We start from the raw sequence: 72,089 nt of genomic DNA, 5'->3' as shown, positions 1-72,089 counted from the left end.
GGAATAAATTAGTGCTTCGGCATTACGAAGAAGAGCATGGCAGCTTACTATCTCATTTGATGGATGTAGTAGATGGACGGTTTTAGTGGCGCAAATGATAGAAGCGGTATGTGTTTTCAACCATTTCATTCCAAGAATGAGGTCGATATTGGACGACTTCAAAACAATGGGGGAAACATGGAACTTCAACCCTCAATTTTAACGGGGACATTGTGACTAACCATGTTGGTTCAACATTGGCCCACAGAATGCAACTTGGAATTCCGGCCAAGTGATCGCGGTTACAACAGGTAAGGAACGACCGTGGTTGTCCCACCATTGAGCAGCGGGACCTTTCAGGTAATAAGCCGCGAAGGTGACATAGTTGGCAGGGGCTACATCAGCAGACTTCATCTCGAGAGTGATGTCATGGAGCCAATCATTAGCATCAAGGGGCTACGTTAAGCTGCGGTAGCTAACAGGGTTGAGACTCGCAAAGTATTGCAGTGTCACTAGGGCTGGTTGTTGATTCATATTGGGGTGCGGGAACTGAGCCATGACATTTTCCATAAGCTGGTGATTCAGTGTCAACCTATTGTATCATTCCGTCATGTATTCGGGCGGTGGTGGATTGTCGCCACCATGACCACACCAGTGGGTCTAACCATCTTGCTCAAATGCAATAGGGGGTAGTTTAGCAAGGGGTGGAGAAAGTGTATGGAGTAATCCATGATGTAACCTGAACAGTGAGCAAAGGCACAGTATGTACAAAGCAGTAGTCATTGAAGACATACAGCTGCATATTCAGAGCCAATTACACGTTGTTCGTATGAGTTCGGACAAGAAAAGAACCTTAGACATACTAGGCGGCACATATGCACGCGAGGGAGGGATACAATAGCGGGACATAGCAAATGCTACATCAACGTCACGGAAAACCTCTGGAACGAGGGATTTGAATGTGACGACGTAGGGTGCCCTCGATAAGAGGATCCCGCAGTCAATGAACATTATGAAGCACATCTTGGCCCTCAATTCGAGAAAGGGGTAATACAAATCACCGGGTGGATGTGATCATGAGATCCCAATGTTAGACTTAGCAAAATTATTTAACCTGAATAGAAGAGAGATCAGAGTCCCAGAGTATAGATGAGGAATAAAAGATCCTAATACCACGCAATGGCGACGTGGGCCCATAAGCCATGCAACCATGTTAGTAAAACAGACTTTCAAAAGACTAGACTCAAGTTCGGCCAAGGAGTTGGAAAGGGGCTTCCTACAGGCAGTCGGCTCTGATACCAACTTGTGACACCCCCGATTCATTCGTACAATAATCATACACGCAAATGTGTACGATAAAGATCAGGGACTCATGGGAAGATATCATAACACAACTCTAAACACAAATACAATAATAGAAGCTCCATATTACAAGCCAGGGGCCTCGAGGGCTCGAATACAAGCTCGATACACAAGCGTCAGTGGAAGCAACAATATCTGAGTACATACATAAGGTTAGACAAGACTACCTTAAGAAGGCTAGAACAAAAGCAACAACGATCGAAGAGGCAAGGCCTCCTACCTGGGACCTCCTAACTACTCCTGGTCATCAGCAGTCTCCACGTAGTACTATCCTCAGGGTAGTGGTAGACGTCGGCGGTGGCATCTAGCTCCTGGGATCTAGCATCTGGTTGCAACAATCGGAAAGAAGGAAGAAAGGGGAAAAGGGGTAGCAAAGCAACCGTGAGTACTCATCCAAAGTACTCTCAAGCATCAGATCTATACTAAGTATGCGTTGGTATCGAAGGAAGGTATGTATCTATGGACTGAACTGCAGAAAGCCAAAATAGAGGGGAAGGCCTAGCCTATCGACGACAAGCATCTTCAAGCAGCTCCAAGCATCCTGCAGCATGTAGAAGAGTAAAGAATAGCAGTTTATATTTAACAAACATGTTGTAGAATTAACGCCCAAAGATCCTTCCTCAACTCCCTACGAGAATGCAATCTCGGAGCCAACATCTCCATCACATATCTCAAGTAACCAGTTCTAGTCGTAATAGATCAGGTGCTACCTCTTGAGCTTGCGTTGGTTTTCCCTTGAAGATGAAAGGGTGATGCAGCACAATAGCATAAGTATTTCCCTCGGTTTTTGAGAACCAAGGTATCAATCCAGTAGGAGATTACACGCAAGTCCCTCGTACCTACACAAACAAACAAGAACCTTGCAACCAACATGATAAAGGGGTTGTCAATCCCTTCATAGTCACTTACGAAAGTGAGATCTAATAGAGATAATAAGATAAATATTTTTGGTACTTTTGTTGTATAGATTGGAAAATAAAGATTGCAAAATAAATGGTGACAAAAATGGCTTGTTGATGGGAGAATAATATAATGGAGAATAGACCCGGGGGCCATAGGTTTCACTAGTGGCTTGTCTCAAGACAGCAAATTCTACGGTGGGTGAACAAATTACTGTCGAGCAATTTATAGAAAAGCGCATAGTTATGAGAATATCTAGGCATGATCATGTATATAGGCATCACGTCCGCGACAAGTAGACCGAAATGATTCTGCATCTACTACTATTACTCCACACATCGACCGCTATCCAGCATGCATCTAGAGTATTAAATTCATAAGAACAGAGTAACGCATTAGGCAAGATGACATGATGTAGAGGGATAAACTCAAGCAATATGATATAAACCCCATCTTTTTATCCTCGATGGCAACAATACAATACGTGCCTTGCTGCCCCTGATGTCACTGGGAAAGGACACCGCAAGATTGAACCCAAAGCTAAGCACTTCTCCCATTGCAAGAAAGATCAATCTAGTAGGCCAATCCAAACTGATAATTCAAAGAGACTTGCAAAGATATTTAAATCATACATAAAATATTTTAGAGAAGAATCAAATATTGTTCATAGGTAATCTTGATCATAAACCCACAATTCATCGGATCTCAATAAACACACCGCAAAAAGAATTACATCGAATAGATCTCCAAGAGAATCAAGGAGAACTTTGTATTGAGATCCAAAGAGAGAGAAGAATCCATCTAGCTAATAACTATGGACCCGAAGGTCTGTGGTAAACTACTCACACATCATCGGAGAGGCTATGGTGTCGATGTAGAAGCCCTCCGTGATCGATTCCCCCTCCAGCAGAGCACTAGAAAAGGCCCCAAGATGGGATCTCATAGGTACAGAAGGTTGCGGCGGTGGAAATAGGGTTTCGTGGTGCTCCTGGATGTTTTCGGGGTATATGGGTATATATAGGAGGAAGAAGTACGTCGGTGGAGCTGTGAGGGGCCCACAAGGGTGGGAGGCGTGCCTACCCCCCTGGGCGCGTCCTCCTGTCTTGTGGACTCATCGCTTCTTTCTTGACATCCACTCCAAGTCTCCTGGATCACGTTTGTTCCAAAAATAACTCTCCCGAAGGTTTCATTCTGTTTGGATTCCGTTTGATATTCCTTTTCTGTGAAACACTGAAATAGGGAAAAACACAGCAATTTGCACTGGGCCTTTGGTTAGTAGGTTAGTCCCAAAAATAATATAAAAAGATATATTAAAGCCCATTAAACATCCAAAAAAATATAATAGCATGGAACAATCAAAAATTATAGATACGTTGGAGAGGTATCATCAGGATACAAGTCTGAACGTTCATTACCATGGACACGGTATTCGAATATATAACTTCCCTGCAGGGGTGCACCACGTTACCCCAACATGCTTGATTACTCTGGCCAGACTCACCTTTCTGGGGTCAATGACCGGCCTCGGAAGATCAACACGTCGCAGCCCTACCTAGGCTCAGCAGAGAGGTCCCCGCCGGTCTACATCCTAAGCAATCCGGGTTCTTGGGCCCATCGCCCGTTGCACTCCGGGTCGTTGTGCGCAGGGTGGATACCAGGCACCGCCTCAGATGGCTAGCACGATTCGACCGTGCTTCCATGTTTAACTGGACGTCTGACAAAGCTTCGGTTGATACTGCAACGTCGAGTCCCATATCTATTCTCGTGTGGTGCTTAGTGCTTAAAGGCCAGAGGCCAACTCAGAACAAATACCCAAACCTGTTAGTGCATTGGGGGCTCGCGGAGACGAGCAGAGAGTCGCGATAATGTGACCCCGTCGCCCCATCTCGTGGACTTACGGCAAGGGACCAGAATGCCCGGCCGTGCCTCGTAGAAAACTCGCGGGTGCTCTACGGGCCTGCCTGACTTTCACATCAACTCGCGAGTACCCCTCAGGGCCGACCCGACGTCAACAACGGTCTCAAGTAAAGTCTGGGTAACCTTGTGTCCAAAACATCAAGGGGAAAACCCAAGGAATCACCCTTGGTGGATTCCACTCAATGTAATCATCAAGATGAACATGGGAGGAACCACCCTCAAGATCCACACCTGAGAGGTTGAACGATAGAGTCATATCAGGAGTGATCAAGGAGGAATCACCCTCGATGACCATGACCGAATAGCTACACTACAAAATTATCATCAGAAGTGCGTTGCGAGGTATCACCCTCGGCACTCGATAGTAACTCTGCAGAGTCGAGCAACAAAAGGGGTGTGATGTGATGTGAGGTGTCAAGCTTTGGTCATCGATCACGTTGATTGAGTCGTCGATGATGAAGCAGGGGCAAGAAGGACAAGGTGGGGGTCACTGATGGATCACTATCCAACCTATACTAAGCAGTTTAGGATAAGTAGGTAAGGTACAATGAGCACGTTACCAAAAGCAGGCCATGCATCAGAATAGGAGCAATCAATTACAGTACCAAAATCTAATGGAAACATGAGAGAATGGAATGGACGATATCAGGATGATCAAAGGGGGGGGGGCTTGCCTGGAAGCTCCACTAAAAGGGAAGAAGAGTTGTCATCGACGTAGCCGATCACAGTGGCATCAGCAGCGGTCTCGGGGTCTACCGGAGAGAAGAGGAGGGAGAAACAATAAATACAGAGCAAACAGGTGCAATACTATGCATGACAAGATGAAACACAAAGCTAGGGGTGTTCTAATGCATGGCTACTCCGTACGCGGTTTGGCATTTTCGGACAGGTGAAACGGAGGGGGACGGTTGCATGTTCGCTATGCTAGGGGCATGCGATAGACGAACGTACTGCGTATTCGGGTTCGTCATATTTTTCTGAGCAACTTTCATGTATAAAACTTTTTCATCCGAGTTACGGATTAATTTCTAAAGTTTTACCAATATTCTAAAATTATTTTAATTCGAAATTAAATAACAAATTGCTATGTGTACCCAGCTCTGTGTACATAGAAGTGTACATGGAGAATGACATGTGGGCCAAGGGGGCCTAGTTGACCAGTCAGCGTTTGAGTGGTCAATAGGGGGTGGGGCCCCCATGTCATACACACATCACTACTAGGAAAAGGCCTACTAATGGCGCATCACTGGTGTGCCATTAGTATCACGCCACTAGTATTTATTACTAATGGCGCACCACTGGTGCGCCATTAGTATATAACACCATGCGCCATTAGTATGCCTCCCAGGGGCCATATTTAACCATGTGCTTTGGCACGCTAATGGTGCACTGCGGATGGATGCGCCATTAGTATACTTGGCATACTAATGGCGCACTCTGTAGTGATGCGCCATTAGTATGAATATTAGGTCTTATTTTTTTTACTTTTCTGATTTTTGCACAGGTTACAAAATATATTATTTGGCAGAATATAGACAGTAGCACACAGCAACAGCAGATTCATCGAATACAATAGAAGATTAGTCTCCGAATACAATTCATCATATTAGTCTCCTAATTCAAAAGACCGAACAAAGATAAAACATTACAAGTCTCGAGACCGCGAGTATCGAGTTTGTCTTCACATTACAAGTTGATATCGATCATCTAAACTACCATCACATAGAAGAGAGCTACGGTCATCACGAAGAGCATCATCGCGATGAAACTGGTCTTCATCCGGTTCCTCCAACGCTCCCTCCTCTCTCGCGCTAGATAGCGGGCGTATCTAGATTCCGCCTCCGCCCTAGTGGTGTACCCTTTGTAACTGTTTCCGCTGAAACGGTGAACCTGTCTCCGACACTCCTCCCAGTCGTCGTAGACTCCGGGAACCTTACCCTTGTACAGGACATACGACGGCATCTCTATGCACAAGCCAAACAACAAACAATACATACATAAGCAATATATAAGTATGCAACAAAAGGATCGGAAGAGAAAAGCAAGACATTAATAGCACGATTCATGGTCCTACTAATAAATAGCATCGATTACATCTAAGTTGAACGACTGTCCAAACCAAAGAGACATACAATTCATTAAAGTTTAATTACAACATGAGCCAATCAATGTTTTAGAACTACACATCACTACTTTCGACTCGACTCATGGACAGGAGCGTGGATGAAGCCTCCGTCTGTCGTGATGGTCATGAAATCGCGGGCGTTGTCAGACTACATTTGTAGCATTCCGTCTATCTCAATGTTGGACGGTTGATATCTGAGGAAGAACTGCCCCGAGGTATGAAGGACATCTTGATGGATGATGTCTGCAAACTCCGACTGGATGCGAAAGAATTCTTGTTTGATGTCTGCGTCCTGGATTGCCGACAAGCTCGCGGCCCAGTCTTTCAGATTATTTGGTAGCAGAAGGTGATGATGGTCCCTTACGATCGCCCGCATGTGATGCAGGGCGTAGTAGGCATCCTTCTGACCGCCAGGCGGCTGCTTGACGCAGCAGAACGTCGTATTGTGGGCGAACACGTTCTTGCCGTACTTACGAACTGCCCTGGTGAAGGTGCCTCCAGATTTTGCGTATCCGGGGAGAACATCATCAAGAACTTTCTTGATATTTGTGTAGTCTATCTTGGAGTTACGGTTCGGGTCGAAATACGTGGCCATGGAATATTCCGGGCTTAAGAGGATGAGTGTGCAATGTGTGTCACTGCACAGAACACGGAATGTTAGAAAAAAAAGAACGATCGAAATCTAAGAAATCATATGTTACGGGGCGGTTAAGGGATGACTTACTCGGGAAAGTAAGCCACAAGGAAGTTATCCTTATCTGGGTTTGCCAGAATGACGTCTTCGTGGTGTGAACTCGCGACTTGGCGGTCCCCAGCGCTGCTCAAGAGCTTGGCACGCATGTAGAAGGGGTTGACGATCACGATGTCCGGGGTCTTGTCTCTAATGATCCGCATCTCCATACTCAGCGAAAACAGCCGAACGAAGGTGTAGTTCAGCGGATGAAGGTTGATCGTACCCCCGATGGCGCCATCCACAAAGCCCTTTCCCTCTGGCACCTTGGCCACGAAAACTAGGTATGCCACATCATTCTCTCTGAGACGCCGCTTCCCCAAAGAAAGAACACTGTCGTGCAGACTCTGCATAGCACCGGTTGCGGCATTGAGTATATTTGTCGGTAGCATCGCCCTACCCGCCACATGCACCCTCCTCGAGATATCCTTAGGTGAAGGTGGCCCGTCCTGAGCACGGATCGTACTCGGTGCCGGCTGGCTCGCACCGGCGGCCTTTTTAGTATGCCGTTTCCGGCCCTTCTTCTTGATCTGTTGTAATGGGACCGAGTTCTGCTCACAGACCTCCTTTTTGAGCGTGTTGGGCTGATAATATTTGGCACCTCCGCTATCTGAGGCTCGGTGAAGGCGGCAGCTAGAGGCGTCTCCTGAGAACTGAACGCCAAACGACGCCTGTTGCAATTGGGTTTCTCCGCCGTACCAGCTAGATCGCAGTCGTCTTGTTTGGGTTCTTGAGAAGGAGGCCCGCAGAACTCGTCACCATACCCATGTTCGGCAAAGTACTTATCGATGTTGGTAAATGTACCATCGTCGTTGTCGTCGTCGTCCGGATCCTGTGCCATATGCATGTCCTGATCCTGTGCCATAGGGATGTCCGGCATGTCCGGTAGCGTTGCGGCGTTCTTGCCATGGCTTGGCGCCGGCATGACTGGCGGTCTTGTCTGTGGGGTGGTGTCCCCCGCCCCCAAACGAATCTGGCTCTTCGGCCAAAGCAGGGGCCAGCTTACGCAGGCGCTGAGGGTCATCTCATCTTCTTCATCGGCCCCAGCAGGTCGAATCGGAGGTAACAGCTCGTCGCAGCCTGGCAGCACCCGAACCACTTCAACCCTATACATTGTGGGTGGCATCGGATTACTGTGGAACACGGGGTTGCCCGGTTGAACGATTCTGCCCTTGGCGACATTGACCAACTCGCCGCCCACGAAGTGCAGGAGAGTGCAAGGAACGTCGGCGGCGCCCTGCGAAAACATGTAGGGCGTCAGGGATGCCCAGTCAAAGGAAAGGAGATGAAGTCCTCGGCCGAGAGGCTTATTTACAGTGATGCCGTCGAGCTCGGCTAATGTCGAGGCACCGCCAACGGCGGGCGTGCAACTGACGGAGGGGCCGCTTGCTGGCAAGGTGCCGGCCGGTGTACACACGGGTGCATTAAGCTCCAATGCCGGTGTCGGAGACACCAATACCGCCGCCGCCGGAGACACCAATGGCGCCACAGCCGTAGACACCAATACAGCCGCCACCGGAGACACCAATGGCGCCGCCTGCGCGTTGTGCGAGTTGCTGGCCGTGAAGTTGGGAATCGGGGGCGGCCCCTGTTGGCCACCCGCAATCCACGTCGTTATCCCATGAATCAAGGTAGGCATAATGCCGGTGAGCGTCGATCCCAGTTGTTGTTGCACTTGCTCTTGGACCATCTCCGGAATCCGCGCCACTTGCGCCTTGATTGCTTCAACCTCGCGCGACTGGCTTTCCGAGCTTGTCTTTTTCTCCTTTCGCCCACCAGCGGCATAGTATGACGACCATTTTGTGGACAAGCCTTTGACGGCCACACGACCAGCTGACGTTGGCTTATTGAGCTTATCCCTGTTTTTCATTACGGTCAATGCCCTATTCAAAGGGGTGTCGAAAGGGAAGCTCTGAGACAACCCCGCGCTACTGCTTTCTTTGTCCTGTGGAAGGAACATGAACCATTTAGAAATATTGGGGATTAATTAGAATGCAACCATATGGAGCTAATTATGCGGGGGTGTATTCCTTACCAGAACAAGCTCAAGCTCCTTGGTCTTTGGATCCGTGGTAAGCTCCTTTGTTACCGGGTCCTCCTTGTACAGGGCCCTGAGAAAGTTCCTGGTCTGCTTGTCACTGTATTTCTCGAAGCGGGGCGGTAGGCCTTGCTCGGCACGCTCCGCGTCCTCCTTATCCCATATAGGCTCCGCCACTCTATAACCGCCGGGACCGAGTTGGTGGACCCCTATGTTCAACTGCCGCATTTCTTTCCCCCACTGACTTGATTCGGATGTTGTGGGGCTATTGCACTTGATCTTGAACTCCTTGTAGTCATCTTCGCTAATAAAAGGATATTTCGCCTTGATCTTCTCATAACTATCACCTTTGTCAATCATTGCCTTCACCGTGCTTTTCCAAGTAGACAGGGTCGTGCTCATTGTTGTGAGGGCGGCACCGTTCACTTTATTACCCGAGAGGCGTGTGTTTGCGAACTCAGCGGGGAACTTGTGTCGTTCGTGCAGCTTCGTGAAGAGGAGGCTGCGCAAATTCCCTCGGTCCTTATGGCTTAGGTTCTCGGTGTTGATCAAGGCGGTGCTCCGGAGAATGCACCCGAGCTGAATCGAGTACCCCTTGACTACGTGTTTGGGCACCGTCGGATGCCCGTCGGGGTTCACTTCAGTAAATTCCTCCCTGATGGTGCCGAGCACATTCGGGCGCCGGTCCTTCCGTTGCCTCTTCGGTTGGATGCCATCTGTGTGTGTGCGCCGCCATCATCAGTGGTGGCATCCGCGGTGCCATCATCAGTGGTGTCATCCCCGACGCCACTAGGGGTTGTGTAGTCAGGATCGGTGTCTTCCGCGGCGTCCTCATAGCGGTGAGGTTCTTCCTCCAACTCCTGGGACAGCTCCCAGAATTGCTTGCCGCCCGAACCGCCGGCCTCATCGTTGTGGTCCATGTTTCGCTCTAAATAGGAAAAAAGTTTGGTCAAAAAGTTGGTTATTGTCAAGGAACAAGATCATGGTCTCATCATTTAGGGTTTGTCGACACTGAGGCATCCTAAAAGCTAAGCTTTTATCATTTAGGGTTTGTCGATGCCGAGGCACCCTAAAAGCCTAAGCGTACATCATTTAGGTTCTCATCGACACCGAGGCACCCTATAGAAGCCAAGTTAAGTTTTCATCATTTAGGGTTTATCGATGCCGAGGCACCCTAGGTTGGGCCTAATCACTTGGCACTAATCACTTGGCTCTATTGCCACCTATGTTGGGTTTATCATCTAGGGTTTATCGATGCTAAGGAGAATTCTAAGTTGGGCCTAATCACTTGGCTCTATTGCCACCTATGGATTAATGCAACAAGAATGGCGGGGCAGTTGATCCTACTTAATTAAGTACTAAGATACCCCGGCCCATGCATTAGTCGCAAGTACCCCATATGTCCTATTTTTAGCAAATTTCAGCATGACCTTTGCTGAAAATAGGACATATGGAGTACCCGAATTTGCCGGAATGGAAGTTAATCGACATTCCGGCAAACTCAAGGGCCTCTCGGGGTACCTGCAAATTCATCACGACACAATGGTCGGAGACAAAACCCAGCAAACTAGCAAGATGATCATCATCTTTGCAAGTCATTACTTGTCAAATTCAGAAGAAGGAACAATTTATTTGGGACATAGTTGGCCCATACAGAAGAAGCAACACCCTGCACTAGCCTAAAAACAAGTGAAGTTTCACCCATATAAGAACAACTTTATAAAACCAGAGAAGTTGCTAAATTATTTGTATCCTTCATATACACTGGAGTACAATGCTTTATAATGTTCCATCATCATTACAGAAAATTGACAATTGTCCATAACAGTTAGCTACTAGGAGATTATTTCAGTTTTACATGCAGATTTTGACCAAAAAACACAAGGTCTTTTTAACAGTTTTCAGTTTGGACAGAATACTGAAAACTACATTTATGTATCAACAACATCTTGTTTACCCCCTTCAAGGGGCAGTTAGTTGGCCCTATGCAATTCAAGCATCTACACCCACCTACCAGTTTGCTGGACCTGCAGTTAGCCAGCCATGAACCAACATTTTTTGTGGGTATAAAGCAAAGAGCTTGTGCATAATTACAAGGGTTATGACCCTCTTTTCCTGTTCAAAAGAAAAGGACATAAAGAGGGGGAGAAGACTAGGCCCAAGAGAAGGGGGGCAAACGCATGGGCATGCTTTGGAGCACTCATTTCCTTGGTCCTATCAAAAGTTGGACAAAAGCAATGTAGTACTCACTAGATCTATCCATCACCCTAGAAAAAAATGCACTCCTAGTACATGGCTACTGCTATTTTTGTACTGCTAGGAAAAACATCACTCATTGGAAATGAAAATCTCAGTACCATCATTTTGAACTTTGAAATGAAATACAGTAGTAGTATTAGTAGTATATGGAGACCGCAAAAGCTATGTTTTTTCTCAATTCAGATATCTAACCACAAAAACTGGATATACTACTCTTATACTCTTATACTACTCTTATACTGTCAGAACATACTCTTATACTATCAGATATCTAACCACAAAAACTGGATGTACAAATATCATAAAATCTGGATATTGTAGAGCTTTTAGAAACAACACAGAATTCCTACTCTTATACTGTCAGAACATACTGTCAACCTTGATCTTGAACATGTTGTTACTTGCAAGAGCTAGGTTTGTTAGTTACAAAATTCAATTAAGGAGTAAATCTTGAACTGTAGAACAACCTAGCACACGCAGATTAGAGAAGCCTACGGTTCCTATCCTTGAGTAGCATGATTAGAGATGAGTAGATCTCCTAAAGGTGTCCTAAGCACCTGCTGTTACTCTTGGAAGCAATGCAAACATGTAAAAGTTATTACTGTTGCCAATACTACTCAAATATCCAACTAATTAGTACACTAACTGCAGCCCAAATACTATCGGATATTTGTGCTGGAGCTTGATAAATTGAAAAAACATGGCAATAGTAAGAAAAAATCATCTTTGAAGCCTGTATTTTTTTCTGAATGAAATCTTCCATTGTAGCCTCCAACTTAAGCCAGACAGCCAGGTCACCAAGAGGGGGGGGAGGGGAACTTGTGCAACTCACCGAGAGGAAGACGATGGCGAGCTCGTGCGGGGCCGGGGTTGACAAGGTGGCGCGAATCGACGGTGGGGCCGCGGTGGCCGGAGGTGGAAGAAGACCTTGATCCGCACGATGCAGAGTCGTCGAGCTCGAACGGCTGGCTGTAGATGACGTAGAAGAACACTGCAAAGCTCCTGGACTCCTTGGTGGGGTGCGGGGACGACGGTGGTCGCGGGGACGATGAGGTGTCGACGGGGACGACCTAGTCGGGTGAAGTAGCACGAGGGGAGGGGAAGTGGGGAGGTGCTAGGGTGTGGAGCGGGCGCGGGGGTCGTCGAAGCGGGCGCGGGGGAGCCGGAGCGGGTGTGGAGCGGGCGCGGGGGTCGTCGGAGCGGGCCGGGGGTCGTCAGAGCGGTTGCGGCGGGGGAGGGAAGGGGGATCTGGCGAGGGAGAGGGAAGGGGGGATCGGGCGAAGGTGTATCCAGCTAGACACTATAGCAATGGCGCACCACCCTCTGGTGCGCCATTAGTAGTTTTTTTTCTGATAGCAATGGCGCACCACCCTCTGGTGCGCCATTAGTAGTTTTTTTTATAGAAATGGCGCACCCTCCTCTGGTGCGCCATTAGTAACTTTTTTTTCTGATAGCAATGGCGCACCCGCCTCTGGTGCGCCATTAGTAACTTTTTTTTCATTATTTCTTGTTGCATCTAATAATTAGTTTTTTATCAAATTTGTTATTTTCATGAGGGCTAGAACAGAAGATATCATCAAATATCATCATTTTTTTTGAAAATATCATCAAATTTGTTTTTTTATTTTTAATTGAAAATATCATCCAATTTGTTATTTGAAAATATCATCAAATTTCTTATTTGAAAATATCATCAAATTTGTTATTTAAAAATATCATCAAAAAGTGGGGGAGGGTGCGGGATGTCGGCGGTGGCGGTGGAGCGGGGGAGGGTGCAGTGGGTCGTCGACGGCGGTGGCGCGGGGGAGGGTGCGGTGGGTCGGCGGCGGCGGTGGAGCGGGGGAGGGTGCGGGGGGTCGTCGGTGGCGGTGGAGCGGGGGAGGGTGCGTGTAGCGGCCAGACCTCAAACAGTCTGATCTCTGTGCTCCGGTGTCATCCCTGGATCAGTAATGCTGACACTACACAGTACTCGGAGGATTTATAGTAGAGTAGCAATCACACACTTATTACATCGAGTGTCATAAAAGAGAACTTATTACAATAAATATGGCTTAAGGCCATCTAATAATAATAACAGCGGAAGGCTTGGAAGATAAGTGAGTCAAACAACTCCAACGGCATCACTGAGTATAGAACCACGACCTAAAACTCCTTAACCGTCGTCTGAAAAGTCTGCAACATTAACGTTGCAGCCCAAAAACGGGTCAGCACATGGAATATGCTGGCAAGGTAACACATAGAGAGTAATGGAATGCAACATCTATACTATATGCATATTTGGCTGGTGGAAAGCTCTATGGTTACAATTTTGCATAAAGCCAATTTTTCCCTAATTGAAAAGGAATAAATTTAATTACTATCATGGTGGTTGTTAAACATTGAGAATGGTTGACAGCATTCTCAATCCCAATTAAGCATCATCATTAACCCAACAACATTAATTTTAGAGTAACATGTTGAGATTCACATGATAATCCAGATACTAGATACTCAAGATGTCCATAACCGGGGACATGGCTAATCATGATTAGTTTGTTACACTCTGCAGAGGTTTATGCACTTTTCCCCACAAGACTCGATCGCCTCCGTTGGATTTCTCGCACTACATGGTGTTTGAGAAACGGATGACCGAGACATAGTCTTTCAGAAGCGCTAGCACCTTACGATGGATAGACCGGTACACCTACTTTCCCCTACATCTGCTAGTCTACCCTGTAAGAGTTCGCACGACTTAATCAACTATGCCAGAGCCCATAATGGCTTGTGGCTGCACACGGAAGTTTCTAGTTTGAAAAATCTCATGATCCCTTTGAGCCTGGGTGGTGGTCCAAAAGAAAACAGGCATGTCCTGGAATACCCAGGTGCCTCAATCCACCCAGATGTGTGTTAGTTGCCACCTTAGATAAACCATTAATTATCAATCTCACATCTATCATGGATTTCACTCACCCAATCCACGTCTACTAGCATAGCATGGCATAATAAGCAACGTAGAAGTAACTCCCAAAGGTTTGATAATAAACAGGTAATAGGTACTACCTCATCTACTTCCCATCCCATAGTTTAATTAGATCCTAATCATGCAATGTGTGAAGATTGATCTAATGCAAAAAACTGGGTTGTAGAAAAGGTATGATCAAAGTGTTACTTGCCTTGTTGATGATCCGTGAAACCTAACGATTTGAAGTAATAGGCGGCGCACTCCGGGTACTCTATCACAGGCAAACAAACAAGCATACAATAAGTACTCATCTAATGCAAAGGTAAAACTCAAATAAGAGATCTAACCAGAAGGTTCAACTTAAGAACTCCGGTTGGCAAAAGGAATCAAATCGAACGAAGCAAAGAAAGTCAAATGGCGAAAGAAAACAACTTCGTTCTAGTAATCTGAACCTAAGTCAAATTTTACAGTAGCAAAAACTTGTTTAAGTTGATTATTCGGATAGAGGGTTTCGAGACGAAACTCCAGGCGCTTGAATCGCCTGATTCCGATAAACGAGCGAAAAGAAAAACTACAACGAAAATCGGATCAGAAATTGCGATCAGAAAATAACCGTGGAAAAATCCGACGAAAAAGAAAAAGGACGAACGGAATTATTATTTTTTTAAAAACGGCACGGAATTCGAGGTGCGGCAAACCTCGGGCGACGCGCGGCTCCGGCGGATCGGCGGCGGGGCGGCGGCGGCGGCGGCGGGGCTGGGGCTGGGCGCGGCTAGGGTTTCGGGGCGGCTGGGCCTTCGGGTTGGCTTGCCCCGGCTTATAAAGGCCCCGGCCAGGCGGAGTCCTGGCCGAGTACGGCCCATAGTCGGTTCCGTTTTTTTTCGCTCGAAAGAAAAATAAAAAGAAATACTAAATGGACTCCAAAAATACCGAAATAAATTTTCCCGGGCTTCTAAAATCAAGCCCGACAAAGTGAACATTTATTTGGGCCCTAAATGCAATTTTGAAAAACGCGCATTTTTCCTAATTCAAATAAAAACAACAAAAAAACTCCGAAATAAAACTATTTGATTTTTTCATTAAATCCTCAATATTTCTATATTTTGGGAAAGTCATTTTATTCCCTCTCTCATATTTTTGTAATAGAAATAATTGATGATAAAATAAATAAAATCAAATGATCCTATTCTCAAAATTTGAGAAAAACTCAAATATGAAAATAACAAAATCCCCAACTCTCTCCGTGGGTCCTTGAGTTGCTTAGAATTTTCTAGGATCATAACCCAAAGCAAATAAAATATGATATGCATGATGATCTAATGTATAACATTCCAAATTGAAAATTTGGGATGTTACAAACCTACCCCCCTTAAGATGAATCTCGCCCTCGAGATTCGGGTTGGCTAGAAAATAGGTGAGGGTGGTCTTTGAGCAAATCTTCCTCTCGTTCCCAGGTGGCTTCATCCTCCGTGTGGTGGCTCCACTGAACCTTGCAAAACTTGATAACTTTGCTGTGAGTAACTCGGCTGGCAAACTCGAGGATCTTAACTGGTTTCTCCTCGTAGGTCAAATCGTTATCCAACTGAATAGTTTCCAAAGGCACTGTGTCTCTCAATGGTATGTCAGCCATCTCCGCGTGACACTTCTTTAACTGAGAAACGTGGAACACATCATGAATTCCTGACAATCCTTCGGGCAATTTCAACTTGTAGGCCACTTCTCCCATACGCTCCACAATTCGATATGGTCCTACAAATCGTGGCGCTAACTTTCCTTTAACTCCAAAACGCTTTGTTCCCCGAAGTGGAGATACTCGAAGATAAGCTCTGTCTCCAACTTCGTAAACTGTCTCCTTGCGTTTAGAATCTGCATAACTCTTCTGTCTGGACTGGGCTACCTTGAGCCTATCGCGAATCAACTTCACTTTCTGTTCAGACTCCTTAATCAAGACAGGTCCAAACAACTGGCGGTCTCCGACTTCGTCCCACGACAGCGGTGTCCTGCACCTCCTTCCGTACAAATCTTCGGAAGGGGCCATCTTCAAACTAGTTTGGTAACTGTTGTTGTAAGAGAACTCTGCATATGGCAAATTATCGTCCCAACTAGATCCATAATCTAGCGCACAAGCTCTCAGCATATCCTCCAAAATCTGATTGACTCTCTCGGTCTGTCCATCTGTCTGCGGATGAAAAGCTGTACTGAATTCTAGCATGGTTCCCAAAGTTTCGTGCAACTGCTTCCAGAACTTTGAGGTAAACTGTTCCTCTATCTGATACGATACTCCTCGGAACTCCATGTAGACATACTATTCTGGTCATGTATATTTTTGCCAACTTAGCACTGGTATAAGTGGTCTTTACTGGGATGAAATGAGCTACTTTCGTCAATCGATCGACTACAACCCAAATCGAGTCATAGCCTGAACGAGTCCTGGGCAATCCCGTGATAAAATCCATGCCTAACTTATCCCACTTCCATTCGGGTATCGGCAATGGTTGTAACAATCCTGCTGGGTTCTGATGCTCTGCCTTTACTCTCTGGCATACATCACAAACTGCTACATACTCTGCTATTCCTTTCTTCATTCCGGTCCACCAGAAAATATCCTTCAAATCCAGATACATCTTGGTATTCCCTGGGTGAATCGAATAGGGTGAATCATGTGCCTCTTGCACAATTAACTTCCTGATCTCCGGGTCATTGGGCACATAGACACGGTCTTCAAACCATAGGGTATCGTGCTCATCCTCACGAAATCCTTTAGCTTTTCCTTCTTTCATTTTCTCCTTTATGGAAGCAATCTCCTTGTCAGTCTTCTGAGCTTCCCTGATTCTGTCCATCAAAGTTGACTGAATTTCCAACGTTGCTACATAGCCTCTTGGAACTATTTCCAAACATAGTTCACGAAGATTTTCCGCTAACTCCTTGGGTATTTCTCCTGTCATTAACGTATTGACATGGCTCTTGCGGCTTAATGCATCAGCTACTACATTAGCCTTCCCGGGATGATAATGCAATTTCATATCATAATCCTTGATGAGCTCCAACCATCTCCTTTGTCTGAGGTTCAACTCCTTCTGTGTGAAAATGTACTTCAAGCTCTTATGATCCGTGTACACCTCACAATGATTTCCGATGAGGAAATGTCTCCATGTCTTCAAGGCATGCACTACGGCTGCTAACTCCAAATCATGCGTAGCGTAATTCAACTCATGGGGCTTCAGTTGTCTTGAGGCATATGAAACAACTCTCCCTTCCTGCATAAGCACTGCTCCAAGTCCTCGACGTGAAGCGTCGCAATACACCTTATAATCCTTGGTCTGACCTGGCAAAATCAACACTGGTGAGGTAACCAAGCGTTTCTTCAACTCCTGGAAACTAGCCTCACACTGCTCAGTCCATTTGAACTTGGTATCTTTCTTCAACAACTCCGTCATAGGCTTCGAAATCTTTGAAAAAAATTCAATAAACCTCCTGTAGTATCCTGCGAGTCCAAGAAAACTCCGTATCTCTCCAACGGTAGTTGGGGCTTCCCACTTGGTCACGGTATCAACTTTAGTGGGATCAACAGCTATACCTTCTCCAGATATAACGTGTCCGAGGAATCCTACTTCCTTCAACCAAAACTCACATTTAATTGATGTTCTCTGAGCTTTCCAAGTACCAAACGCAAATGCTCCTTATGTCCCTCTTCATTCTTTGCATAGACCAGGATATCATCAATGAACACTACGACGAACTTATCCAAAAACTCCATAAACACTTTGTTCATCATGTTCATAAAATAGGCAGGCGCATTAGTCAGACCAAATGACATAACGGTATACTCATACAGCCCATACCTGGTGGTAAAAGCTGTCTTCGGAATATCCTGTTCTCAAATCTTCAACTGGTGGTACCCTGATCGCAAATCGATCTTGGAAAACACTTTAGCTCCTTGCAATCGATCAAATAGATCATTGATCATTGGTAGCGGGTACTTGTTCTTGATTGTTACTTCATTCAATCCTCGATAATCAACAACCATCCTTAACGATCCATCCTTCTTCTCTACTAATAGTACTGGTGATCCCCAAGGTGAAGAACTTGGGCGAATGTAACCTTTATCCAGTAATTCCTTAATCTGTTTCTTAATTTCCACCAAATCCTTTGCTAGCATCCTATATGGTCTCTTTGATATTGGCCCAGTGCCTGGCAATAGCTCAATCAAGAACTCAATATCTCTATCCGGTGGCATGCCTGGCAACTCCTCTGGAAATACATCAGGGAATTCCCTTACCACTGGTACTTCCTCCTGCACAACTCCTGTTAATGAATTTACTTGTGTCTTGTTTGGCGCATGTCGGGATACATACTTGATCCTTCTCCCTTCTGGGGTGGTAAGCAAAATTGACTTACTAGCACAATCGATGTTTCCTCCATACATAGACAGCCAATCCATACCAAGAATCACATCCAGACCTTGGGATTCCAGAATAATTAAATCTGTTGGGAAAACATGTCGTCCTATACTTAATGGCACTTGAAAGCATCCTTGACTGGCCATGTACTCTGCTCCTGGTGAGCTTACTAGCATAGGTGTTTTGAGAACCCTAGTGGGTAAGCTATACTTTTCCACAAATCCCCTTGATATGTATGAATGCGATGCACCAGTATCAAAAAGAACGAGTGCAATAAATGACTTAACCAAAAACTTACCTATTACTGCATCGGGCTGAGCTTCAACCTCCTCCACATTAACGTGGTTCACCTGTCCCCTGTTGAAAGGGTTCGGCTTCTTTCCAGAACTTCCATTGCCGTTTTGGCCTTCAGGACATTCATTAGCATAATGTCCGGTCTTGGAACACTTGAAACAGGTGACTTGACTCAGATCTCTCTTGGCTGGGGTTGATGGGGTGCTGCGGTTCTGGCCATTGCTTCCTCCATTCCCATTACCATTCTTGGTGCCATTGTGATTGTGTGAGCTACCTACTCCATGGGTATGCTGAAAATGTCCTCCCGGTCTAGGGGTAAAACGTGGCTTCTGCTGAGCTCCTGAATTATACTTTCCTTGTCCATACTTCCTCTTGTGGTTCTCAATTTGCTGCTGCTTCCCTTCAATCATAAGAGCATGGTCTACCAACTCCTGGTAGTTGTTGAAGGTGGCTACCATCAACTGCATACTCAACTCATCATTCAGTCCTTCCAGGAACTTCTCCTGCTTAGCTACATCCATAACAACGTCATCTGGGGCATAACGTGCTAGCTTACTAAACTCCTCCACATACTGGCCAACTGTCCGTCCTCCTTGGCGCAAGTTACGAAACTCACGCTTCTTCATGGCCATAGCTCCTGCTGAAACATGGGCAGTACGGAAAGCCTACTGAAACTGGTCCCATGTGACAGTGTCGACTGGAAAGGTGGCTGTGAAATTCTCCCACCATGATTCTGCGGGTCCTTCTAACTGATGTGCGGCAAACTTAACCTTCTTCGCATCTGTGCATCCTGCTGTGGTTAACTCCCTAGCTGTCTTGCGGAGCCAATCATCTGCTACTATCGGCTCGGTGCTACTGGAAAACACTGGCGGATTCAGCCTAAGAAAACGGGCTAAGTGGTCAACAAGTGGTGGTGGTGGTGGTGGGTTGTTGTTGTTGTTCCCCTGATTCTGATTCTGGACTAGCAACTGCATCAAGGTGTTCTGCTGCTGGATCAACTGGGTGAGCTCCGGCGGAAAGGCAAATCCGTGGTCACGTCTCGGAGGCATCTGAGGGTTTAGAAAAGATGAGATATAAGAATAGAGGGGGTCTAAAGAGAAAACACTACCCATATGCACATGAGGCAAAAGCAAACAATTCACTTCAATCAAACAAACAAAGGCATACAATCGATCTAACTATCGCAAAGTGCTCGGACTACTATATTTACATGGTGGGCTACTACTACTGATGAGGTGGTCTACTAGAAATATTCTATGGTTGTAGACTCCATGATATCTGCTCCTGCTTCATCAACATAGTCATCATCGCTACTATCTGCTTCCGAGTCGGTGCCGTCGATGACGATGTAGTCTTCCGGGCTAATCTCCTTGGGTTCTTCGTCTTCATCTACTGGTGTCAGGCCTCCCATAAATACTGCTAGCTTCATAGTTAGGTCGGCATTCTTCTCCACCAATACTTCAATTTCTTCTTCATAATCTTCGCGTGTAGCCTTGAGTTCTTCCTCCATTTCCTTGATTCTAGTCTTAGCCTTCTTCAGATCTATCATGTCGGCGCACATCTGATTCTCCTGTCGTCAAATGTGCTGGTTTAACTCCTGGATAAAAGCTGCGATTGATCTATCCTTCATGGTGCTAATCATCTCCCAGTGTTCATCTAGGCGCCCACAAATCTGGTATATAGTATCCTTAAGATCCTTGCTGTAGACTTCTCCAATGCGTCCCATGGCGATGTGAGCTGCCATACTCTTTCCTAGACTCCAAGTTGGTGCATCAAAAGAAAACTCTATGGGCTCAGTGACTGGCATGAACGTCCTTCCTGGAACTTGAACTTGAATCATCCAGCGCTCTTCTTCAGGTAAAGTGGCATTGTAGGTTCCCGTGAAGCTTGGTACTCCTATGTTCAGGTATCTAGTGACTTCCTTCAAGTGGCGTCCAAAGGGTGTATCTTCATCCGGTTGGGTGAACTTGTTCCTTACATCTGCCATCCTAAAGAGTAGAAAAGATGAGAGGTCAGAAGAGAAGAGAGTGAGTAGTGATCTAGGTCTTTAGCTTAGTGGTCGTGTCCTACAGTCAGCGTGTGCTCTGATACCATCTCTGTAGCGACCAGACCTCAAACAGTCTAATCTCTATGCTCCGGTGTCATCCCTGGATCAGTAATGCTGACACCACACAGTACTCGGAGGATTTATAGCAGAGTAGCAATCACACACTTATTACATCGAGTGTCTCAAAAAAGAGAACTTATTACAATAAATATGGCTTAAGGCCATCTAATAATAATAACAGCGGAAGGCTTGGAAGATAAGTGAGTCCATCAACTCCAACAGCATCACTGAGTATAGAACCACGACCTAAAACTCCTTAATCGTCGTCTGAAAAGTCTGCAACATTAACGTTGCAGCCCGAAAACGGGTCAGCACATGGAATATGCTGGCAAGGTAACACATAGAGAGTAATGGCATGCAACAGCAATACTATATGCATATTTGGCTGGTGGAAAGCTCTATGGTTACAGTTTTGCATAAAGCCAATTTTTCCCTACTTTAAAAGGAATAAATTTAATTACTATCATGGTGGTTGTTAAACATTGAGAATGGTTGACAGCATTCTCAATCCCAATTAAGCATCATCATTAACCCAACAACATTAATTTTAGAGTAACATGTTGAGATTCACATGATAATCCAGATACTAGATACTCAAGATGTCCACAACCGGGACACGGCTAATCATGATTAGTTTGTTACACTCTACAGAGGTTTGCGCACTTTTCCCCACAAGACTCGATCGCCTCCGTTGGATTTCTCGCACTACATGGTGTCTGAGAAACGGATGACCGAGACACAGTCTTTCAGAAGCGCTTGCACCTTACGATGGATAGACCGGTACACCTACTTTCCCCTACATCTGCTAGTCTACCCTGTAAGAGTTCGCACGACTTAATCAACTATGCCAGAGCCCATAATGGCTTGTGGCTACACACGGAAGTTTCTAGTTTGAAAAATCTCATGATCCCTTTGAGCCTGGGTGGCGGTCCAAAAGAAAACAGGCATGTCCTGGAATACCCAGGTGCCTCAATCCACCCAGATGTGTGTTTATGTTGCCACCTTAGATAAACCATTAATTATCAATCTCACATCTGTCATGGATTTCACTCACCAAATCCACGTCTACTAGCATAGCATGGCATAATAAGCAACGTACAAGTAACTCCCAAAGGTTTGATAATAAACAGGTAATAGGTACTACCTCATCTACTTCCCATCCCACAGTTTAATTAGATCCTAATCATGCAATGTGTGAAGATTGATCTAATGCAAAAAACTGGGTTGTAGAAAAGGTATGATCAAAGTGTTACTTGCCTTGCTGATGATCCGTGAAACCTAACGATTCGAAGTAACAGGCGGCACACTCCGGGTACTCTATCGCAGGCAAACAAACAAGCATGCAATAAGTACTCATCTAATGCACAGGTAAAACTCAAATAAGAGATCTAACCAGAAGGTTCAACTTAAGAATTCCGGTTGGCAAAAGGAATCAAATCGAACAAAGCAAAGAAAGTCAAACGGCGAAAGAAAACAACTTCGTTCTAGTAATCTGAACCTAAGTCAAATTTTACAGTAGCAAAAACTTGTTTAAGTTGATTATTCGGATACAGGGTTTCGAGACGAAACTCCAGGCGCTTGAATCGCCTGATTCCAATAAACGAGCAAAAAGAAAAACTACAACGAAAATCGGATCAGAAATCGCGATCAGAAAATAACCGCGGAAAAATCCGACGAAAAAGAAAAATGACGAACGGAATTTTCTTTAAAAAAACGACACGGAATTCGAGGTGCGGCGAACCTCGGGCGACGCGCGGCTCCGACGGATCGGCGGCGGCGGTGGGGCTGGGGCTGGGCGCGGCTAGGGTTTCGGGGCGGCTGGGCCTTCGGGCTGGCTTGCCCCGGCTTATAAAGGCCCCGGCCTGGCGGAGTCCTGGCCGAGTGCGGCCCATAGTCGGTTTCGTTTTTTTTCGCTCGGAAGAAAAATAAAAAGAAATACTAAACGGACTCCAAAAATCCCGAAATAAATTTTCCCGGGCTTCTAAAATCAAGCCCGACAAAGTGAACATTTATTTGGGCCCTAAATGCAATTTTGAAAAACGCGCATTTTTTCTAATTCAAATAAAAACAACAAAAAAACTCCGAAATAAAACTACTTGATTTTTTTATTAAATCCTCAATATTTGTATATTTTGGGAAAGTCATTTTATTCCCTCTCTCATATTTTTGTAATAGAAATAATTGATGATAAAATAAATAAAATCAAATGATCCTATTCTCAAAATTTGAGAAAAACTCAAATATGAAAATAACGAAATCCCTAACTCTCTTCGTGGGTCCTTGAGTTGCTTAGAATTTTCTAGGATCAAAACCCAAAGCAAATAAAATATGATATGCATGATGATCTAATGTATAACATTCCAAATTGAAAATTTGGGATGTTACAGTGCGGTGGGTTGTCGGCGGCGGTGGAGCGGGGGAGGGTGCGGTGGGTCGTCGGCGGTGGTGGAGCGGGGGAGGGTGCGGTGGGTTGTCGGCGGCAGGGGAGAGGGTGCGGGCGGTCATCGGCGGCGGTGGAGCGGGGGCAGGGTGCGGGGGGTGCTAATGGCGCACCACAGAGACATGCGCCATTAGTAACCCAACATACTAATGGCGCACCACATAGACATGCGCCATAAGTAGTTTTGCAAAAAAGTAAAAAAATAATTTTTATACTAATGGCGCACCGTGGCACAGTGCGCCATTACTAGTTTAAACTAGTAATGGCGCACTATGAAACGGTGCGCCATTAGTAGTTTTGCAAAAAAGTAAAAAAAATATAGTAGTGGCGCACTCTATGGCTGGTGCGCCATTAGTAGTTCTAACTACTAATGGCGCACTCTGCCCGGATGCGCCATTAGTATGTTTGAAAAAATGAAAAAAAACATTTTGTTACTAGTGGCGCACCGTGTGCTTGGTGCGCCATTAGTGTCTTCCACACTAATGGCGCACCAACAGATGGTGCGCCATTAGTATATAGTAATGGCGCACCACATGTCTGGTGCGCCATTAGTGTCAATTCCATCTATAGCCCTTTTCCTAGTAGTGCATTTAGCTAAATACGGATTAGTTAGACTAACTAAGTAATTAGTTTAACTAAATCATTTTAATTAAGTTAATTAATCAATTAATCAATTAATTAATTAATAATATTTTTATATATTATATAATTTTTCACACATTTTTTAAATAAAAGGGGTCAGTGGGGTCCCTTTGGCAGTGGGCCAGCCATGCCTTAGCGGGTGCTGGGCGAAGCGGGGTGGAGCCGGGTGCGTGGGTGCGGGCAAACCCACCTGGGCGATGGGGAGCCCGCCCAGAAGGGCGCGACGGTGCCGGTGGGCGCCGGCCACGGTGGCAACGGTGGCGGGCTGTGCGGCGGCCCGCGGCGGGAGGCGAGGGCAGGGGCGGCGCCGGCACGGGAGGCAGCAGCTGCAGAGGGCATCGGCAGGCGGCGGAGGCCAGCGGGGCGCGACGGTGCTAGGCGGTGGCTGTGGAGGGCCGGCGCGGGGAGAGGAGGTCGGAGGCGGCGTAGGGGCGGAGAAGGCGCGATCCGCGCGGGGCTACGTGGGCGGGTTGGATGCGGCGGTGAGCGGGGCAGAGAGAGGGGCGGCTGGGAGCAGCAAGTGTGGGGCGACGATGTGGGTAGAAGCGGCGCATCACGGCCATGCGCACGAGGGAAGGAAGCAGTAGAAGCAGCCTACAACAGCAGCGATAGCCGCGACGGGCTCCTTCTAGGGCTCGGGCTCCGGTGGCCAGGCGAGGCCTCTGGCGACGCCAGGAGGTGTGCGGACGCGCGGCTTGGCAAGCCAGCACGCAGGCCAGCGGGCACGGGCGCGCCAGGACAGGACAAAGGGGCGGCGGAGGCGGTGTAGTAGCAACACTTATGCGTACGCGGACGCTGAGCTTCGGGGCATCCATGGCGAACGGACATCGCGGGGCGGACACTACGAGTACAGATCAAGCCGGAGAAAAGAGGCAACTGGAGGAGGGGCTCACCTCGATCCTGCAGAGGTGCTCAGTGGGCTCAGGGGACGCCCGGAGGTGCCGGAGTCGGTGACGAACATCGACGAACACCGACGATGTACATGATGAAGAAGACGATGATGGCGAGCGTACGAGCCGCCCCGGCTTGAGCTGATGCCTGGGACGGACAAAGTCGGACACCGCGGACCTCCTGGATGTCCTCCCGCCCGAAGGCGATGACGGTGGTCGCGACAGTGATGAGGCAGCAGCGAAGGGGATCTGAGGAGGGAAATGAGCGCGTGGGCGAGAGGGAGAGAACGAGGGGAGTGGAGTTGATGAGAGTGGACGAGGGAATCGAGGGGGCGAGGGGGGTCCTCATCCCCTCCTGACATTGGCGCCGGCTAGGTGGTTAGGGAGGGACGAGCCCCTGTAGCGACCGAGGCAGAGGAACAAGAAGGGAGGGGAGCGACCGGGAGGTCAAGGTGGGCCCGCTCGGGTGGGTGGTTGACTGGGCGGCCAGTTGGCCGAGGCCCAAGTGCGGTCAGGGGAGTTTTCCTTTTGTCTTTTCTATTTTGCATGTTCTTTTTGGTCCAAAAGACTTTTGTAAAATGTGTAACTTGTCTCAATAATTATTATGTAATATTTAGCACTGCCTCAAGAAGTTGTAGAAGCAGTTGGAAAGCCTTAGAATTTTTATAAATTTAAAAGTGATTTAAAATATTGTTTTGACCCCTTTTTATTCATTTAAGGGCATTTAAATAATTTATCAAATATGGGTTTCAACATTTTTTTCATGTTTGAGAAATTTGAATCTTGGACTTTAATTTGAATTTGAGTTTGAACCGGATTGAATCCAAGGGGGATTTAGCAACATTGAAAATGATGACATGGCATCATTAGCAGGGGATTACTGTAGCTTAATTATCCGGGCGTTACAGGCGGGATCCCCTCCGAGATTGGATCTCCCTTTCTATTCTCTTTTGTTTCGTGTCCCTCGGATCTGGCCGAAAACCATTTCTTATATTCCTGGAGATCTATAACTCCGATTGCGCTGAGATTTTAACATGAATTTTTTCCGGATATAAGCTTCCTTGCATCCGGAGAAGAGCTCCAACCAACGTACGAGGTGAGCAGAACCCACCACCGCGTGCTTGGCCCCTGGGGCGCCTTGTGTATGTTGGGGGCTGTGGGTCCCCGTTTGCGTCGGTTCCAAGTCCCAAAAATCACATATATTCCAAAATTCTCCGTAATTTTTTATCACGTTGGATTTCGTTTGATATGGATATTCCGTGAAACAAAAAAACATGCAACAAACAGGAACTGGCACTGGGCATTAGATCAATAGGTTAGTTTAATAAATCGTATAAAATTGCTAAAAATATGTGAAAGTTGTATAATATTGGCATGAAACAATCAAAAATTATAGATACGATGGATACGTATCAAGCTCCATCTCGTCTAAAACCTTAGTTCATCTCTTGTATTCAATCTATGTCTCAAAACCTCAGATTGGTACCTGCGGGTTGCTAGTAGTGTTGATTACATCTCGTAATCGATGCTAGTTTGTTTATTTGGTGGAAGATTATATATTCAGATCCTTGATGATATTCAATAGCCCTCTAATCTTGAACATGAGCATGCTTTGTGAGTAGTTACTTTTCTTCTTGGGGACATGGGAGAAGTCTGGTCATAAGTAATCATGTGAATTTGGTATTCGTTCAATATTTTTGATGATATGTATGTTGTCATTCCTTTACTGGTGTTATGTGAATGTTGAGTACATGACACTTCACCATAATTGGGCCTAATGGAAGGCATTGTGGAGTAGTAATTAGACGATGGGTTGCTAGAGTGACAGAAGCTTAAACCCTAGTTTATGCGCTATTACATAAGGGGTTTATTTGACTAGATGAATTCCCATGTGTCCTCGAGAACGCTTTTCTTATTATAAGAGAACGTTCCGGCATGTCCTTTGCTAAAAAAAGGATTGGGCTACCTTTGTTACTATTGCTACTTGTTCCTTATTACAAATTACCTTGCTACCAAACTATCTATTATCGATAATTTCAATGCTTGGAAAATATACCTTGCTGAAAACCGCTTGTCATTTCCTTCTGCTCCTCATTTGGTTCGACACTCTTACTTATTGAAAGGACTATGATTGATCCCCTATACTTGTGGGTCATCAGGTGATATGGCTCCAATGTATCTATAATTTTGGATTGTTCCATGCTATTATATTATCAATCTTGGATGTTTTATATGCATTATTATGCTATTTTATAGTCCATCCGTTCCTAAATATAGGGTGTGTAGTTTTTGGCACGTGAATTAAAGAATGCACATGGAGGAAAAAATTCACAAGTTTTGGGCGGGATTACATCTTACTATTTGACTTGAGAAAATATAGGAGCTTGCCTGATATAAGGAAATGTAATCAGATCCCTAAAGAATTTGTCCAAACGAGTGATGCAACATAATACACCTTATATTTCGGATTTTTCTCAAAAATCTATACACCTTATATCAAGGAATGGAGCAAGTATCATTTTTGGGACTAACCTATTAAAGTAGTGCCCAGTGCCGGTTGCTATTTTTTGTTGTCTTTGTCTTTATAGAAAATCAATACCAAATGGAGTCCAAATGAAACAAAACTTTTTGGCGGTTTTTCTTGGACCACAAGACACCCTGGAAGCTTCGGGATGAGGCTAGAAGGGCCACGAGGAGCCGACAAGCTCAAGGGGCGCGCCCTAGGGGGGTGCCCTCCAAGCTTGTGGGCCCCTTGTGGCTCCTCTAACCCTAATTCTTCTTCTATAAATACCCAAATATTCCCCGTAGACTAGAGGGCACACCAAAAATACTTACATGCCCGCAAGTTTATGTCTTCGTGAGATCCCATCTAGGGACCTTTTCAGGTACTCCGCCGGGGATTCGATCACGGAGGGCTTCTACATCAACCTTGCTGCCCTTTGGATGATGTGTGAGTAGTTTACCACAGACCTACGAGTCCATAGCTAGTAGCTAGATGGCCTTTTGTCTCTCTTTGATCTTCAATAGAATGTTCTCCTCGATGTTCTTGGAGATCTATTCGATATAGTCTTCTTTTATGGTGTGTTTGTTGAGATCCGATGAATTGTGGGTTTATGATCAGATTATCTATGAACATTATTTGAGTCTTCTCTGAACTCTTTTATGCATGATTTATATAGCTTTGTATTTCTCTTTGATCTATTTATTCAATTTGGCCAACTAGATTGATTTTTCTTGCAACGGGAGAGGTGCTTTGTAATGGGTTCAATCTTGCGGTGCTCAATCCTAGTGAAAAAAGGGACATGACATGTATTTGTATTGTTGCCATTAAGGATAAAAGATGGTTTTTTTCATATTTATTGGATCTATCCCTCTACATTATGTCATCTTGTGTAAGGCGTTACTCCGTTTTTGTTAACTTAATACACTAGATGCATGCTGGATAGCGGTCGATGTGTGGAGTAATAGTAGTAGACGCATGCAAGAGTCGGTCTACTTGTCCTGGACGTGATGCCTATATACATGATCATTGCCTTGGATATTGTAATAACTATGCACTTTTATATCAATTTCTCAATAGTACTTTGTTTACCCACCGCATGCTTTCTTTCAAGAGAGAAGCCTCTAGTGAAAACTATGGCCACCGAGTATATCTTTATCATATTATTTTCAGATCTACAAATTCAAAAACCCAAAAATACCTTGCTTCAATTTATTTACTTTTATTTCATTTCACACTTTTATTTATCTTTTACATCTATCACTATAAGATCCCATCCTTGCAAGCAACCGTGAAGGGGTTGACAACCCCTTTATCGCATTGGGTGCAAGTATTTGTTTGTTTGTGCAGGTGCAATTAATGGAGACTTGTGTGTTCCTCCTATTGGATTGATATCTTGGTTCTTAACTGAGGGAAATACTTATCTCTACTTTACCCCATCACCATTTCTTCTTCAAGGGAAAAACCAACGCAAGCTCAAGAAGTAGCAGGAAGAATTTCTAGCGCCGTTGCCTGGGAGGATCTACATAAAGCCTACCAAGTACCTATCGTAAACTTTCATCTCTTGCATTTAATTCTCCATTTGCCTCTCGTTTTCTCTCCCCCACTTCTAAAACATTTTCAGAAAAATACAAAAATATTTTCCTTTTTATTCACCTTCTTTCCATTTGCCTTTTGTTTGCTTTTTGTTCGCTTGCCTTGAAACTTTAATCATGAGTGATTTTGGTATGGCAGATACAGATGATGGTAGGACTCCTAAAATTGTAAGTTTTTCTAATCTTGGTGCTAAAAATTTTGTGTTGGGACAAGGGAATTTCATAGGGAAAGATGTCATCCAAGAATTCTTTAATTGCGTTGGTACTCTAGCTTGTGATGATGTCCTGATACTTAAAAGAACCAAGACTTATGCCTATGCCATTTCCACACTTGTTCTTAAACTTGAGAGCAAATTTATTCGCACTCATCCTACTTTACAAATATTATTTTATGAGTTGCCAGTTATAAAAAATCCTACGGCTAAAAGGATAGCTACCCTTGTCCTCATGAATGCATTTGATCACATAGTGCGGGAAGCTAGGGAGATCTTTGATTTTTATGGTATGAACCATGAAAATCCGGTAATAGATGAGATCCTTTATAATAGAGATTATATGTTAAGGCATTTGTTTCGCAATAATCACATTTTTGATGAAAATATTAAAAAAGGAAGTCCCTCCTTTAAGTATGATTCAACAAGTTTTCAATGATGTTAACCAATATTACTCTTGGATTGTAGCTGGAAATCAAAAAGGGTATGTAGATGAGCAACTTGCTAATGCTAAAATTTCTATGGATGATTCATTTTATGTTATGTTTAAAAAACCTCCGGATGAAAATAAGCCTAAGGAAAAAGAGAAGAAAGATGACAATACTTAGATCTATGCAATATGCCTAGCTAAGGGCGTAAAACGATAGCGCTAGTTGGGAGGCAACCCAATAGTTTTCTTTTAATTTTTTGTTTTCCCTTCTGTTTTCAATAAATATGCAATTATGATACTGTTATGATTGTGTTTTAGTATTTTAATTAGTGTTTGTGGCAAGTAAATCCTTTAGGATGGTCTTGGGTGATAGTTGATTTGATTTTGCTGAAAAATAGAAACTTTTGCACTCAGTTTCTTGAATTTTTTTAATTCACAGAAACGTGCTTTTGATCTAATTTTTTACACAAGATTGATATACAAATTTCCTACAATTCCAGATTACTACGAACTGTTCTGTTTTTGATAGATTCTATTTTATGTGTTATTTGCTTATTTTTATGAATCTATGGGTTGTATCATGGGGTATGAACCATGGTGAAGTTAGAATATATTAGATACAATGCCAATATGAAATTAGAATGAGTTTACAACAGTACCTAAAAGTGGTGGTTTGCTTTGTTATACTAACGGATCTCATGAGTTTTCTTTTGAGTTTTGTGTTGTTAAGTTTTCAAGTTTTGGGTGAAGTTTCGATGGGCTAAGGAATAGGGAGTGGCAAGAGCCTAAGCTTGGGGATGCCCAAGGCACCCTAAGGTAATATTCAAGGATAGCCAAGCATCTAAGCTCGGGGATGCCCCGGATGGCATCCCCTCTTTTGTCTACCATCAATCGGTAAAATTACTTCAGGCTATATTTTTATTCACCACATGATATGTGTTTCGCTTGGAGCGTCATGTGTTATATGGATCTTTGCTTTATTTGATTTTTAGTTTTACACAATGATACATCCATTTTGCATCATGCTTTCCTACTGGTATTCATAGTGTTTTTATCCATTATAATAATTTATGGAGTAATTCTAATGCCTTTTCTCTCATAATATGCAAGATTTACACAATGAGGGAGAATACCGGTAGCTGGAATTCTGGACCTGAAAAAGCTACATCATAGATACCTATTCTACACATCTCCAAATGAGTTGAAGTTTTACGGATAATTATTTTGGAATATATAAAAAATATTGGAGAAATGAACTACCAGAGGGGGTCACCCAGGGGCCCACAAGGCTCCAGGGCGCGCCTCGCCCCTCTAGAGCGCCCTGGTGGGTAGTGGGGGCCCTGGCCCACCTCCGGTGCCCATCTTATGGTACATAAGGTCTTTTGACCTAGCAAAAATAATGAGATAACTTTCGGGATGGAGCACCGACGTCTCGAGGTGGAACTTGGGTAGGAGCACTTTTGCCCTCTAATGAAGCGATTCCACCGGGGAATTCCCTTCTGGGGGGGGGATCGAATCCATCGTCATCACCAACAACCCTCTCATCGTTGGGAGGCCAATATTCATCAACATCTTCAATAGCACCATCTCATCTCAAACACTAGTTCATCTCTTGTGTTCAATCTTTGTATCAAAACTCAGTTTGGTACCTGTGGGTGACTAGTAGTGCTGATTACATCTTGTAGTTGATGCTAGCCGGTTTATTTGGTGGAAGATTAAATGTTTAGATCAATTATGATATTTATTACTCCTCTGATCTTGAGCATGAATATGTTGTGTGAGTAGTTACTTTTGTTCTTGAGGACACGAGACAAGTTACATTGCAAGTAATCATGTGAACTTGATATTCGTTCGTTATTTTGATGGTATGTTTGTTGTGATTCCTTGAGTGGTGTTAGGTGAACGTCTACTACATGAAACTTCACCATCTTTGGGCCTAAGGAAATGCATTGTGGAGTAGTTATTAGATGATGGGTTGCTATAGTGACACAAGCTTAAACCCTAGTTTATGCACTATTCTGTAAGGTGCTGATTTGGATCCATATGTTCAATGCTATGGTTAGATTTTATCTTAATTCTTCTTTCGTAGTTAATCATAATTGGGAGGCTTGTTCAAGTAAGAACAACACCCAAGCACTGGTCCACCCACACATCGAATTATCAAACTAGCGAACGCAAATCGAACCAACATGATGAAAGTGACTAGATGAAATCCCATGTGTCCTCAAGAAAATTTTAATCATTATAAGAGACCGTTCCAGCATGTCCTTTGCCACAAAAGGATTGGGCTACCTTGCTGCACTTTTTTTACCGTTACAAATTATTTTGCTATCAAACTACCTGTTACCGACAATTTCAGTGCGTGCAGAAAATACCATGCTGAAACCGCTTATCATTTCCACCTACTCCTCGTTGGGTTCGAGACTCTTACTTATTGAAAGGACTACGATTGGTCCCCTATACTTGCGGGTCATCAAGATTATTTTCTGGTGCCGTTGCCGGGGAGTGAAGTGCTCTTGGTAAGTGGAAATTGGTAAGGAAAAATTTATATTACGTGCTGAAATTTACTGTTACTTATCACCATAGAAAACAATCCTTTGAGGGGTTTGTTCAGGGTATCTTCACCTCGACCGGAAACACAAAGAGTTTCCCCTCAACCTACTGCACCTATGAAAATATTTGTTAAGAAATTCCATCATGTATGATTAGAAACTACTAGCTAAGCCTTATGTAGGAGATGGAACACTACATCCTGATATGCATCTAATCTATGTGGATTATTTAACCTTGCAGGTTTACCGGGAGATGAAGTTAAGAAGAAGGTTTTCCATTTATCTTTGAAGGGAAGAGCATTGACATGGTATAGGCTATGTGATGATATTGGAGATTGGAATTGGAATCGATTCAAATTTGAATTTCACCAAAAAAATTATCCTATGCATCTAGTTCATCGTGATCGGAATTATATATATAATTTTTGTCCTCGTGAAGGAGAAAGTATCGCTCTAGCTTGGGGGAGGCTTAAAGAAATGTTATATTCATGCCCAAATCATGAGTTCCCGAGAGAAATTACTATATAGAATTTTTATGCTCGACTTTCTCGTATGACCAATCCATGCTCGATACTTCTTGTACTGGTTCTTTTATGAAGAAGACTATTGAATTCAGGTGGGATCTTTCGGAAAGAATTAAACGCAACTCTGAAGATTGGGAACTCGATGAAGGTAAAGAGTCAGGTATAAAGCTTGAGTTTTATGGTGTTAAATCTTTTATGAATACCGATGCTTTCCACAAGTTTAGCGCTAAGTACGGACTTGACTCTGAGATAGTAGCCTCTTTTTGTGAATCATTTTCTACTCATGTTGATCTCCCTAAGGAGAAGTGGTTTAAATATCACCCCCTATTAAAGAAGAGACTAAAGAACAAGCTATAGTTAAAAATGAAACCATCATTTATAATGTTGACCCAGTTGTGCCTACTTCTTATATTGAAAAACCACATTTCCCTGTTAGGATAAAGGAACATGCTAAGGTTTCAACCGTGGTTAACAAAAGTAATATTAGAGAACCTAGACCCTCTGAACAAATTAAAGTAGAACCTAGTATTGCTATGGTTAAACATCTCTTGGTTGATAATATTGATGGGCATGTTATATATTTTTCTGATGAAGCTACTAGAATTACCAAACCAGATACTAAAGATAAAAATAGACCGGTTGTTGGCATGCCTGTTATCTCAGTTAAAATAGGAGATCATTGTTATTATGGCTTATGTGATATTGGTGCTAGTGTTAGTGTTATTCGTTATACTCTTTACCAAGAAATTATGAATGATATAGCACCTGCTGAAATAGAAGATATTGATGTCACTATTATACTTGCTAATAGGGATACTATCACACCACTTCAGATTGTTAGAGATGTTGAAGTATTGTGTGGAAAGATAAAATACCCTACTGATTTTCTAGTGCTTGGTTGCCCACAAGATGACTTTTGTCCCATTATCTTTGCTAGACCTTTCTTGAACATTGTTAATGCTAAGATAGATTGCAAGAAAGAAAACATCAGTGTTAATTTTGGTGATGTGTCTCACGAGTTTAATTTCTCTAAGTTTTGTAGGCAACCTTGTAATAAAGAATTGCCTAATAAGGATGAAATAATTGGTCTTGCTTCTATTTTTGTACCACCTACTCATCCACTAGAACAATATTTGCTTGACCATGAAAATGATATGCACTTGCATGAAAGAAATGAAATAGATAGGATGTTCTTTGAACAACAACCTATCCTTAAGCATAATTAGCATGTTGAAACTCTAGGAGGTCCTCCTCCACCTAAGGGTGATCCTGTGTTTGAATTGAAACGATTCTTGAAACATGCTTATCTAGATGAAAAGAAGATATATCCTGTTATTATTAGTGCTAACCTTACAGAGCATGAAGAGAAAAGATTATTAAGAACTCTGAGGAAGAACAAAGCTGCTACTGGATATACTCTTGATGATATTAAGGGCATTATTCCCACTCTCTGTCAGCACAAGATTAATATGGAACCTAATGCAAAACCAGTTGTTCATCATCAACAACGATTAAATCCCAAGATGAAAGAAGTGGTTAGAACTAAAATTCTAAAGCTTCTGGAAATACGTATAATTTACCCCGTAGCTGATAGTAGATGGGTAAGTCCTGTTTATTGTGTCCCTAAAAAGGGTGGTATAACTGTTGTTCCTAATGATAAAAATGAACTTATCCCACAAAGAATTGTGGCTGGCTATAGAATGGCAATTAGTTTTAGAAAATTAAACAAGGCTACTAGAAAAAATCATTACCCTCTGCCTTTTATCGATCAAATGTTAGAAAGACTATCTAAGCACACACACTTTTGCTTTCTTGATGGATACTCTGGTTTCTCTCAAATACATGTATCACAACCCGATCAAGAGAAAACCACCATTACTTGTCCCTTTAGAACTTATGCTTATAGACGTATGCCTTTTGGTTTATGTAATGCACCTGCTATCTTTCAAAGATGTATGCCTACTATATTCTCTAACTTATGTGAAAAGATTGTTGAGGTTTTCATGGATGATTTCTCTGTTTACAGAACTTCTTTTGATGATTGCTTAAGCAACCTTGACCGAGTTTTATAGAGATGTGAGCAAACTAATCTTGTCTTTAATTGGGAGAAGTGTCATTTTATGGTGAATTAACGTATTGTCTTAGGGCACAAAACTTCTGAGTGAGGTATTGCGGTGGATAAACTAAACTGGATGCAATTGATAAAACATAGTGTCCCAAAGAAATCAAAGGTATTAGAAGTTTCCTTGGTCAAGCTGGCTTCTATAGGAGGTTTATTAAAGAATTCTCTAAAATTTCTAGGCCTGTTACTAATCTTTTACAAAAGGATGTTCCATTTGGTTTTGATGATGATTGTGTAGAAGCCTTTGAAACACTTAAGAAAGCCTTAACTTCTGCACCTATTGTTCAACCACCTTATTGGAACCTGCCTTTTCAAATTATGTGTGATACTAGTGATTATGTTGTTGGTGCTGTTCTAGGACAAAGAGTTGATAAGAAATTAAATGTTATCCATTATGCTAGCGAAAATCTAGACAATGCCCAAAGAAATTGTGCTACTACTGAAATGGAATTTTTACCAGTTGTGTTTGCTTGTGCTAAATTCAGATTTTACATAGTTGAATCTAAATTAATTATTCACATTGATCACGCTGCTATTAAATACCTTTGGAAAAATATTCTATGCCTAGACTCATTAGGTGGGTTCTATTGCTGCAAGAATTTGACTTACACGTCACTCATAGGAAAGGAGCTGAGAACCCCGTAGCTGATAACTTCTCTAGGTTAGAAAATATCCTTGATGACCCACTACCTTTTGCTGATAGTTTCCCTGATGAACAACTAGCTGTCATAAATGCTTCTCATAATACTCCTTGGTATGCTGACTATGCTAATTATATTGTTGCTAAATTTATACCACCTAGTTTCACATACCAACAAAAGAAAAAAGTCTTCTATGATTTAAGACATTACTTTTGGGATGACCCACATCTTTATAAGGAGGGAGCAGATGGTATTATTAGATGTTGTATACCTGAGCATGAACAGGAACAAATCCTACGGAAATGTCACTCTGAAGCCTATGGAGGGCATCATGCGGGAGATAGAACTGCACATAAGGTATTACAATCTGGTTTTTATTGGCCTACTCTTTTCAAAGATGCCCATAAGTTTGTCTTGACCTGTGATGAATGCCAAAGAATTGGTAATATTGGTAGACGTCAGGAAATGCCTATGAATTATTCACTTGTTATTGAACCACTTGATGTTTGGGGCTTTGATTATACGGGTATACACATATTTTGGTTGATGTTGATTATGTCACTAAGTTGGTAGAAGCTATTCCAACTAATAGTGATGATCATAACACATCCATTAAAATTCTTAAAGAAGTTATTTTCCCTAGGTTTGGAGTCACTAGATATTTAGTGAATGATGGTGGTTCACATTTTATTCATGGTGCTTTCCGTAAACTACTTGCTAAATATGATGTCAACCATAGAATTACATCTCCTTACCACCCTCAATCTAGTGGACAATTTGAACTTACCAACAAAAAATAAAGTTAATATTACAAAAAACTGTCAATAGGTCCTGAAAGAATTGGTCTAAGAAATTAGATGATCCACTTTGGGCCTATAGAACAGCTTATAAAAATAATATGGGTATGTCTCCATATAAAATGGATTATGGAAAAGCTTGTCATTTTCCTCTTGAGTTAGAACATAAAGAATATTGGGCAATTAAAGAACTAAATTATGACTTCAAACTTGCTGGTGAAAAGAGGTTATTTGATATTAGTTCACGAGATGAATGGAGAACCCAAGCCTATGAAAATGCCAAGCTATTCAAAGAAAAAGTTAAGATATGGAATGATAAAAGAATCCAAAAGCGGGAATTCAAAGTTGGTGAATATGTTACATTCTAAAGTTCCCGTTTTAGTTTTTTTGCAGGTAAACTTCTCTCCAAATGGGAAGGGCCATATATCATTGAAGAAGTTTATTGTTCTGGACCTATTAAGATCAATAATGCCAAAGGCACTAGCCTGAAGGTGGTCAATGGACAAAGAATTAAGCACTGTATTTTAGGTACACCTATTAATGTTGAACCTAATATTATTCAAAACAAGACACCGGAGGTGAATAATATTAGTTTCAACATTAATATTTTCACCAAAAAAATTTATCCTATGCATCTAGTTCGTCGTGATTGGAATTATATATATAATTTTTGTCCTCGTGAAGGAGAAAGTATTGCTCTAGCTTGGGGGAGGCTTAAAAATGTTATATTCATGCCCAAATCATGAGTTCCCGAGAGAAATTACTATACAGAATTTTTATGCTCGACTATCTCGTATGATCAATCCATGCTTGATACTTCTTGTACTAGTTCTTTAATGAAGAAGACTATTGAATTCAGGTGGGATCTTTTGGAAAGAATGAAACACAACTCTGAAAATTGGGAACTCGATGAAGGTAAAGAGTCAGGTATAAAGCTTGAGTTTTATGGTGTTAAATATTTTATGAATACCGATGCTTTCCACAAGTTTAGCGCTAAGTACGGACTTGACTCTGAGATAGTAGCCTCTTTTTGTGAATCATTTTCTACTCATGTTGATCTCCCTAAGGAGAAGTGGTTTAAATATCACCCCCTATTAAAGAAGAGACTAAACAACAAGCTATAGTTAAAAATGAAACCATCATTTATAATGTTGACCCAGTTGTGCTTACTTCTTATATTGAAAAACCACATTTCCCTGTTATGATAAAGTAACATGCTAAGGTTTCAACCGTGGTTAACAAAAGTAATATTAGAGCACCTAGACCCTCTGAACAAATTATAGTAGAACCTAGTATTGCTATGGTTAAACATCTCTTGGTTGATAATATTGATGGGCATGTTATATATTTTCTTTGATGAAGCTGCTAGAATTACCAAACCAGATACTAAAGATAAAAATAGACCGGTTGTTGGCATGCCTGTTATCTCAGTTAAAATAGGAGATCATTGTTATCATGGCTTATGTGATATTGGTGCTAGTCTTAGTGCTATTCCTTATACTTTTTACCAAGAAATTATGAATGATATAGCACCTGCTGAAATAGAAGATATTGATGTCACTATTAAACTTGCTAATAGGGATACTATCACACCACTTCAGATTGTTAGAGATGTTGAAGTCTTGTGTGGAAAGATAAAATACACTACTGATTTTCTAGTGCTTGGTTCCCCACAAGATGACTTTTGTCCCATTATCTTTGCTAGACCTTTCTTGAACATTATTAATACTAAGATAGATTGCAAGAAAGAAAACATCAGTGTTAATTTTGGTGATGTGTCTCATGAGTTTAATTTCTCTAAGTTTTGTAGGCAACCTTGTAATAAAGAATTGCCTAATAAGGATGAAATAATTGGTCTTGCTTCTATTTTCGTACCACCTACTCATCCACTAGAACAATATTTGCTTGACCATGAAAATGATATGCACTTGCATGAAAGAAATGAAATAGATAGGATGTTCTTTGAACAACAACCTATCCTTAAGCATAATTAGCATGTTGAAACTCTAGGAGGTCCTCCTCCACCTAAGGGTGATCCTGTGTTTGAATTGAAACGATTCTTGAAACATGCTTATCTAGATGAAAAGAAGATATATCCTATTATTATTAGTGCTAACCTTACAGAGCATGAAGAGAAAAGATTATTAAAAACTCTGAGGAAGAATGAAGCTGCTACTGGGTATACTCTTGATGATATTAAGGGCATTATTCCCACTCTCTGTCAGCACAAGATTAATATGGAACCTAATGCAAAACCAGTTGTTCATCATCAACAACGATTAAATCCCAAGATGAAAGAAGTGGTTAGAACTAAAATTCTAAAGCTTCTGGAAGTAGGTATAACTTACCCCGTAGCTGATAGTAGATGGTAAGTCCTGTTTATTGTGTCCCTAGAAAGGGTGGTATAACTGTTGTTCCTAATGATAAAAATGAACTTATCCCACAAAGAATTGTGGCTGGCTATAGAATGGCAATTAGTTTTAGAAAATTAAACAAGGCTACTAGAAAAAATCATTACCCTCTGCCTTTTATCGATCAAATCTTAGAAAGACTATCTAAGCACACACACTTTTGCTTTCTTGATGGATACTCTGGTTTCTCTCAAATACATGTATCACAACCCGATCAAGATAAAACCACCATTACTTGTCCCTTTAGAACTTATGCTTATAGACGTATGCCTTTTGGTTTATGTAATGCACCTGCTATCTTTCAAAGATGTATGCCTACTATATTCTCTAACTTATGTGAAAAGATTGTTGAGGTTTTCATGGATGATTTCTCTGTTTACAGAACTTCTTTTGATGATTGCTTAAGCAACCTTGACCGAGTTTTATAGAGATGTGAGCAAACTAATCTTGTCTTTAATTGGGAGAAGTGTCATTTTATGGTGAATTAAGGTATTGTCTTAGGGCACAAAATTTCTGAGTGAGGTATTGCGGTGGATAAACCTAAACTGGATGCAATTGATAAAACATAGTGTCCCAAAGAAATCAAAGGTATTAGAAGTTTCCTTGGTCAAGCTGGTTTCTATAGGAGGTTTATTAAAGAATTCTCTAAAATTTCTAGGCCTCTTACTAATCTTTTACAAAAGGATGTTCCATTTGGTTTTGATGATGATTGTGTAGAAGCCTTTGAAACACTTAAGAAAGCCTTAACTTCTGCACCTATTGTTCAACCACCTTATTGGAACCTGCCTTTTCAAATTATGTGTGATACTAGTAATTATGTTGTTGGTGCTGTTCTAGGACAAAGAGTTGATAAGAAATTAAATGTTATCCATTATGCTAGCGAAAATCTAGACAATGCCCAAAGAAATTGTGCTACTACTGAAATGGAATTTTTACCAGTTGTGTTTGCTTGTGCTAAATTCAGATTTTACATAGTTGAATCTAAATTAATTATTCACATTGATGACGCTGCTATTAAATACCTTATGGAAAAATATTCTATGCCTAGACTCATTAGGTGGGTTCTATTGCTGCAAGAATTTGACTTACACGTCACTCATAGGAAAGGAGCTGAGAACTCCGTAGCTGATAACTTCTCTAGGTTAGAAAATATCCTTGATGACCCACTACCTTTTGCTGATAGTTTCCCTGATGAACAACTAGCTGTCATAAATGCTTCTCATAATACTCCTTGGTATGCTGACTATGCTAATTATATTGTTGCTAAATTTATACCACCTAGTTTCACATACCAACAAAAGAAAAAAAGTCTTCTATGATTTAAGACATTACTTTTGGGATGACCCACATCTTTATAAGGAGGGAGCAGATGGTATTATTAGATGTTGTATCCCCGAGCATGAACAGGAACAAATCCTACGGAAATGTCACTCCGAAGCCTATGGAGGGCATCATGCGGGAGATAGAACTGCACATAAGGTATTACAATCTGGTTTTTATTGGCCTACTCTTTTCAAAGATGCCCATAAGTTTGTCTTGTCCTATGATGAATGCCAAAGAATTGGTAATATTGGTAGACGTCAGGAAATACCTATGAATTATTCTCTTGTTATTGAACCACTTGATGTTTGGGGATTTGAGTATATGGGTATACACATATTTTGGTTGATGTTCATTATGTCACTAAGTGGGTAGAAGTTATTCCAACTAATAGTGATGATCATAACACACCCATTAAAATGCTTAAAGAAGTTATTTTCCCTAGGTTTGGAGTCACTAGATATTTAGTGAATGACGGTGGTTCACATTTTATTCATGGTGCTTTCCGTAAACTACTTGCTAAATATGATGTCAACCATAGAATTACATCTCCTTACCACCCTCAATCTAGTGGACAATTTGAACTTACCAACAAAAAATAAAGTTAATATTACAAAAAACTGTCAATAGGTCCTGAAAGAATTGGTCTAAGAAATTAGATGATCCACTTTGGGCCTATAGAACAGCTTATAAAAATCATATGGGTATGTCTCCATATAAAATGGTTTATGGAAAAGCTTGTCATTTTCCTCTTGAGTTAGAACATAAAGAATATTGGGCAATTAAAGAACTAAATTATGACTTCAAACTTGCCGGTGAAAAGAGGTTATTTGATATTACCTCACTAGATGAATGGAGAACCCAAGCCTATGAAAATGCCAAGCTATTCAAAGAAAAAGTTAAGAGATGGAATGATAAAAGAATCCAAAAGAGGGAATTCAGAGTTGGTGAATATGTTATATTGTAAAGTTCCCGTTTTAGTTTTTTTGCAGGTAAACTTCTCTCCAAATGGGAAGGGCCATATATCACCGAAGAAGTTTATTGTTCTGGACATATTAGGCACTAGCTTGAAGGTGGTCAATGGACAAAGAATTAAGCACTGTATTTTAGGTACACCTATTAATGTTGAAACTAATATTATTCAAACCAAGACACCAGACTCCTTTATGTATTCTAGTGATGCCGAGGATGTTGTTATTGATCCGTGCATACTATGTTGTTGTTCTTGCCATGTCTATCTTCTATGATATGTATTATTGATGGGTGTATGCTTGGTTTGTCATGCCATGCTCTGTAGTGAGTGCATCGAGCTCGTGAACATGCCTACTCGTTAACAGATTTGCATGCTCCAGTTTTTCACTAAGTCTGTAATCTGATTATGTTTTTGCCATGTTCGCATGCTTGCAATTGTATTTTCTGATCCATTTTGGCTCAAGGTCACTAAGGGACTTTTGTAAAGTTCCTGTAGCATAGAGTTTTCATGCTCCAAAGTGTGCTATTTGATGTTAAATTCCAGACATGTGTTAATTTCACCAAGTCTGAAACCTGTTATCGTTTGTATTTTTGCCATGCTTGTTTGAACCTGTTAATGGATGAATTGGCCGTAGCTCAGTGTTCATCTTTTGTCAAGCATCATGAGTGGATCTCTTCCATGTATTTTGTTGTCATATTTGAGTGCTGTAGCATAATTATCTTGATGCATTTAGATGGCTACTTGCTGATTATCGCAGACCGGTGCCATATTTGTTTTGCTTGCCATTTCCAAACCGTGCATCCGATTCCGGTGATCTTTATATCGATTTCAACCGAAATCACCTCACCTTTCCAATGGCACTCTTGGAATAACAAGTTGAGGCCATGTTCAATCATTCCTTATCAATTCTTGCATATGCATCACATATCGCATCCCGCATAGCATACCATGTTTGCATCATGTTGTTCGAGCATTGCACGTGGTTGATTGTGTTCCTTTTGCTTGTTTGTCTTGTTTGGGTAGAGCCGGGAGATGAGTTCGCTAGCGAGGAGCCCGTTTAGTTTGCTTACGAGGATCAAGTCACCTCTGACAACTTTGCAGGCAAGATGATCGTACCCTCGAAATCACTTCTATCTTTGCTTGCTAGATGCTCGCTCTTTTGCTATGCCTATGGTACGATACCTACCACTTGATTTCATGCCTCCCAAGTTTCCATGTCAAACCTATAATCCACCATGTCCTAGCAAACCGTTGATTGTCTATGTTACCGCTTTGCTCAGCCCCTCTTATAGCGTTGCTAGTTGCAGGTGAAGATTGGAGACCGTTCCTTGTTGGAACATTGTTTATTGTTGGGATATCACCATATTACCTTGTTTATCTTAATGCACCTATATATTTGGTAAAGGGTGGAAGGCTTGGCCTTTTGCCTAGTGTTTTGTTCCACTCTTGCCGCCCTAGTTTCCGTCATATCGGTGTTATGTTCCCGGATTTTTGCGTTCCTTACGCGGTTGGGTGATAATGGGAACCCCTTGATAGTTCGCCTTGAATAAAACTCCTCTAGCAATGCCCGACGTTGGTTTTACTATTTGCCACCTAGCCTCTTTTTCCCTTGGGTTTCCGGAGCCCAAGGGTCATCTTTATTTAACCCCCCCCCCCTCCCGGGGGCCAGTGCTCCTCTGAGTGTTGGTCCAAACTAGAGCCCTTTGCAGCGCCACCTCGGGGGAACTCGAGGGCTGGTTTTAGTTGTATGGATTTCTTATCCAAGTGTGCCCTGAGAACAAGATATGTGCAGCTCCTATCGGGATTTGTCGGCACATTCGGGCGGTGTTGCTGGACTTGTTTTACCATTGTCGAAGATGTTTTATAGAACCGGGATACCGAGTCTGATCGGAATGTCTCGGGAGAAGGAATATCCTTCGTTGACCGTGAGAGCTTGTGATGGGCTAAGTTGGGACTCCCCTGCAGGGACTTGAACTTTGGAAAGCCGTGCCTGCGGTTATGGGCAGATGGGAATTTGTTAATGTCCGGTTGTAGATAACATGAAACTTAACTTAATTAAAATGAATCAACCGCGTGTGTTACCGTGATGGTCTCTTCTCGGCGGAGTCCGGGAAGTGAACACGGTGTTGGAGTAATGTTTGACGTAGGTTGTTATAGGATCACTTCTTGATCATAGTTCTTCGTTCGTGCTTTGCCTTCTCTTCTCGCTCTCTTTTGCGAACAGGTTAGCCACCATATATGCTAGTCGCTTGTTGCAGCTCCACCTATTACCTTGCCTTACCTATAAGCTTAAATAGTCTTGATTGCGAGGGCGCGAGATTGCTGAGTCCCCGTGACTCATAGATTACTTCCAAACCAGATGCAGGGACCGTTGATACCGTTCCAGATGATGTGCTTGAGCTCAAGTGGGAGTTCGACGAAGACTCTCGCCGTTACTATGTGTCTTTCCCTGATGATCAGTAGTGGTGCCCAGTTGGGGCGATCGGGACCGTGTCGCATGTTGGGGTTGATCTTTTAATTTGGTACCGTAGTCGGACCATGAGTGAATTGGATGATTGTAATGTTATTCATGTATTTGTGTGACGTGGCGAGTGTAATCCAACTATGTATCCTTTACTCCTTTTATCTATATTACATGGGTTGTTGTGAAGATTACCTTACTTGCGACATTGCTTTCAATGCGGTTATGCCTCTAAGTCGTGCTTCGACACGTAGGAGATATAGCCGCATCGAGGGCGTTACAAGTTGGTAATCAGAGCCTTCCCCGACCTTAGGAGCCCCCCTACTTGATCGAATAGCTGGCGTTGTTGAGTCTAGAAAAATGTTTTGAGTCATTTAGGACTATATATATCGGAGAGTTAGGAATTCTTTTTACTCCCCAGTCCCTTCATCGCTCTGGTAAGGCATCCTGACGTAGAGTTTTGACTTTTCTCTTCTCAAATTTCACTAAAAAAATTTAGGATCACGCGGGTATCTTGGAATCGTTCCGATCGATTTGTGACGAGAACATTGTTCTTGGTGCCTCCTGTCATTTAGGGGTTGCGGCAGTGTCCCGGGGAGTTGAGCTCCGAGGTGTTGTCGTCACAATTTTATCGTTGCAGTTCTGAAATACCTGAGTTTAGGTTCGCCGACATCGAAAATCTCTTTTATGCAGTTGTTGGTGAGATAACCTCGACGCCACCCAGTACTGGGGCGGGAGTTTGGGAGTATTGCCATAACTTGTATAACGGATGCTTTTCGAAGGTTGAGCTAGACGATTTCCGAAGTTTTTCTCGGTTATGTGTTGAAGGATGGATACAACTGGATGTAGGATTTGCTAGATTTGGGTGAGATATTATGCTTCCCCTGTATCCCCAACACCTGATTGCATAACCGGTAAGGTTCGGGAGTTTCATAGGTGGGAATTCTTGTAGCTCTAGTTCTTCTTCCACGGATATTTGGTTTGAGATTGGGTGATCCTTACTGAGTATTCGTTCTTGTTCCGTACCTTGGTGTTGTTTTTTCTTCTATCTCAATTCTAAGTGGCTTCTCAATTTATGGATATGTGACCATTTCAATTGGAATGCATTCATTCATTTTTTCGGATGTGAAGACTATATGTTGCTATTTCAACCCGTTTGATTCAGCTTCAATATTTGTCTGTCAATGTGCTAATGGATGTCAACCTCTTCAGGATGGCTCCTCCAACGCGCACGACTCCGAATCCTGATCCGCCACCACCACCTCCACCTCCGGAGGCATGGCAAGTTGTGATGCCCGCTACCAATGCAAACACGCAGCTGATCATGCAACTTATTTAAGAGCGCAACCAAGCGAACCAGGGCCAAGGCAACAATCAGAATCACTTTGCTACACTCAACCAGTTCCTTGCTAACTAGCCAAAGACCTTCAGCAATTGTGTTGAGGCAACTGACGCTGATGATTGGCTCGTGGACATATGCAAGCATTTCGACTCCAGTAATGTCAGGCCTGAGGACTTTGTCAAGTTCGCTTCCTTCCAACTCAAAGACCAAGCTGCAGAATGGTTTCAGCAGTACAAAGATTCCAAAGGAGGTTGTGTGATTACCTGGGATGAATTCCGTCAAGACTTCAAAGCTCATCATATTCCTCAGAGCATGGTTGAAAGCAAGCGCGAGGAATTCTGCAACCTGAAGCAAGGCTCTATGTCTGTCTACGAGTACAACAAGATGTTTCAGAAGCTCGCCCGTTTTGCTAAGCAGGACGTCCCTGACGAGAAGAGCATGATATATCAGTTCAGGGGTGGTCTCAGAGAAGAAATGCAGCTAGCTCTCGTTCTCTTTGAGCCCAAGAGGTACGATGAGTTTTACAACATGGCAATGAATCAAGAGACTGCTCAACTGAAGTGCGATGCTTCCAGGAAGCGAGTCAGAGATGCTACTCCTTCTTCCTCGACTCAAGTGGCTAAGCAGCAGAAGTATTGGCTTCCTCCTCCTCCGTTCCGTCAGCCTTATCAGTAGAAGAGCAAAAGTGGCAGTGGATCTTCCCACCCACCCAACCCTGGCTTTCAGAACAAGACTTCGTCTGAAGCTCCAAGATCGAGTGCTCCGTATCACCGTCCGCTTTCAGAGGTCACGTGCAACAAGTGCCAACAGAAGGGTCACTATGCCAACAAATGCCTCAATCAGAGGTGTCTCCCTCCTCCTCCTCCTGTGAGATCGGCAAGTACAGCTGTGGTCAAGCATAACCCCAAGTACACCAAGGTCAACATGGTGAATGCAGCTCAGGCAGAGGACTCGTCAGATGTCATCATGGGTAACCTTCCTATTAACGATATTCCTGCAAGAGTACTTTTTGACACTGGTGCATCGCATTGTTTCATCTCAAGACCTTTTGCATCTAAGCATGATTTTGTTAATCAAGTGTTGCCGAAACCGTTGGCTATTGTCTCTCCGGCCCGTCAAATGACATCTCGAGTATGCGTTCCGGATGTTTCAATCACATTGGGTGACTATAAGTTCTTGTCATCTCCAAATGTTCTTGGTGACTCGGATATTGATCTTATTCTCGGAATGGATTGGCTTTCTAAGCACAAGGCTCAGCTTGATTGTATTGCCAGGCAGATTCAATTGACTCATTCGTCTGAGGATGTAATTGTCTTTGCCGCAAGGGATGATACCATCCGTCTGTTTTCTCTCAACGAGAAGGGTGAACTGGATGTCATCTCTCAAATTCTAGTCGTTTTCGAATATCAAGACGACTTTCCAGAAGAGCTTCCAGGAATGCCTCCGCACCGGCCAGTTGAATTCGTCATTGATCTTGAGCCTGGCACGGAACCTGTTTGCAAACATCCTTACAAGCTTGGACCTGAAGAGTTGAAAGAGCTGAAGAAGCAACTCGATATTCAAGAGCGAATGGGTCTTATCCGACCTAGTTCTTCTCTGTGGGGTTGTGGAGTTCTTTTTGTGAAGAAGAAGGATGGAACGGACCGACTTTGTGTTGACTACCATCCATTGAACAAGAAGACTATAAAGAACAAGTACCCACTTCCCAACATCAATAAGCTGTTTAAACAACTCAAAGGTGCTCAAGTATTCTCCAAGCTTGATCTCCGTATGGGCTATCACCAGATTCGAATCCATGAGCAAGATATTCCCAAGACGGCTTTCAGAACAAGCTATGGTTCATATGAATACACTGTCATGTCTTTTGGCCTCGTCAACGATCCTCCGACTTTCTCTCGCATGATGAACTTCATCTTCAACGCCTACACAAATGACTTCGTCTTGGTCTACCTCGATGACATTCTGGTCTTTTCGAAGAACAAGGAATATCATGCCAAGCACATGCGTTTGGTGCTGGATAAGCTCAGAGAACATCAGTTCTACGCCAAGTTCTCAAAGTGCGAGTTTTGGCTCGATGAGGTTCTCTAACTTGGGCATATCATCTCTGCCAAGGGCATAGCGGTGAATCCTGAGAAGGTGTCTGCAATTGTGAATTGGGAACCACCTCAGAACGTGAAGCAACTCTGAAGCTTCCTTGGTCTCGCAAGCTACTGTCGAAGGTTCCTTGAGAACTTTTCAAAGATCGCGACGCCTCTTTCAAACCTTCTCCAGAAACACGTCAAGTACGTTTGGTCTCCGGAATGTGACATCGCTTTCAACACCCTGAAAGAGAAATTAGTCACTGCTCCAGTTCTGACTCCTCCTGATGAATCCAAACCGTTCGAGGTCTTCTGCGATGCCTCTCTTCAAGGTCTTGGTGCAGTGTTGATGCAAGAGAAGAAAGTTGTGGCTTATACCTCTCGCCAGTTGAAGCCCAATGAGAAGAACTACCCCACTCATGATCTCGAGTTGGCGGCAGTTGTGCATGCTCTTTTGACTTGGAGACATCTCTTATTGGGAAGAAAAGTGGACATCTTCACTGACCACAAGAGTCTCAAGTACATCTTCACTCAGCCTAATCTCAACCTCAGGCAGACTCGTTGGGTCAAAATGATTCAAGAGTATAATCCGAGTATCGAATATACTCCAGGCAAGGCCAATGTGATTGCTGACGCTTTGAGTAGGAAGGCGTACTGCAACAGTTTGATTCTCAAGCCTTACCAACCCGAGCTTTGTGAAGCTTTCCGCAAACTCAATTTGCAAGTTGTTCCTCAAGGTTTCCTCGCCAACCTTCAAGTCTCTCCTACTTTGGAAGATCAGATTCGTGAGGCTAAACTTCTTGATGCTATGGTGAAGAAGGTGAAGATTGGGATTGCCAAGAGTCAACCCAAGTACAAGTGCTATCGCATTGATGACAAGGATACTCTCTTCTTCGAGGATCGCATTGTTGTGCCTAAAGGTGACCTTCGTAAAGTCATTATGAACGAGGCTCACAATTCTCTCCTCTCCATCCATCTTGGGAGTACGAAGATGTACCAGGACCTCAAGCAGGCTTATTGATGGACTCGAATGAAGCACGAGATTGCTCAGTTCGTGAATGAATGTGATGTCTGCAGAAGAGTGAAGGCAGAACACCAACGACCAGCTGGTCTCCTCCAACCTCTTGCCATTCCAGAATGGAAGTTTGACCACATTGAGATGGACTTCGTGAAGGGTTTTCCAAAATCCAAGCATGGCAATGATACTATATTCGTTGTCATCGACAAACTCACTAAAGTGGCTCATTTCCTGCCTATAAAGGAGTCTATCACAGCAGCTCAATTGGCGGAGCTTTATACCTCTCGGATCGTCTCTCTGCACAGCATTCCACAGTTGATCTCTTCAGACCGTGGCAACATCTTTACCTCCAAGTTTTGGGATTATTTTCAGAAGGCCATGGGCACCAACATCCGCTTCAGCACAGCTTTTCATCCTCAAACTAGCGGTCAAGTCGAGCATGTCAATCAGATTCTCGAAGATATGCTCAGGGCTTGCGTTATCTCTTTCGATATGAAGTGGGAAGATTGTCTTCCATATGCCAAGTTCTCCTACAACAACAGTTTTCAAGCAAGTTCGGGCAAGGCCCCATTCGAAATTCTCTATGGCAGGAAGTGTCGTACTCCTCTTAACTGGTCAAAGACCGGTGAACGTCAACTTGTCGGAAATGAATTGATCACAGAGGCAGAGGAAATGTGCAAAGTCATTCGTGAGAACCTCAAAGCAGCGCAATCGCGTCAGAAGAGCTACTATGACAGTAAGCATCGTGATTTGCCTTTCGAGATCGGAGATCATGTTTACCTCCGCGTCTCTCCAATGAAAGGTACTCGTCGCTTCGGTATCAAAGGGGAGCTTGCCCCTAGATACGTGGGTCCTTTGAAGATCGTCAGCAAGAGAGGCGATCTCGCCTATCAACTCGAGCTTCCTTCAAACTTTGCAAATGTGCACGACGTGTTCCATGTCTCTCAGCTCCGCAAGTGCTTCAAGACCCCTAACCGCACTGTCAACTTCGAAGACATTGATCTCCAAGAAGACCTTTCTTATCGTGAGCACCCAGTTGCTATTCTTGAAGAGACTAAACGCAAGACTCGCAATAAGTCAATCAAATTCCTCAAAGTCAAGTGGTCACACCATTCCGACCGTGAAGCCACCTAGGAACGCGAGGATCACCTACGTTCTGAGTACCCGGCCTTTTTCCAGTCCTAGATCTCGGGACGAGATCCTTTCGTAGTGGTGGAGTGTTGTAACACCCCGGATGTAATTTACCTTATATGTATCCCAACTCTTGCCGTTTCTGGCGCTAAGTTATTTTATTTTCCTCGGGTTCGGGTTTTTATCTCCGTATGTTGTTGCCTTTGTCATGCATCTCATATCATGTCATCATGTGCATTGCATTTGCATACGTGTTCGTCTCATGCATCCGAGCATTTTCCCCGTTGTCTGTTTTGCATTCCGGCGCTCCTATCTCCTCCGGTGCCCCTTTCTACTTCTATTCGTGTGTGGGGGATAAACATTTCCAGATTGGACCAAGACTTGCCATGTGGCCTTGGTTTACTACCGGTAGACCGCCTGTCAAGTTTCGTGCCATTTGGACTTCGTTTGATACTCCAACGGTTAACCGAGGGACCGAGAAGGCCTCGTTCGTGTTGCATCCCAACACCCTCTCAATTTGGCTCAAAACCCACCAAAGACCCTTCCATCTCCTAGAGCGTTCGATCACGATCGCGTGGCCGAAAACCGCACTCCATTTGGAGCCTCCTAGCTCCTCCTACCTATAAAAATAGACCCCCATTTCCAAATCCTGGGTCTCCTCTCCCCCCTAACCCTAAATTTCCCTCGCGCCACGCCGGACGTGTCCGAATCCGGCCGGAAGAACCCGCCGCCGCCGACCGCAGCCAATCCCCATCCGCCATGTGGCGTCGCCAGCCGCTTCCCGCGCGAGTGTAACACCCTCGATGCGACTATAGCTCCCACATGTCGAGGCACGACTTAGAGACATAATCGCATTGAAGGCATATGTCGCAAGTTAGGCAATCTTCACAACATCCCATGTAATATAGATAATAAAAGGGGAGATAACATAGTTGGCTTACACTCGCCACATCAATCAAGTACATAGATAACATTACATCATTCAAACACTCATGGCCCGACTACGGCGCCAAAATAAAAGACAACCCAACATGCGACACGGTCCCGATCACCCCCAACTGGGCACCACTACTGATCATCAGGAAAAGAAACATAGTAACGTTGAGAGTCCTCGCTGAACTCCCACTTGAGCTCGAGCGCGTCACCTGGAGCAGAATCATCAGGCCCTGCATCTGGTGTAATAGTAATCTGTGAGCCACAGGGACTCAGCAATTTCGCACCCTCGCGATCAAGACTATTTAGGCTTAAAAGGTATGGTAAGGTAAATACGTGGAGCTGCAGCAAGCGACTAGCATATATGGTGGCTATCCTATTCGCAAAAGAGAGCGAGAAGAGGAGGCAAAGCGCGAGCGAGTAATCTAGAGAACAACCTGCGCAAGCATTACTCCAACACCGTGTCCACTTCCCGGACTCTGCCGAGAAGAGGCCATCACGGCAACTCACACTGTTGATTCATTTTAATTAAGTTAAGGTTCAAGTTATCTACAACCGGACATTAACAAATTCCCGTCTGCCCATAACTGCGGGCACGTCTTTTGAAAGTTCAAATCCCTGCAGGGGAGTCCCAACTTAGCCCATGACAAGCTCTCACGGTCAACGAAGGAATAGACCTCCTCCCGAGACGTTCCGATCAGACTCGGTATCTCGGTTCTTCAAGACACTTCGACAGGTTAAAACAAATCCAGCAACACCGCCCGAATGTGCCGACAAATCCCGATAGGAGCTGCACATATCTCGTTCTCAAGGCACAATCGGATAAGCAATCCGTACAACTAAAACCAGCCCTTGAGTTTCCCCAAGGTGGCGCTGCAAGGGGCTCTAGGTTGGACCAACACTCAGAGAAGCACTGGCCCGGGGGGGGGGAGGGTTTAAATAAGATGACCCTTGGGCTCCGGAAACCCATGGGAAAAAGAGGCTAGGTGGCAAATGGTAAAACCAAGGTTGGGCATTGCTGGAAAAGCTTTAATCAAGGCGAACTATCAAGGGGTTCCCATTATAACCCAACCGCGTAAGGAACGCAAAATCCGGGAACATAACACCGATATGATGGAAACTAGGGCGGCAAGAGTGGAACAAAACACTAGGCGAGAGGCCGATCCTTCCACCCTTTACCAAGTATATAGATGCATTAAGATAACATGGCAATATAATGATATCCCAACAAGTAAATAAATGTTCCAACAAGGAACACTCTCCAATCTTCACCTGCAACTAGCAACGCTATAAGAGGGGCTGAGCAAAGCGGTAACATAGCCAATCAACGGTTTGCTAGGACATGGTGGGTTAGAGGTTTGACATGGCAATTTGGGAGGCTTGAAAGCAAGTGGTAGGTATCGTAGCATTGGCATAGCAAAAGAGCGAGCATCTAGCAAAGCAAAGATAGTAGTGATTTCGAGGTTATGATCATCTTGCCTACAAAGTTGTCAGAGTTGACTGGATCCTCGAAAGCAAACTCAACGGTCTCCTCGTTAGCGAACTCGTCTCCCGGCTCTACCCAAACAATACAAACAAGCAACAAGGACACAATCAACCACGTGCAAGGATCAAACAAAATGGTGCAAAGATGGTATGCTATGCGGGATGCGATGCGGGATGCATATGCAAGATTTGACAAGGAATGCATGAACCTGGCCTCAACTTGGAAATCCAAGTGTGCCACTGTAAAGATGAGATGAAATCGCTTGAAAACAATATAAAGAACACCAGAATCGGAGTTATGGTTTGGAAATGGCAAGCAATTCAAATATGACCATGTTCTGCGATTTAGAGCAAGTAGCCATATAAATGCAACAAGATGAACATGCTACAGCACCCAAACATGGCAACAAAATACATGGCAGGGATGCATTCATGATGCTTAACAAAAGTCTAGAACTGAGCTATGGCCAATTCACCCATTAACAGGTTCAAACAAGCATGGCAAAAATGCATATGGTAAACAGATTTCAGACTTAGTGAAATTAACACTTGTCTGGAATTTCAGATCAGATAGCACTCTTTAGAGCAATAAAACTACATTCTATAGGACCTAAACATGAAAAAGTAAAACATGGCATGGAGCTACTCAAAAGGCTTAACAAAAGTCCCTTAGTGACCTTGAGCCAAAAGGGATCAGAAAACACATTTGCAAGCATGTGAACATAGCAAAAGCATAATCAGTTTTCAGACTTCGTGAAAACTGGCACATGCTGAAAACAAACATCAAGTAGGCATGTTTACGAGCTCGATGCACTCACTACGGAGCAAGTCATGACAAGATAAGCATACATATATCAAGAATACACAAAATGCAAGCTAGACATTGCAACAAAAATAGCATAGCATGCACGGATCAACTACAACATCATAGGCAAAATTGCTAACAAGTAGACAATCTGTCCAGATTCACGAAGTAGCAAAAGTAGAGCTCGATTGACTCAAGCTAGGGTGCTCCATAATTGCAAACAAAGACATGGATCGATAGATCACTACAAGATTAATAAAACATCATTACTGATCATCCTCAAAAGAGGCACGGATCACTAGGAAACGACATGAACATATGGCAATATGAGATAAACAGGTCAAGGACTTAGTGGAAATGCTATGTCCCTGAAATCAGCATTACCAAGTGCCTCACTTTGCAAGCTTGTGCTAGTCACCACACACATCACAAAAATACATGGGCTGCACCTCTGGAAAGATGGCAAAACCCTTAACAAAACATATGTAGAACTCATGGTCATATCATGCACGCATTAATCATGGCAAAAATGACAAATGACTAAATAGAGCAGCAGATCTGACAATTATCTCAAGTAGCACTCTTCTAACAGCATTTCAGGCATAAAGATGAACTCAAATGAAAATGATGCAATGGAATGAAATGATGTACTCTCTGAGTCGAACATTTTGATATGCTATATGCCCAAAACGGAGCTACGGATGCAAAGTTGCGATGCCATGAACAGGAGCATATGGATCTGGGAAAACAGGGACTTAGAAGAAAATTTGGACCTCCGGATCTAGGGTTTCTTGGCACGCGAACCGAGGCGAGTACGGCGCCCACTGTAGCTTTGGCGAGCTCGATGGAGCGGCGGGAGGCGAGGGAGAGGAAGATCCGGCCTCTCCCGGCCGGATCCGGCGACGGGGAGGGCTCCGGCCACCGTGGGGGATGCGAGGAGGCGCGGGGCTGCCGGCGTCGCGGTGCTTCGGTGAAAGGGCGGCGAGCTCGTGGCAATGGCGCGTGGCGGCCGGCGCGGTGGCGGCGGGGTTCCAGGCGGCGGGGCGAGGGAGACGAAGCCCCGGGCGGCGGTGGCGGATCCCGGGCCACGGGGGCCGGCCACTGGCCGAGCGGGCCCGCGCGGAGTCGGCGGCGATGTGGGGCGCCTGCGCCATGTGGCGCGCCCCGGTTGGCGGCGGCGGTTTGTCCGGGGAGGGGTCGGACGTGTCCGGCGACAGAAGATGGATCTAGGGTTAGGGAAAGGGTGGTACCGCGAATTTTGAGAGGGTGGTCTTTAAATAGGCATAGGAGGAGCTAGGAGAGTCCAAATGAGGTGCGGTTTTCGGCCACGCAATCGTGATCGAACGCTCTAGATGATGGAGAGGGTTTTGGTGGGTTTTGGGCCAAATTGGAGGGGTGTTGGGCTGCAACACACACGAGGCCTTTTCGGTCCCTCGGTTAACCGTTGGAGCATCAAACGAAGTCCAAATGGTACGAAACTTGACAGGCGGTCTACCGGTAGTAAACCAAGGCCGCTTGGCAAGTCTCGGTCCAATCCGGAAATGTTTAATCCCCACACACGAAAGAAAGCTATAAATGACCACCGGAGGAGAACGAAGCGCCGGAATGCAAAACGGACAACGGGGAAAATGCTCGGATGCATGAGATGAACACGTATGAAAATGCAATGCACATGTTGACATGATATGAGATGCATGACAACGACAACAACACACGTAGACAAAAACCCGAACCCGAGAAAATAAAATAACTTAAGGCCGGAAACGGCAAGAGTTGGATTACATATTGGGTAAATCACATCCGGGGTGTTACAACACTCCACCACTATGAAAGGATCTCGTCCCGAGATCTAGGACTGAAAGAACGCCGGGTATTCAGAATGGAGGTGATCCTCGCGTTCCCAGGTAGCTTCACGGTCGGAATGGTGTGACCACTTGACTTTGAGGAATTTGATTGACTTGTTGCGAGTCTTGCATTCAGTCTCTTCAAGAATAGCAACTGGGTGCTCACGATAGGAGAGATCTTCTTGGAGCTCAATGTCCTTGAAGTTGACGGTGCGGTCAGGAGTCTTGAAGAACTTTCGGAGCTGAGAGACATGGAACACATCATGAACATTTGCAAAGTTTGAAGGAAGCTCGAGTTGATAGGCAAGATCGCCTCTCTTGCTGACAATCTTGATAGGTCCCACGTATCTAGGGGCAAGCTTCCCTTTGATACCGAAGCGACGAGTCCCTTTCATAGGAGAGACGCGGAGGTAAACATGATCTCCGATCTCGAAAGCCAAATCACGGTGCTTACTATCATAGTAGCTCTTCTAACGGGATTGGGCAGCTTTGAGGTTATCTCGAATGACTTTGCACATTTCCTCTGCCTCTGTGATTAAGTCATTTCTGAGAAGCTGACGTTCACCGGTTTCAGACCAGTTGAGAGGGGTACGGCACTTCCTGCCATACAGAATTTCAAATGGGGCCTTGCCCGAACTTGCTTGAAAACTGTTGTTGTAGGAGAATTCAGCATAAGGAAGACAATCCTCCCACTTCATGCCGAAGGAGATCACACAAGCCCTGAGCATATCTTCAAGAATCTGGTTGACACGCTCGACTTGACCGCTTGTTTGAGGATGGAAAGCTGTGCTGAAGCGAATGTTGGTGCCCATGGCCTTCTGAAAAGAATCCCAAAACTTGGAGGTAAAGATGCTGCCACGGTCTGAAGAGATCACTTGTGGAATACCGTGCAGAGAGACAATTCGAGAGGTATAGAGTTTCGCCAATTGAGCTGCAGTGATTGACTCTTTGATAGGCAGAAAGTGAGCCACTTTGGTGAGTTTGTCGATGACAACGAATATAGTATCATTGCCACGCTTGGACTTTGGAAACCCAGTCACGAAGTCCATTTCAATGTGGTCAAACTTCCATTCTGGAATGGCAAGAGGTTGGAGGAGACTAGCTGGCCTTTGGTGTTCTGCCTTCACTCTTCTGCAGACATCACACTCATTCACGAATTGACCAATCTCGCGCTTCATTCGAGTCCACCAATAAGCCTGCTTGAGGTCCTGATACATCTTCGTACTCCCAGGGTGGACGGAGAGGAGAGAATTGTGAGCCTCGTTCATGATCACTTTACGAAGGTCACCTTTGGGCACAACAATACAATCCTCGAAGAAGAGAGTATCCTTGTCATCAAGGTGGTAGCACTTGTACTTGGGTTGACTCTTGGCAATCCCAATCTTCACCTTTTTCACCATAGCATCAAGAAGCTGGGCTTGGCGAATCTGATCTTCCAAGGTAGGAGAGACTTGAAGGTTGGCGAGGAAACCTTGAGGAACAACTTGCAGATTAAGTTTGCGGAAAGCTTCACAAAGCTCGGGTTGATAAGGCTTGAGAATTAGACTATTGCAATAAGCCTTCCTGCTCAATGCGTCAGCAATCACATTAGCCTTGCCTGGAGTATACTCGATACTCGGATTATACTCCTGAATCATTTCGACCCATCGAGTTTGCCTGAGGTTGAGATTAGGCTGAGTGAAGATGTACTTGAGACTCTTGTGATCAGTGAAAATGTCCACTTTTCTTCCCAATAAGAGATGTCTCCAAGTCAAAAGAGCATGCACAACTGCCGCCAACTCGAGATCATGAGTGGGGTAGTTCTTCTCATTGGGATTCAACTGGTGAGAGGTATAAGCAACAACTTTCTTCTCTTGCATCAACACTGCACCAAGACCTTGGAGAGAGGCATCACAAAAGACCTCATACGGTTTGGATTCATCAGGCGGAGTCAGAACTGGAGTAGTGATCAATTTCTCTTTCAAAGTGTTGAAAGCAATGTCACACTCCGGAGACCAAACGTACTTGACGTGCTTCTGGAGAAGATTTGAGAGAGGCTTCGCGATCTTAGAAAAGTTTTCAACGAATCTTCGGTAATAACTTGCGAGACCGAGGAAGCTGCGGAGTTGCTTCATGTTCTGAGGAGGTTCCCAATTCACAATTGCAGACACCTTCTCAGGATTCACCGCAATGCCCATGGCAGAGATGATATGACCAAGATAAAGAACCTCATCGATCCAAAATTCGCACTTGGAGAACTTGGCGTAGAACTGGTGTTCCCTCAACTTATCGAGTACCAAACGCAAGTGCTTGACATGATCTTCCTTGTTCTTCGAGAAAACCAGAATGCCGTCGAGATAGACCAAAACGAAGTCATTGGTTTAGGCGTTGAAGATGAAGTTCATCATGCGAGAGAACGTCGGAGGAGCATTGATGAGGCCAAAAGACATGACAGTGTATTCATATGAACCATAGCTTGTCCTGAAAGCCGTCTTGGGAATATCTTGCTCACGGATTTGAATCTGATGATAACCCATACGGAGATCAAGCTTGGAGAATACTTGGGCACCTTTGAGTTGTTCGAACAGCTCGTTGATGTTGGGTAGTGGGTATTTGTTCTTGATGGTATTCTTGTTCAATGGACGGTAATCAACACAAAGCCGGTCTGTTCCATCCTTCTTCTTCACAAAAAGAACACCACAACCCCACGGAGAAGAACTAGGCCGGATGAGACCCATTCTCTCTTGAATATCGAGTTAATTGTTCAGCTCCTTTAACTCTTCAGGTCCGAGCTTGTAAGGACACTTGCACACAGGTTCCGTACCAGGCTCAAGATCAATAACGAATTCAACTGGCCGGTGTGGAGGCATTCCTGGAAGCTCTTTTGGAAAGACGTCTTGATATTCTCAAACGACTGGAATTTGCGAGATAGCATCCAATTCACCCTTATCATTGAGAGAAAATAGACGGATGGTATCACCACGAGCGGCAAAGACAATTACATCCTCAGACGAATGAGTCAAATGAATCTGTCTGGCTGCACAATCAAGCTGAGCCTTGTGCTTAGAAAGCCAATCCATTCCGAGAATAAGATCAATATCCGAGTCACCAAGAACATTTGGAGAGGCCAAGAACTTATAGTCACCCAAAGTGATTGTAACATCCAGAACGCATACACGAGATGTCATTTGACGGGCCGAGAAACAATAGCCAACGGTTTTGACAACACTTGAGTAACAAAATCATGCTTAGATGCAAAAGGTCTTGACATGAAACAATGCGATGCACCAGTGTCAAAAAGAACTCTTGCAGGAATATCATTAACAGGAAGGTTACCCATGATCACATCTGACGAGTCCTCTGCCTGCGCTGCATTCATCAAGTTAACCTTGGCATGCATGGGGTTATGCTTGACCATAGCTATGCTTGACGATCTCACAGGAGGAGGAGGAGGAGGAAGACGCCTCTGGTAGAAACACTTGTTGGCATAGTGACCCTTCTGTTGGCACTTGTTGCACGTGACCTCTGAAAGCGGACGGTGATATGGAGCACTCGATCTTGGAGCTTGAGACGAAGTCTTGTTCTGAAAGCCAGGGTTGGGTGGGTGGGAAGATCCACTGCCACTTTTGCTCTTTTGCTGATACGGCTGACGGAACGGAGGAGGAGGAAGCCAATACTTCTGCTGCTTGGCCACTTGAGTAGAGGAAGAAGGAGTAGCCTCTCTGACTCGCTTCTTGGAAGCATCACACCTCAGTTGAGCGGCCTCTTGCTTCAATGCCATGTTGTAGAACTCATCGTACCTCAAGGGCTCAAAGAAAACAAGAGCTAGCTGAATTTCTTCTCCGAGACCACCCCTGAACTGGTATATTATGCTCTTCTCGTCAGGGACGTCCTGCTTAGCAAAGCGGGCGAGCTTCTGAAACAACTTGTTGTAGTTATAGACAGACAAAGAGCCTTGCTTCAGGTTGCGGAATTCCTCACGCTTGCTTTCAATCACACTCTGAGGGATATGGTGAGCTCTGAAATCTTGACGGAATTCATCCCAAGTAATCGCACGTCCACCTCTGGAATCCTTGTACTGCTGGAACCATTCTGCAGCTTGACCTTTGAGTTGGAAGGAAGCGAACTTGACAAAGTCCTCAGGCCTGACGTTACTGCACTCGAAATGCTTGCACAGATCCACGAGCCAATCGTCGGCATCGGTTGCCTCAACACAATTGCTGAAAGTCTTTGGCCCGTTAGCAAGGAACTAGTTGAGTGTACCAAAGTGATTCTGATTGTTGCCTTGGTTCCCTTGGTTGCCTTGATTCTCTTGATTGCGCTCCTGAAGAATTTGCATGATCAACTGCGTGTTTGCATTGGTTGCGGCCATCACAGCTTGCCATGCCTCCGGAGGAGGTGGAGGTGGTGGCGGATCACGATTCGGAGTCGTGCGCGTTGGAGGAGCCATCCTGAAGAGGTTGACATCCATTAGCACATTGATAGAAAAATATTGAAGCTAAATCCAACGGAATGAAAATTGCAACATATAGTCTTCACATCCGAACAAAATGAACGAATGCATTCCTCTTGAAATGGTCACATATCCATAAATTGAGAAGCCACGTAGAATTTAAGTAGAGAAATAAATCAACAAGGTACGGATCAAGAATGAATACTCAGTAAGAAATCCCAATCTCAAACCAAATATCTGTGGAAGACGAGCTAGAGCTACGAGAATTCCCACCTATGAAACTCCCCAACCTTTCCGGTTATGCAATCAGGTGTTGGGGATACAGGGGAAACATAATCTCTCACCCAAATCTAGCAAATCCTACATCCAGTTGTATCCATCCTTCAACACATAACCGAGAAAAACTTCGGAAACCATCTAACTCAACCTTAGAAAAGCATCCGTTATACAAGTTATGGCGATACTCCCGAACTCCCGCCCCAGTACTGGGTGGCGTCGAGGTTATCTCACCAATGAACTGCATAAAAGAGATTTTCGATGTCGGCATACTAAACTCAGGTATTCCAGAACTGCAATGATAAAATTATGACGACAACACCTCAGAGCTCAACTCCCCGGGACACTTCCACAAAACCCCTGACAGGAGGCACCAAGACAATGTTCTCGTCATAAAACCATCGGAACGATTCCAAGATACCCGCGTGATCCTAAATTTTTTTAGTGAAATTTGAGAAGAGAAGAGTCAAAACTCTACGTCAGGATGCCTTACCAGAACGATGAGGAGACTGGGAAGTAAAAAAGAATTCCTAAACTCTCCGATATATAATTCCTAGATGACTCAAAACATTTTTTTAGACACAACTCGGCTGCTAAAAACGATCAAGCAATGGGGCTCCTAAGGTCGGGGAAGGCTCTGATTACCAACTTGTAACACCCTCGATGCGACTATAGCTCCCACGTGTCGAGGCACGACTTAGAGACATAATCGCATTGAAGGCATATGTCGCAAGTTAGGCAATCTTCACAACATCCCATGTAATATAGATAATAAAAGGGGAGATAACATAGTTGGCTTACACTCGCCACGTCAATCAAGTGCATAGATAACATTACATCATTCAAACACTCATGGCCCAACTACGGCGCCAAAATAAAACACAACCCAACATGCGACACGGTCTCGACCACCCCCAACTGGGCACCACTACTGATCATCAGGAAAAGAAACATAGTAACGTTGAGAGTCCTCATCGAACACCCACTTGAGCTCGAGCACGTCACCTGGAGCGGAATCATCAGGCCCTGCATCTGGTGTAATAGTAATCTGTGAGCCACAGGGACTCTGCAATTTCGCACCCTTGCGATCAAGACTATTTAAGCTTAAAAGGTATGGTAAGGTAAATATGTGGAGCTGCGGCAAGCGACTAGCATATATGGTGGCTATCCTATTCGCAAAAGAGAGCGAGAAGAGGAGGCAAAGCGCGAGCGAGTAATCTGGAGAACAACCTGCGCAAGCATTACTCCAACACCGTGTCCACTTCCCGGACTCCACCGAGAAGAGGCCATCACGGCAACTCACACTGTTGATTCATTTTAATTAAGTTAAGGTTCAAGTTATCTACAATCGGACATTAACAAATTCCCATCTGCGCATAACCGCGGGCACGGCTTTCGAAAGTTCAAATCCCTGCAGGGGAGTCCCAACTTAGCCCATGACAGGCTCTCACGGTCAACGAAGGAATAGACCTCCTCCCGAGACATTCCGATCAGACTCGGTATCTCGGTTCTTCAAGACACTTCGACAGGTTAAAACAAATCCAACAAGACCGCCCGAATGTGCCGACAAATCCTGATAGGAGCTGCACATATCTCGTTCTCAGGGCACAATCGGATAAGCAATCTGTACAGCTAAAACCAGCCCTCGAGTTTCCCCGAGGTGGCGCTGCAAGGGGCTCTAGGTTGGACCAACACTCAGAGGAGCACTGGCCCCGGGGGGGCGGGGGGGGGGGGGGGTTAAATAAGATGACCCTCGGGCTCCGGAAACCCAAGGGAAAAAGAGGCTAGGTGGCAAATGGTAATACCAAGGTTGGGCATTGCTGGAAAAGCTTTAATCAAGGCAAACTATCAAGGGGTTCCCATTACAACCCAACCGTGTAAGGAACGCAAAATCCGGGAACATAACACCAATATGACGGAAACTAGGGCGGCAAGAGTGGAACAAAACACTAGGCGAGAGGCCGAGCCTTCCACCCTTTACCAAGTATATAGATGAATTAAGATAACATGGCAATATAATGATATCCCAACAAGTAAATAAATGTTCCAACAAGGAATAGTCTCCAATCTTTACCTGCAACTAGCAACGCTATAAGAGGGGCTGAGCAAAGGGGTAACATAGCCAATCAACGGTTTGCTAGGACATGGTGGGTTAGAGGTTTGACATGGCAATTTGGGAGGCTTGAAAGCAAGTGGTAGGCATCGTAGCATTGGCATAGCAAAAGAGCGAGCATCTACAAAGCAAAGATAGTAGTGATTTCGAGGGTATGATCTTCTTGCCTGCAAAGTTGTCAGAGTTGACTGGATCCTCAAAAGCAAACTCAATGGGCTCCTCGTTAGCGAACTCGTCTCCCGGCTCTACCCAAACAAGAAAAACAAGCAATAAGGACACAATCAACCACGTGCAAGGATCAAACAAAATGGTGCAAAGATGGTATGCTATGCGGGATGCGATGCGGGATGCATATGCAAGATTTGACAAGGAATGCATGAACCTGGCCTCAACTTGGAAATCCAAGTATTCCACCAGAAAGATGAGATGAAGTCGCTTGAACATGATATAAAGAACTCCGGAATCGGAGTTATGGTTTGGAAATGGCAAGCAATTCAAATATGACCACGTTCTGCGATTTACAGCAAGTAGCCATATAAATGCAACAAGATGAACATGCTGCAGCACCCAAACATGGCAACAAAATATATGGCAGGGATGCATTCATGATGCTTAACAAAAGTCTAGCACTGACCTACGGCCAATTCACCCATTAACAGGTTCAAACAAGCATGGCAAAAATGCATATGGTAAACAGATTTCAGACTTAGTGAAATTAACACTTGTCTGGAATTTCAGATCAGATAGCACTCTTTAGAGCAGCAAAACTACATTCTATAGGACCTGAACATGACAAAGTAAAACATGGCATGGAGCTACTCAAAAGGATTAACAAAAGTCCCTTGGTGACCTTGAGCCAAAAGGGATCAGAAAACACATTTGTAAGCATGTGAACATAGCAAAAGCATAATCAGTTTTCAGACTTAGTGAAAACTGGCACATGCTGAAAGCAGATATCAAGTAGGCATGTTTACAAGCTCGATGCACTCACTACGGAGCAAGTCATGACAAGCTCGATACATCTATAAAGAATACACAAAATGCAAGCTAGACATTGCAACAAAAATAGCATAGCATGCACGGATCAACTACAACATCATAGGCAAAATTGCTAACAAGTAGACAATCTGCCCAGATTCACGAAGTAGCAAAAGTAGAGCTCGATTGACTCAAGCTAGGGTGCTCCATAATTGCAAACAAAGACATGGATCGATAGATCACTACAAGATTAATAAAACATCATTACTGATCATCCTCAAAAGAGGCACGGATCACTAGGAAACGACATGACCATATGGCAATATGAGATAAATAGGTCAAGGACTTAGTGGAAATGCTATGTCCCTGAAATCAGCATTACCAAGTGCCTCACTTTGCAAGCTTGTGCTAGTCACCACACACATCACAAAAATACATGGGTTGCACCTCTGGAAAGATGGCAAAACCCTTAACAAAACATATGTAGAACTCATGGGCATATCATGCACGCATTAATCATGGCAAAAATGACAAATGACTAAATAGAGCAGCAGATCTGACAATTATCTCAAGTAGCACTCTTCTAATAGCATTTCAGGCATCAAGATGAACTCAAATGAAAATGATGCAATAGAATGAAATGATGTACTCTCTGAGTCAAACATTTTGATATGCTATATGCCCAAAACGGAGCTACGGATGCAAAGTTACGATGCCATGAACAGGAGCATATGGATCTGGGAAAACGGGGACTTAGAAGAAAATTTGGACCTCCGGATCTAGGGTTTCTCGGCACGCGAACCGAGGCGAGTCCGGCGACCACTGTAGCTCCGGCGAGCTTGATGGAGCGGCGGGAGGCGAGGTAGAGGAAGATCCGGCCTCTCTCGGCCGGATCCGGCGGCGGGGAGGGCTCCGGCCACCGCGGGGGATGCGAGGAGGCGCGGTCCTCCGGCGAAAGGGTGGCGAGCTCGCGACAATGGCGCATGGCGGCCGGCGCGGTGGCGGCGGGGTTCCAGGCGGCGGGGCGAGGGAGACGAAGCCCCGGGCGGCGGCGGATCCCGGGCCGCGGGGGCCGGCCACGGGCCGAGCGGGCCCGCGCGGAGTCGGCGGCGATGTGGGGCGCCCGCGCCACGTGGCGCGCCCCGGTTGGTGGCGGTGGTTTGTCCGGGGAGGGGTCGGACGTGTCCGGCGGCGACAGAAGATGGATCTAGGGTTAGGGAAAGAGTGGTACCGCGAATTTTAAGAGGGTGGTCTTTAAATAGGCATAGGAGGAGCTAGGAGAGTCCAAATGAGGTGCGGTTTTCGGCCACGTGTTCGTGATCGAACGCTCTAGATGATGGAGAGGGTTTTGGGCCAAATTGGAGGGGTGTTGGGCTGCAACACACACGAGGCCTTTTCTGTCCCTCGGTTAACCGTTGGAGCATCAAACGAAGTCCAAATGGTACGAAACTTGACAGGCGGTCTACCGGTAGTAAACCAAGGCCGCTTGGCAAGTCTCGGTCCAATCCGGAAATGTTTAATCCCCACACATGAAAGAAAGCTAGAAATGACCACCGGAGGAGAACAAAGCGCCGGAATGCAAAACGGACAACGGGGAAAATGCTCGGATGCATGAGATGAACACGTATGCAAATGCAATGCAATGATGACATGATATGAGATGCATGACAACGACAACAACACACGGAGACAAAAACCCGAACCCGAGAAAATAAAATAACTTAAGGCCGGAAACGGCAAGAGTTGGATTACATATTGGGTAAATCACATCCGGGGTGTTACAGCGAGGCCCGCTCGGCCCGCACCGGGCCCTCTCCTCCTCGCGCCCAGGCCGCCGCCTCCTCTCACCCCGCGCCGCCTGGGGAGCCCGAGCCGCCGCCGCACTCTGACGCCGGCCGCCGCAGGGCCATTGCCGACGCCGCCGCACTCCGACGCCGACGTCCTCCGCCACCACTCCGCCGCGGCAAGCTTCGTTGCCCGGCGCCGCCACCGCACCGGCAAGCTCCGGCCTCCCTCGTCGTCGGCGTCCTCTCCCTCCTCCTTCGCAGATTCCGGCGAGGCTCCGGCCACCGCGGCCCCATTTTCCGGTGACCTCGACCTCGAGCTACAGTGTCTTCGCCAGATCCAGATCGAGAGCTACAGTAAACCCTAGATCCGGGGTTGACTTTCCCTCCCGCTCAATTATTTTTTGCAATTTTCATCATGTCGTAACTCTGCATCCGTAGCTCCGATTTGCGCGTGTAGCATATCAAAATGTTTGCCTCAGAGAGTACATCATTTCATCTCATTGCATCATTTTCATTTGAGCTCATCTTGATGCCCGAAATGCTGTTGGGAGAGGGCTATATGATAAAATTGTCAGATCCGTTTCATCAAATAGATATTTATCATTTTTTGCCATGATTAATGTGTGCATGATATGCTCCTGAGCTCTACATGAGTTTTGTTATATGCCATGCCATCTTTACAGAGGTGCTTACCATGTATTTTTGTGATATGTGTGGCGACTAGCACAAGCTTGCAAAGTAGTGCATTCGTTAATGCTGATTTCAGGGACTTAGAATTTCTCTAAGTCCTTGTCTTGATTTTGTCATTATGCCATATGTTCATGTTGTTTCCTAGTGATCCGTGCCTCTTTTGAGGATGATCAGTAAGGATGATTTGTTAACATTGTGGAGCAACCTAGATTGAGTCAATCGAGCTCTACTTTTGCCGTCTTGTGAATCCTGGCAGATTGTTGACTTGTTAGCGATTTTGCCGAGGATGTTGTTATTGATCCGTGCATGCTATGTTGTTGTTCTTGCCATGTCTAGCTTCTATGATATGTATTCTTGATGGGTGTATGCTTGGTTTGGCATGGCATGCTCTGTAGTGAGTGCATCGAGCTCGTGAACATGCCTACTCGTTAACAGATTTGCATGCTCCAGTTTTTCACCAAGTCTGTAATCTGATTATGTTTTTGCCATGTTCGCATGCTTGTAATTGTATTTTCTGATCCATTTTGGCTCAACGTCACTAAGGGACTTTTGTTAAGTGCTTTGAGTAGCTTCATGCCATGCCTTGCTTTGCCATGTAAAGTTCCTGTAGCATAGAGTTTTCATGCTCCAAAGTGTGCTACCTGATGTTAAATTCCAGACTTGTGTTAATTTCACCAAGTCTGAAACCTGTTATCATTTGCATTTTTTCCATGCTTGTTTGAACCTGTTAATGGATGAATTGGCCGTAGCTCAGTGCTCATCTTTTGTCAAGCATCATGAGTGGATCCCTGCCATGTATTTTTTTGTCATGTTTGAGTGCTGTAGCATAATTATATTGATGCATTTAGATGGCTACTTGCTGATTATCGCAGACCGGTGCCATATTTGTTTTGCTTGCCATTTCCAAACTGTGCATCCGATTCCGGTGATCTTTATATCACTTTCAACCAAAATCACCTCACCTTTCCAGTGGCACTCTTGGATTTACAAGTTGAGGCCAGGTTCAATGATTCCTTGTCAATTCTTGCATATGCATCACATATCGCAACCTGCATAGCATACCATGTTTGCATCATATTGTCCGAGCATTGCACGTGGTTGATTGTGTTCCTTTTGCTTGTCTGTCTTGTTAGGGTAGAGCCGGGAGACGAGTTCTCTAGCGAGGAGCCCGTTGAGTTTTCTTACAAGGATCAAGTCACCTCTGACAACTTTGCAGGTAAGATGATCGTACCCTCGAAATCACTTCTATCTTTGCTTGCTAGATGCTCGCTCTTTTGCTATGCCTATGCTATGATACCTACCACTTGCTTTCATGCCTCCCAAATTGCCATGTGAAACCTCTAACCCACCATGTCCTAGCAAACCGTTGATTGTCTATGTTACCGCTTTGCTTAGCCCCTCTTGTAGCGTTGCTAGTTGCGGGTGAAGATTGGAGACCGTTCCTTGTTGGAACATTGTTTATTGTTGGGATATCACCATATTACCTTGTTTATCTTAATGCACCTATATACTTGGTAAAGGGTGGAAGGCTTGGCCTTTTGCCTAGTGTTTTGTTCCACTCTTGCCGCCCTAGTTTCCGTCATATCGGTGTTATGTTCCCGGATTTTTGCGTTCCTTACGTGATTGGGTGATAATGGGAACCCCTTGACAGTTCGCCTTGAATAAAACTCCTCCAGCAATGCCCAACCTTGGTTTTACCATTTGCCACCTAGCCTCTTTTTCCCTTGGGTTTCCGGAGCCCAAGGGTCATCTTTATTTAACCCCCCCCCCCCCGGGGCCAGTGCTCCTCTGAGTGTTGGTCCAAACAAGAGCCCCTTGCAGCGCCACCTCGGGGAAAATCGAGGGCTGGTTTTAGTTGTATGGATTTCTTATCCGAGTGTGACCTGAGAATGAGATATGTGCAGCTCCTATCGGGATTTGTCGGCACATTCGGGTGGTGTTGCTGGACTTGTTTTACCATTGCCGAAGATGTCTTGTAGAACTGAGATACCGAGTCTGATCGGAATGTCTCGGGAGAAGGAATATCCTTCATTGACCGTGAGAGCTTGTGATGGGCTAAGTTGGGACTCCCTTGCAGGGATTTGAACTTTCGAAAGCCGTGCCCGCGGTTATGGGCAGATGGGAATTTGTTAATGTCCGGTTGTAGATAACATGAAACTTAACTTAATTAAAATGAATCAACCGCCTGTGTTACCGTGATGGTCTCTTCTCGGCGGAGTCCGAGAAGTGAACACGGTGTTGGAGTAATGTTTGATGTAGGTTGTTATAGGATCACTTCTTGATCATAGTTCTTCGGTCGTGCTTTGCCTTCTCTTCTCGCTCTCTTTTGCGAACAGGTTAGCCACCATATATGCTAGTCGCTTGCTGCAGCTCCACCTATTACCTTGCCTTACCTATAAGCTTAAATAGTCTTGATTGCGAGGGTGCGAGATTGCTGAGTCCCCGTGACTCATAGATTACTTCCAAACCAGATGCACGGACTGTTGATACCGTTCTAGATGATGTGCTTGAGCTCAAGTGGGAGTTCGACGAAGACTCTCGCCGTTACTATGTGTCTTTCCCTGATGATCAGTAGTGGTGCCCAGTTGGGGCGATCGGGACCGTGTCGCATATTGGGGTTGATCTTTTAATTTGTGTGACGTGGCGAGTGTAAGCCAACTATGTATCCTTTACTCCTTTTATCTATATTACATGGGTTGTTGTGAAGATTACCTTACTTGTGACATTGCTTTCAATGCGGTTATGCCTCTAAGTCATGCTTTGACACGTAGGAGATATAGCCGCATCGAGGGCGTTACACTTGGGCACCTTCCCAACTCCGTTTTCCTGTAGCATGCTTGTTTCCCAAGAATTTTTTTTCTTTATATACTTCCTCTGGCGTATTGACCACTGCATCGCCGAAATATCCTCCGTTCTTATTTCTTGTTGTTTTTCTATCAGATCTAGATTGCCATGGCTTCACCAAACCCCTCCAAGTACAATCTCTTCGAGAAGGTCATCAACCCTTACTTGTCGGAGGTGATGAAGCACCCTCAAGCCATTGAGATGTGTGAGGGGGTGCTCCACATCCGGGATGTTCAGGGGACCAAGAGGACGGTAAGTGTGGAGTCCAGGCTCGAGCCGGTGGGGCAAGATATCTTCAAGTGCCAAGGGATGGTGGAGCATGGACTCAATGCCAATCGCTCCATGATCATGGAATTCACCCATCATCACAAGGTGGATGGCCGGTCTATGAAGGACATCGTCTTCACCTTCAACGAGCAAATCAATTTTATGCAAAGCCAAATCTATGATCTTCAAAATCAAGTTTCCGAGTATGAAGCAAGATTTAAAGGTATGAGTTTAGCTGCTAGTTTATGGACTCGGGAGACTCCTGCATCATCTTATGATGGTGAACCGCTGCCATTGAAGCCGGAGGACAAGTTTTCTACTACCTCATCACCACCACCATCACCAAAGAAGGAGACTTAAGCACACGGGTATGGGCACTCCCCTTGGCTTGTGCCAAGTTTGGGGGAGATGCCCCGGTACCGTATCACATCACTTTTATTACCTTTACCTATCTTAGTACGATCCTTAGTTATTTTGTGATTTAATTGAATAAAAGTTTAGTGTGATCTATTTTCGAGTGTTAGTTTCATGATCTATCTATCTATGTAATCGAGTGAGAGTTATATCATAAAGTTTAGTTTGAGTTTTTGCTTATTTACTTTCTAGTTTCAACCAAAATAAACAAAATAATGAAAAAGATCATATGCTAATCTTATGGAAAGTAATGACATTACATAAGGAAAAGTATAAGTGGTAAAATTTATTAAAAGTTTACGAACATAGCATTGGTCAATGATGCAATTCATCAAAGAATTAATAAGGGAAGAGAAGATTCACGTGCAAATATACTATCTTGGACATCTTTTATGATTGTGAGCCCCCATTAAATATTTTATGCCAAATTGTTGGTGTTGGAAAAGGAAGACAACGTAATGATTTATGTTTGTTCATATTAACATAGAAGTTATATTGTCATGGATCCTCCAACATGTGGTGCTTGCCCAATATCTTTGCTAGCCAAAAATCCTCACTAAGTAGAGATACTACTTGTGCATGCAAATACCTTAAACCCAAAATTCATGTTTTGAGAGTCTACCATACTACCTATGGATTGAGTAAGATCCTTCAAGTAAGTTGTCATCGGTGCATAAGGCAATAAAAATTTCTTCTAAATATGTTTGATCTTTTGGTGTGAGGGAAAATAAGCGTTGTACGAACATGCGATGGAAAAGTAATAAAAGCGACAGTCTCCATAATAAAGATTGCTATCATAAGGAGCAATATAACGTGACGTTCTTTTTCTTTAGGATATTGTGCATCCAAAAATAAAAGTGTATGACACCCTCTGCTTCCCTCTGCGAAGGGCCTATCTTTTACTTTTATGTACTTACTTTTTATGCAAGAGTCAAAGTGTTCTCCTCTATTCCTTTTATTTTTCTCTTTTGTAAGCATCATGTGGTGGGGAAAGATCTAGGCACATATATCCAGTTGGATGTGAGTGATCATGAGTTATTATTGTAGACATCACCCTCAAGGTGAGTATGTTGGGAGGCAAAATTATAAGCCCCTACTCCCTCCATTCCTTTATATAAGGTGTATTTGTTTTTTGATAAAATTCCAAAATGTAAGGTGCATTTCTTCTAATTCCTCATAATTCCCTTATTAGCCCTTTATAAAAATGGAAAGTATCTCTGTCCTGATTGTTTGTATCTCTCCTTGTAGCAAAAGAAGGAAAATATCTCTCTGTCGATTGCACGCTTCTCTTACTTTCCTGGACTAATTGATTTACTTACCACTAATCAACAAATTTGCCAAGGGTAATTTGGTCTTAACATGTCTATAATTCCGTGCCTTGGTCATCGTGCCGAAAATAATACACCTTACGTAACAGAACTGAGGGAGTATCTTTATTTGTGTCCGGCTGAAACTTTTTGCTCCATATGTATGATGTGAGTATTAGCAATCATAGAAGACTAAAATGATGGTTGAGTATGTGGACTTCCCAAAAGGATCCGACATGAGACCCTTCCTGAAAATATGATGAATTGCAATTGCATTATTGACTGAGAACATAGTTTGTTAATTTTCATGAAAGTTTATGATTTGTACTTTGATGTTGTGATGAATTGTTACTTGCTCTAAAGAAGTTATATGATAAAGTTTATTGTTGTTATAATAATGACCATCATGCTACTATGTCCGTATTTTTTTTTATCAACACCTCTCTCTCTCTAAACATGTGGACATGATTATCGATATCGATTTTCACTTGAGGACAAGCGAGGTCTAAGCTTGCGGGGGGGAGGTTGATGCGTCCATTTTGCATCATGTTTTCCTACTGCTATTTATAGTGTTTTTATCCATTATAATACATTATGGAGTAATTCTAATGCCTTTTCTCTCATAATATGAAAGGTTTACACAAAGAGGAACAATACCAGCAGATGGAATTCTGGACCTGAAAAAGCTACATCAGAGATACCTATTATGCACATCTCCAAATGAGGTGAAATTTTACAGAGAATTATTTTGGACTATATAAAAAATAATGGAGAAAAGAACTACTGGAGGGGGTCACCCAGGGGCCCACAAGGCACCAGGGCACGCCTCCCCCCTCTAGCGCGCCCTGGTGGGTAGTGGGGCCCTTGGCCCACCTTCGCTGCCCATCTTCTGGTACATAAGGTCTTTTAACATAGAAAAAATAAGGAGAGGACTTTCGGGATGCAGCGCCACCGTCTCGTGGCGGAACTTGGGCAGGAGCATTTTGGCCCTCCGTTAGTGTGATTCCGCTGGGGGAAATTCCCTCCAGGAGGGGGAAATCATAGCCATTGTCATCACCAACAACCCTCTCATCTTTGGGAGGCCAATCTTCATCAACATCTTCAACAGCACCATCTCATCTCAAACCCTAGTCCATCTCTTGTGTTCAATCTTTGTACCAAAACCTCAGATTGGTACCTATGGGTGCCTGTCGGTGTCAAAACCGGCAGATCTCGGGTAGGGGGTCCCGAACTGTGCGTCTAAGGATCAATGGTAACAGGAGACAGGGGATACGATGTTTACGTAGGTTCGGGCCCTCTTGATGGAGGTAATACCCTATGCCCTGCGTGATTGACTTTGATGAGTATAGGGGTTACAAGAGTTGAACTACCACAAGATCGTAATGGCTAAACCCTAGATGTCTAGCCTATATGATTATGATTGTGATTGCCTCTATGGACTAAACGCTCCGGTTTATATAGACACCGGAGGGGACTAGGGTTTGTACAAAGTCGGTTTACAAAGAAAGGAATCTTCATATACGCACGCTAAGCTTGCCTTCCACACCAAGGAGAGCCCCATCTGGACACGGGGGAAAGTCTTTCGTCTTGTATTTCCATGGCACATTAGTCCGACCCGTATCACATAGCCCAGACGCCCGAGGACCCCATAAACTTGGACTCCCTCAGTAGCCCCTAAACCAATCTTCAATGATGACATGTCCGGCGCACAGATTGTCTTCGGCATTGCAAGGCGGGTTCCTCCTCCGAATACTTCAAAGCAGTTGATCTTCAGTACTATATCAGGCTCTGTACATCAGTCATACCTCTGAATCATAATGGCAGAATACAGATAAGTTCTGTCTTATGAAGATTTCACTGGCGAGACATTACGTCTGGCCATTTTATTATTTCAAATTGCTTTTCGGCCTCCCGTTTCGCGTTTTGAGACGCAACCTCCGACGACACGTCTTGTCAAAACAGAGATCGTGCCCACTTATTACGTGATTCTCATCAATACGGGTTCGGGAAACCCAACCGTGTCGTTTCGCACGACCCCTTGGAAATAGGCGAGCTTTAAGGCTCATGGGGGACGCATGATATTCACTGCCTTTATAAGGAGATAAGATTCCTCCTTTTTACCCCACGCCTTCCACTTCCTCAGCCCATCTGCCCTCAAGCTCCAGCGCCCAAGCTTCAATCCTCTCTGATCCCAGAAAGTACTCCAGCCATGTTCGGATCTGTAGTGTAGGGTAAGTGGATGGCTTCCTCCGTCACGGAGAAAAACATCAAGGAACTCCGGGCGGTGGGGTATCTGTCCAAGGAGATCGCGCACCGGCTCCCAGCCAAAAAGCAGATTATCCCCACACCAAATCCTAATGAGAGGGTAGTTTTCATCCCTCATTTCCTCCGCGGACTGGGGTTTCCCCTTCATCCTTTCGTCCGCGGCCTCATGTTCTACTACGGGTTAGATTTTCATGATCTAGCCCAGAATTCTTTCCTCAACATTTCGGTGTTCATCATCGTATGCGAGGCATTCCTCCGTGTTTCCCCCCACTTCGGCCTATGGCTCAAGGTCTTCAATGTGAAGCCGAAAGTGGTGGACGGCCAGCATGCGGATTGCGGTGGCGCTATGGTGAACAAACAGCCCAATGTCACTTGGCCAAAGGGCACCTTCGTGGAGACCGTGAAGGGATGGCAGCAGGGGTGGTTCTATGTCACAGAGCCCCGTGACTCCACATGGGCTGCTCCTATGGAGTTCATGTCCGGACCCCCAATGCGGCTGACATCCTGGATCAACAAGG

The sequence above is a fragment of the Triticum urartu genome, chromosome 3A (assembly GCF_056163025.1).
Source record: "Triticum urartu cultivar PI428250 chromosome 3A, HENAU_Tu73, whole genome shotgun sequence".
Taxonomy (NCBI): domain Eukaryota; kingdom Viridiplantae; phylum Streptophyta; class Magnoliopsida; order Poales; family Poaceae; genus Triticum; species Triticum urartu.
Note: the sequence above shows the minus strand (reverse complement) of the source record.